The sequence below is a fragment of the Vulpes vulpes genome, chromosome 8 (genome assembly GCF_048418805.1).
Source record: "Vulpes vulpes isolate BD-2025 chromosome 8, VulVul3, whole genome shotgun sequence".
NCBI classification, from domain to species: Eukaryota; Metazoa; Chordata; class Mammalia; order Carnivora; family Canidae; genus Vulpes; species Vulpes vulpes.
In genome coordinates this window covers 50,987,196-51,059,284 of record NC_132787.1, presented here as the reverse complement: position 1 = coordinate 51,059,284, position 72,089 = coordinate 50,987,196, and the positions used below count along the sequence as shown (strand labels likewise).

Here is a 72,089-nt window from a genome sequence, read left to right as displayed (position 1 = left end):
CCCATGGTGGCTGATTTCAAGCTACCAGTATGAAGCCACTGACCCTGACTGTGAGGCTGGGAAGAGATGCACACAATTGGCTCCTGTAGGCTGGTAGGAACTGGCTCCAGCACACCACTGATCTAGAACCTTCTCTGGCATGGTATGAAGCAATAGAGATATTCAAGGCCTGGGAGTTTCTGTGGATCAATTCCCAGTCCTAGGACGCTTTCTTCCTTCTAGCAGGTTCCCAAATACAAATTCACACCCACCTCTGCCTCTTGGGAAATTCCCTTTCACCACAAGATGATGTAGTGGCCCTTGGCCTCCCCAGCCTATCCTGGGGAGGACTCTTTGTGCTTAGAGACATTTATTGTAAATCATTAAGAGGAAACAGGAAAAGAGTAGCATTTCCAGAAATCTTACAAAGTCCTTCTCAGCTTGGGGGCCCTGGAAGCGCTCTCAGACTATTCTGGACACGTGGTGGAGCTCCCCACGTGGGTTGGCCGGCTCTCTGCTGTGATGGTGGGTTCCAGGCACTTTAGGGTGCTTCTGTCAGGATGGGCCCATCTGGCCCTTCTGGTTGAGGAAGGGACTCCCCTAGTGGCCTCCCTAAATGTCTTTGCTCTGTGAACTCAATTTCCTCCTGAGGCTCTTATACTCACCCCTGCAATTTCTAGAGGGCTTCCAGACTGCCCACGCCCCTCTCAGTCTGTGACTGATCTTCAGACTGGTCAGGGCTCAGGCTGGCCCTGACCTCAAAGAGGCTTGGTTTCTTGACCTTCTGAGCCAGGAGTTGGGGGCCAGGCTGAGTGATGGGAACCGAGGATGTTCAGAGGGAGCCGAGCCGCCCTGGTCTTGCTCCACTCAGAAGCTGGCCATGAAGGGGCAGAGGCCCAGTTACCAGCTAATTTCTCCAGAAAAGTCAGTACACATCCAGACTTTTATGTTTGTGAAACCTTCCAACTTTTAAATGTGGCAGCTAATTTATAAGTACACTGCCTGAGCCAAGCCAAATGCCTCTGACTGGATCTTGTCTGGCAGGCTGCGGATCATGCTACTGCTTGTAAGCTTACTCCTTCTCTCACTACTGCTCTTCCAGGAGTCTGTTGCTCTTTGGCTCAAATCCTGTCTCTCCTACTACTCTCAGAGCAGTGCTCAGGGAGGGCTCTCCTGGAGCTCATTTTACACCCTGGCCACTCACAGTGGGCCCTTTGGAAAGGAAAGTAGCTGTCAAGCATTGAAACTGATAAATCAGTTGCCTTGGGGTATTTGCTCCATCCAGTTGCTAAGTGTTTTGATTTGTGCTGCATGTGGGACCCGGGAATGAGCAGCTTTGGGGAAAGGCGGGGACTCAGCCTCAGACAGGCCAAGGCTGGAAGGGGTGGGAGTGGGGGGAGGCTGCCTTCAGCAAACTCAGGCATGGGATGGAGCTAAAGGAAACAGTGGCTAAGTGCTGTGTCCAGTGGGGCCCTGAGGGGGTGGGCTGGTGGGTGCTGCCTGGAGAAGAATGCAGGCTGAAAGGTGAGCAGGGCTGTGTGCCCAGGGGAGCTGGGCAGCTGACAAGCAGGCAGTGTATGTGTGGTGTGATCACTGCCCTGATGGAGCCCAAGGCAGGAATGTGCCGGGACTGATGGGAACCTGGATGTGAGAGCCCCTACCACAGCTCAGCTGGAGGTCCTATTTGTGAACCGCCAAGAGGCAGAGAGCCCCTAAGCTCAGAGTGACAAATCCTGAATGGGTGTGTGTGGCATGCAGGCTCGGAGTGGCCCCCAGCTCCCAGTGAGGCTTGTACTTGAAGTCCACTCTTCTTCACACCTAGACAGTCACTTGAGAGATGGTATCTTCAAATCAAAGGGACAGCCCACATGGTGCCACTGGCAAATCTGCTTTCCTGACTTGGGGCACAAAGTAAGGCCACATTCCATTTCAAAAACATATCAAATGGCTAACACTGCTCTCATGATACCTGGAGCCCTTTCTTCCTGGGGATGTTGGTGAGGGGTGTCACAAATGGACAGAGGACTTGGGCGACTTTAGGGAGGCCTTTTTTCCCCCCCTGTATTTTATATATGGGTGAGGTGGAAGTTATTCTCAAGTTCTTTTATTCAGTTCCTTTTCTCTGTCACATTTATCCTTACCTGTGGTGGTGGATTGATTTTTTCCTGAGAACAATAGGTTCTTTCAGAGGGAATAAACAGCCCAAGTGTTGTCCCCTTCATGGAGCATGTATCATTTGTATTCCTGAGGCAGCTAATTAGAGACAGTGGGCTACAACTGTGTAACATTTAACCCCCACCCACCCTTTACACTTGCTTTACTTAGTATTATTATTATTCCAGAGGTTTCTCCCCCTGACCTTCAAATGGGCACTAATGATACGCTATCAAAATCTGCTTTTTACATTTATTTTTAAAAAGACTTTATTTATTCATTAGAGACACAGAGAGGCAGAGACACAGGCAGAGGGAGAAGCAGGCTCCATGCAGGAAGTTGGATGAGGGACTCGATCCCCAGACCAGGATCACACCCTGAGGTGAAGGCAGATGCTCAATCACTGAATTAGCCTGGTGCCCCTCAAAATCTCCTCTCTTATTAAAACTTTACCAATTTCTTGATTGGAGTAGCATTCTTTATAAAATATAAGGTTTTCAAAATTCAAGTTTGAAAACTCTGGCCTTAAATCAGTGATAAAGTAAAGGTCGTTCCACCTCTGACTTCTTCTGGATCTCTGTCCACCACACTTAATATACTTCCGTGCCTGGGTTTGCAGGAGGCTAGAAAATGCTGGTGGTGGAGTCTTGAGATCTGGAGTCAGGATGACCCTGATGCAAATCCCAGGTTTGCCTTAGCTTCCTCATCTGTAAAATGGGAACAATCAAGACTACCTACTTCATGGAGTGGCTGTGTGATTTTGGGAAGTTTACTTAATCTCACACAGGTCGCTCACAACTAAGATAAGGCCACTGATATCTAAGAGGTAAAGGAGGCAAGGCAATAATGTGTTTATACAATGACTGGAAAATTGTAATTTTAAGTTATAGCTATCACTTTTTTTTGATGCTTGTACTGCCATAGGCTTGAACCACCCCAGAGAGGCCTTATGGGCCAATGTATCTTTGTTTCACTCATGGGAGGATACACCCTCTGTAAACAGCCTCCACACACCATCTTTAACCCTGCTTCTCCCAGGGGTGATTCAAGATTCCGGCAGCTGATGAGGGTGAAAGCCTTCCATTGAAACCTATTGTACAGGGTAGGGGACAGAGTGACTATGTGACGGGCACTGGGGAGGGCACTTGATGGGATGAGCACTGGGTGTTATACTCTATGTTGGCAAATTGAATTTAAATAAAATAAATAAATAAAATCTATTGTACAGGGGCTGAGAAAGAAGATTCTTGGGGTCAGTGTAGATTGATCTGCAAGTAGAAAGCCCTCGGGTTTGGGCCCCCTTCCTCCTTTCTCCTTGTCTGCACTTGGTCAGATTGCCCTGCTGGGAAGCACAAGGCTGAGGCAGGAAAGGTCTCCTGGAGGGTGGGTGCACTGGCCACATTTTCCCAGGGGAGCTAGGTGGGCCCTCGCACGTACAACTGTACACACACTATTCGGAGTGTTGAATGCCGGTTCCAATAGAACGTGCTCTGAGTTCAACATATGAGCTGCAAAAGTGGCCTCAGTCCGTGCAGGCCAGTGAGTCACGCCTCACCACAGCCCAGCACCGCTCGGCCCGCGCTGCTGGAGTCCCGGCAGCCAGGAGCCCCCCAGGACCAAGGGGCAGCCCCACTTCCTAACATGGCAAACATTGGGCAGGGATGCTCAGGGACCCTGTCTCTGGCTGTTGCCCTGCTATTTCTCCACCTGCCGTTCAGTTCCCTGTAGTGACTGATATGTCATCCCCCCCGCTGCCCTGACCCTGTCTTCCTTCCACAGTCACTGTGGCCACCCAGGCACCCCCTGCTCTCATGGTGAGAGCCGCCACTGCTTTCTGGGGCTAGGGTGAGAAGAGCAAGTTCTTTTTCCAGAGCGAAGCTCACCTCCTTGAGCTCCTGCCCGGCGGACCTGGGCTCCCACTGTGACGGCCATGCTATGGATAGACAGTTCTTCAGCTGTGGTCACGTATGTGGCCACTTATGGGTCTGCGGATTCTGGCACCCAAAGGGTGGGAGCCAACTCTTTTTTTTTGGAGGGTTTACCTTGTTTTTTTCCTTTCTACCGAGGATCATAGTTCTACATTCTACATTGCTTACTGCCTGAAACAGCAATTGTTGAATATAATCTGCTCTATTTTGTATTTTGTTTTAACAGCAGGGGCCTGACTTCACCAACCCCTTCCCCTTCCCTTTTTTCTTTCCCCTTCCCCTTCCTACTCTTGCCCATTACTTATGCCTCTTTCTGCCCTCCTGCCTCCCACCGCACCTCACCCCACCACCTGGGTTCTTCCAGACATTTTTTTTTTAAGATTTTATTTATTTATTCATGAGAGACACACAGAGAGAGGCAGAGACACAGGCAGGGGGAGAAGCAGGCTCCCTGCAGGGAGCCTGGTGGGGGACTCGATCCCAGGATCCCGGGATCATGACCTGAGCCGGAGGCAGGTGCACAACCACTGAGCCACCCAGGCGCCCTCCTTCCAGACATGATGAAAACACTTGGAATCTTAGAAAGATCCCACAATCCTTATGCAAATTACCTCCTTACCCTCTCACTGACTATCTAGGCTTCACATGTCAAGCACCTTCAGGGGTTGAAGGGGAAGAGTGTGTGAGGGGGTGAAAAGACTCTGTCTGTCCAACAAGATTCCACTAGTAGAGACAGATATGGGGTGATATGTTAGCCAGAAGTGGCTAATTTTCTTTGAAAGATGTTTTGCTGTATTAACTCACCAGGCACTTTTCTGTTAATTACGTTGAGTTTATCTCATATAAGCTACATGAGACTATACATATAGCTCCTTGACTATAGCTATGCTCATTTAATTTTTTTTTCATTTAATGTTTAAGCTCCAAGTAACACATTTTTGTGTCCTGTGGGCTCAGGAGTGTGCTGATGTGGCTCCCAACCAGTGTGGGCAAACAGGAGTGGGACAGTGACAGCAAACGTGTTTTACATTCATTTATTCACTTAAGTCCCATCACAATCAAAAGGTTACCTCCATTTTACAGAGGAGAAAATGGGGGTGCTCCGAGGCCACTTCACTTGCTCAAAGACACAGTCAGGGATGGCTGGGTGGTTCAGTGGTTGAGTGTCTACCTTTGGCTCAGACCGTGATCCTGGGGTCCTGGGATCAAGTCCCACATCGGGCTCCCAGCAGGGAGCCTGCTTCTCCCTCTGCCTGTGTCTCTGCCTCTCTCTCTCTCTCTCCCTCTATGTCCATGAATAAATAATAAATAAAATCTTTTAAAAAATCACTAAAAAAAATCTCCTAAAAATCTTCCCCTATCATTATCTAGTTTGGGATCATCTGTGCCACTAGCATTTAATCACCTAATTTTCTATCAAGTATCTATCGATTCATTACAAATTACCTAAAATTTTAGCTAAAAATAACATTTCTCTCATATCATTTCAGAAGGCGAGGAATTTGGAATTTAACTCAGTTAAATGAGTTGTGGCCTCATTTCTCAGAAGGTTTCAGTCAACTGGATACAGCGGTGAGGTGGACAGGGGTGGGTGGAGGGAGAGAGGAGAGATACGGGGAGAGGGTAAAGGGAATGGGGGAGAGATAGAGGAGAGGGAGGGTGAGAGAGCGATAGAGAAGGGGAGAGGGAGAATCCAAGAAGTAAGCTATTTGTTAGAAGTGTCATTAAGTCCCACCCACAGTCATGGAGACTGGAATTAAGCCGTAGTATAGTTAACACACAGTAGAATACTAGTTTCTGATGTACAATATAGTTATTCAACAATTCTTTAAAAAGTTTTTTAAAAGATTTTATTTATTCATTCATGAGGGACACAGAGAGAGAGAGAGAGGCAGAGACACAGGCTGAGGGAGAAGTAGGCGTCCTGCAAGGAGCCTGACATGGGACTTGATCCCAGATCCTGGGATCAGGCCCTGGGCCAAAGGCAGATGCTCAACCACTGAGCCACTCAGGTGTCCCTGATTCAACAATTCATACATTATTCAGTGCTCATCATAAATGTATCTTGGGTGGGAGGATGGTTAAATGGGTGATGGATTAAGGAGGCACTTGTAGGGGCCTCTGGGTGACTCAGTCGGTTAAGCATCTAACTCTTGACTTTAGCTCAGGTCATGATCACAGGGTTGTGAGATCAAGCCCCACATTGGGCTCTGCAATACGCATGGAGCCTGCTTAAGATTCTCTTTCTCCTCTCCCTCTGCCCCTTCTCCCCACTCCCCCCAAAAAAGGACAGCACTTGTTGCAATGAGCACTGAGTGTTGTACGTAAGTGTTGAATCACTAAATTCAACACCTGAAATGAATATATCACTGTACATTAACTAACAACTTTAAATAAAGACTTAAAAAAGATAAAAACACTTATATAAAAAAACGGGAAAATACATAATACAGAATTAGTCATTTTAACCACTTTCAAGCGTATAATTCAGTAGTATGCATCACATTCACAATGCTGTGCAATCGTTGTGATTATCTATTTCCCAAATTTTTCAACACCTGGAACAGAAACTACATGATTATGCAATAAGTCCCCATTCTCGGCTCCCCCCAAGCCTATGGTAACCTGCAGTCTACTTTCTTTCTTTTCTTTAATAATAAATTTATTTTTTTTTATTGGTGTTCAATTTACCAACATACAGAATAACACCCAGTGCTCATCCCATCAAGTGCCCCCCTCAGTGCCCATCACCCATTCACTCCCACCCCCCGCCCACCTCCCTTTCTACCACCCCTTATTTGTTTCCCAGAGTTAGGAGTCTCTCATGTTCTGTCTCCCTTTCTGATATTTCCCACTCATTTTTTCTCCTTTCCCCTTTATTCCCTTTCACTATTTTTTATATTCCCCAAATGAATGAGACCATATAATGTTTGTCCTTCTCCAATTGACTTACTTCACTCACCATAATACCCTCCAGTTCCATCCACGTTGAAGCAAATGGTGGGTATTTGTCGTTTCTAATGGCTGAGTAATATTCCATTGTATACATAAACCACATCTTCTTTATCCATTCATCTTTCCATGGACACCGAGGCTCCTTCCACAGTTTGGCTATTGTGGACATTGCTGCTATAAACATTGGGGTGCAGGCGTCCCAGCGTTTCATTGCATCTGTATCTTTGGGGTAAATCTCCAGCAGTGCAATTGCTGGGTCGTAGGGCAGATCTATTTTTTTTTTTTTTTTTTTTTGGCAGATCTATTTTTAACGCTTTGAGGAACCTCCACAGTTTTCCAGAGTGGCTGCACTAGTTCACATTCCCACCAACAGTGTAAGAGGGTTCCCTTTTCTCCACATCCTCTCCAACATTTGTGGTTTCCTGCCTTGTTAATTTCCCCCATTCTCACTGGTGTGAGGTGGTATCTCATTATGGTTTTGATTTGTATTTCCCTGATGGCAAGTGATGCAGAGCATTTTCTCATGTGCTTCTTGGCCATGTCCATGTCTTCCTCTGTGAGATTTCTCTTCATGTCTTTTGCCCATTTCATGATTGGATTGTTTGTTTCTTTGCTGTTGAGTTTAATAAGATCTTTATAGATCTTGGACACTAGCCCTTTATCTGATATGTCATTTGCAAATATCTTCTCCCATTCTGTAGGTTGTCTTTGAGTTTTGTTGACTGTGTCCTTTGCTGTGCAAAAAGCTTCTTATCTTGATGAAGTCCCAATAGTTCATTTTTGCTTTTGTTTCTTTTGCCTTCGTGGATGTATCTTGCAAGAAGTTACTGTGACCAAGTTCAAAAAGGGTGTTGCCTGTGTTCTCCTCTAGGATTTTGATGGAATCTTGTCTCACATTTAGATCTTTTATCCTTTTTGAGTTTATCTTTGTGTATGGTGCAAGAAAGTGGTCTAGTTTCATTCTTCTGCATGTGGATGTCCAATTTTCCCAGCACCATTTATTGAAGAGACTATCTTTTTTTCAGTGGATAGTCTTTCCTCCTTTGTCGAATATTAGTTGACCATAAAGTTGAGGGTCCACTTCTGGATTCTCTATTTTGTTTCATTGATCTATGTGTCTGTTTTTGTGCCAGTACCACACTGTCTTGATGACCACAGCTTAGTAGTACAACCTGAAATCTGGCATTGTGATGCCCCCAGCTATGATTTTCTATTTTAAAATTCCCCTGGCTATTAGAGGTCTTTTCTGATTCCACACAAATCTTAAAATAATTTGTTCTAACTCTCTGAAGTAAGTCCATGGTATTTTGATAGGAATTGCATTAAACGTGTAAATTGCCCTGGGTAACATTGACATTTTCACAATATTAATTCTGCCAATCCATGAGCATGGAATATTTTTCCATCTCTTCGTGTCTTCCTCAATTTCTTTCAGAAGTGTTCTATAGTTTTTAGGGTATAGATCCTTTACTTCTTTGGTTAGATTTATTCCTAGGTATCTTATGCTTTTGGGTGCAATTGTAAATGGGATTGACTCCTTAATTTCTCTTTTTTCAGTCTCATTGTTAGTGTATAGAAATGCCACTGACTTCTGGGCATTGATTTTGTATCCTGCCACGCTACCAAATTGCTGTATGAGTTCTAGCAATCTTGGGGTGGAGGCTTTTGGGTTTTCTATGTAGAGTATCATGTCATCAGCAAAGAGGGAGAGTTTGATTTCTTCTTTGCCAATTTGAATGCCTTTATTGTCTTTGTTGTCTGATTGCTGAGGCTAGGACTTCCAGTACTATGTTGAATAGCAGTGGGAGAGTGGACATACCTGTCTTGTTCCTGATCTTTGGGGAAAGGCTTTCCCATTGACAATAATATTTGCTGTGGGCTTTTCGTAGATGGCTTTTAAGATGTCGAGGAATGTTCCCTCTATCCCTATACTCTGAAGAGTTTTGATCAGGAGTGGATGCTGTATTTTGTCAAATGCTTTCTCTGCATCTAATGAGAGGATCATATGGTTCTTGGTTTTTCTCTTGCTGATATGATGAATCACATTGATTGTTTTACAAGTGTTGAACCAGCCTTGTGTCCCGGGGATAAATCCTGCTTGGTCATGGTGAATAATTTTCTTAATGTATTGTTGGATCCTATTGGCTAGTATCTTGTTGAGAATTTTTGCATCCATGTTCATCAGGGATATTGGTCCGTAATTCTCCTTTTTGGTGGGGTCTTTGTCTGGTTTTGGAATTAAGGTGATGCTGGCCTCATAGAACGAATTTGGAAGTACTCCATCTCTTTCTATCTTTCCAAACAGCTTTAGTAGGATAGGTATGGTTTCCTCTTTAAAGGTTTGATAGACGGGGATCCCTGGGTGGCGCAGCGGTTTAGTGCCTGCCTTTGGCCCAGGGCGCTATCCTGGAGACCCGGGATCGAGTCCCGCGTCGGGCTCCCTGCATGGAGCCTGCTTCTCCCTCTGCCTGTGTCTCTGCCTCTCTCTCTCTCTCTCTGTGTCCGTCATAAATAAATAAATCTTTAATAAATAAATAAATAAATAAAGGTTTGATAGAATTCCCCAGGGAAGCCATCTGGCCCTGGGCCTTTGTGTCTTGGGAGGTTGTTGATGACTGCTTCAATTTCCTCCCTGGTTATTGACCTGTTCAGGTTTTCTATTTCTTCCTGTTCCAGTTTTGGTAGTTTGTGGCTTTCCAGGAATGTGTCCATTTCTTCTAGATTGCCTAATTTATTGGCGTATAGCTGTTCATAATATGTTTTTAAAATCGTTTGTATTTCCTTGGTGTTGGTAGTGATCTCTCCTTTCTCATTCATGATTTTAGTAATTTGAGTCTTCTCTCTCTTCTTTTTAATAAGGCTGGCTAATGGTTTATCTATCTTATTAATTCTTTCAAAGAACCAACTCCTGGTTCTGTTGATATGTTCCACAGTTCTTCTGGTCTCGAGTTCGTTGAGTTCTGCTCGAATCTTTATTAACTCTCTTCTTCTGCTGGGTGTAGGACCTTCTTCTTCTGCTGGGTGTAGGACCTATTTGCTGTTTTTTCTCTAGCTCCGTTATGTGTAAGGTGAGCTTTTGTATTTGAGTTTTTTCCAGTTTTTGAATGGACTTGTATTGCAATGTATTTCCCCCTTAGGACTGCTTTTGCTGCATCCCAAATATTTTGAACGGTTGTATCTTCATTCTCCTTAGTTTCCATGAATCTTTTTAATTCTTCCTTAATTTTCTGGTTGACCCTTTCATCTTTTAGCAGGATGGTCCTTAACCTCCATGTGTTTGAGGTCTTTCCAAACTTCTTGTTGTGATTTAGTTCTAATTTCAAGGCATTATGGTCTGAGAATGTGCAGGGGATGATCCCAATCTTTTGGTATCGGTTCAGACCCGATTTGTGACCCAGTATGTGGTGTATTCTGGAGAAAGTTCCATTTGCGCTTGAGAAGAATGTGTATTCAGTGGAGTTTGGATGTAAAGTTATGTAGATATCTGTGAAATCCATCTGGTCCAGTGTATCATTTAAAGCTCTTGTTTCTTTGGAGATATGCTTAGAAGACCTATTGAGTATAGAAAGAGCTAGATTTAAGTCACCAAGTATAAGTGTATTATTATATAAGTATTTCTTCACTTTGGTTATTAATTGATTTATATATTTGGCAGCTCCCACATTCGGGGCATATATATTGATGATTGTTAAGTCCTCTTGTTGGATAGATCCTTTAAGTATGAGATACTGTCCCTCTTCATCTCTCACTATAGTCTTTGGGGTAAATTTTAGTTTATCTGATATGAGGATGGCTACCCCTGCTTTCTTTTGAGGACCATTTGAATGGTAAATGGTTCTCCAACCTTTATTTTCAGGTTGTAGGTGTCCTTTTGTCTAAAATGAGTCTCTTGTAGACAGTAAATAGATGGGTCCTGCTTTTTTATCCAGTCTGAAACCCTGCGCCTTTTGATGGGGTCATTAAGCCCGTTCACGTTCAGAGTTACTATGGACAGATAAGAGTTTAGTGTCATCATGATATCTATTCAGTCCTTGTTTTTGTGGATTGTTCCACTGAACTTCTTCTTAAAGGGGAATTTTAAGAGTCCCCTTAAAATTTCTTGCAGAGCTGGTTTGGAAGTCACATATTCTTTCAGTTCCTGCCTGTCTTGGAAGCTCTTTATCTCTCCTTCCATTTTGAATGAGAGCCTTGCTGGATAAAGTATTCTTGGTTGCATGTTCTCATTTAGGACGCTGAATATATCCTGCCAGCCCTTTCTGGCCTGCCAGGGCTCTGTGGAGAGGTCTGCTGTTACTCTGATACTCCTCCCCATAAAAGTCAGGGATTTCTTGTCTCTTGCTGCTTTAAGGATCTTCTCTTTATCTTTGGAATTTGCAAGCTTCACTATTAAATGTCGAGGTGTTGAACGGTTTTTATTGATTTTAGGGGGGGGGGGGAATCTCTCTATTTCCTGGATCTGAATGCCTGTTTCCCTTCCCAGATTCGGAAAGTTTTCAGCTATGATTTGTTCAAATACATATTCTGGCCCTTTTTGCGCCCTTGGGAACCCCAATTAAACGTAGGTTTTTCTTCCTCAAGCTGTCGTTTATTTCCCTTAATCTATCTTCATGGTCTTTTAATTGTTTGTCTCTTTTTTCCTCAGTTTCCCTCTTTGCCATCAACTTGTCTTCTATGTCACTCATTCGTTCTTCCACCTCGTTAACCCTCGTTGTTAGGACTTCTATTTTGGATTGCATCTCATTCAATTGATTTTTAATTTCTGCCTGATTGGATCTAAATTTTGCAGTAATGAAGTCTCTTGAGTCCTTTATGCTTTTTTCTAGAGCCACCAGTAGCTGTATAATAGTGCGTCTGAGTTGGCTTTCTGACATTGAATTGTAATCCAGATTTTGCAACTCTGTGGGAGAGAGGACTGTTTCTGATTCTTTCTTTTGAGGTGAGGTTTTCCTTCTAGTCATTTTGCTCAGTGCAGAGTGGCCAAAAACAAGTTGTATTGGGAAAAGGAGAAAAAGAGAGGAGAGAAAGAAGGAAAGAAAAGAGAAAAAGAAAAAAGAAAAAAGGAAGAAAAAAAGAAAAAAGAGAAGGGAAAGAGAAAGAAAAAGAAAGAAAGGAAAAACGGGTGGGGGAAGCAAACAGAAATCAAAAAGCAAAAAAAACAAAAAACAAAACAAAACCCCAAAAACACGGGGGAGTATCTTCTGTTTCTGTATACTTTAAGTCCCTTGACTTCCCCTGGAACTTGTCCGTCTAGGTGGTCTTCTGGGGGAGGGGCCTGTTGTGCTGATTTTCAGGTGTTAGCACTTGGGGGAGCTGCTCTGCCCCCTGCCTGGTGCAGGGCTCGGTGGGGGCTGTTTACCCTGTGAGGCCCCAGGAGAAACAACCACAGTGGCGGCGGCAGCTCTGGAGCCCTGGAGTCAGTTCCCGCAGTAACTAGGAGCTCTATGTCTGCAGGGGCCTGGATGCTCCGGGGGTGGGGCCGCTGATCTGCTTAACTCGGGGCAGGAGCGTCGTTGCTGTCCTGGGCCCTCCTGGCCTCTGCCTGTCCCGGGGGGGGCCGGGGAGGCCGGATCCTGGGCTGTGTCCCCGGCGCCCAGTGCTCCGGAGCCTGCAATCGTGGATTCGTGCTCCGGCGGCACATCCCCCTCCGCGGAGCCGCCGACAGAGCCCCTCCGAGGTGCTCCTGGGTCCAGCCGTGGGTGCTGCAGCCCTTTAGGGAGCTCGGCGCACTCTCCCAGGGCGCAGGTGCCTGTTAGTGTCCCAGGGAGCCCGAGGGCATCCCCGCCCTCCTGGGTCCTGCTCCACCTCCCTGCGAGCCCCTTTCCGCCCGGGAAGGTTGGTGCAGCTCCTGCTCCTCCGGGACGGGGCTCTCCTGTCCTGGGGACACTCGCCCCGGCCTCAGCCCGGCTCCTCGCGGGCCCCTCCCCCTTGGAGGCCTTTTGTTTCTTTTTCCCCGTCTTCCTACCTAGATAGAAGCGCGAACTCTTCTCACTGTAGCATTCCAGCTGTTCTCTCTTTAAATCTTAGGCCGAATTTGTAGATTTTCAGGATGATTTGAAGGTTACCTAGGTAATTTGGTGGGGACAGGTGATTTGAGGACCCTACTCTCCCGCCATCTTGCCCCTCCTCTGTAGTCTACTTTCTGAATGAATTTTATTCTAGATATTTCATACAAGTGAAACCACACAATATTCATCCTTTTGAGTCTGGCTTATTTCACTTAGCAGAATGTTTTCAAGGTTCATCCATGTCAGAATTTCCTTCCTTTTATGGCTAAAAAATATTCTTTTATATGTATATACCATATTTGTTCATCCATCTACCCATCTGTTGATGGCTACTTGGGTGTTTCTACCTTTTGGCCATTATGAGTAATGCGGTAATGAACATTGGCATACAAGTATCTGAGTCTATCTCTCTCTCTTTTTAAAGATTTTATTTATTAGAGAGAGAGAGAGAACACAAGTTGCAGGAAGAGGCAGAGGGAGAGGGAGAAGCAGGTTCCCTGCTGGGCAGAGAGCCCGACATAGGGCTTGATCCCAAGACCTCAGAATCATGACCTGAACTGAAGGTGAGACTCTCTTCAATTCCTGTGGGTATACACTTACAAGTGCAATTGCTGGTTCATGTGGTAATTCTGTTTAGCTTTTTGAGGAACTACCAAACTGCTTTCCATAGTGGTTTCACCATTTTATATCCCCACGAACATCATATGAGGGTTACAATTTCTCCATTATCTTTGTCAACACTTTTTTTCCTTAAAATACACACACACACACACACACACACGCACATATATATTCACTTACATACACACAAACATATATGGCCACCCTAGTAGGTGTGAACAGTTACCTCCTTGTGCATATATGTGCATGTGTGTTTTAATCAAAATGAAATTCACTTAGCATACTATTAACTATTTTAAATGTATGACTCAGGGCATTTGTACAACCACCACCTCTCTCTGGTTTCAAAACTTTTTCATCACCCCAAAAAACCACTCCATTAGTAATCACACCCTGTTCTCTCATCCCCTGTTCCCTGGCAACCACTAATTTACTTTGTTTCTATGTATTTGCCTGTTCTGCATATTAGCTTCTTTCATTTAACATGTTTTTGAGGTTCATCCATGTTGCAGTATGTATCAGTACTTCATTCCTTTTTATGGCTAAGTAATATTCCACCACACAAACATACCACAATCTGTTTATCCACTCATCCATCAAGGGACATCTGGGTTGTTTCCACTTTTGGCTATCATGAATAAGGCTACTATGAAAATCTGTGTACAGGCTTCTGTGTGGATATACTTATTTTCATTTTTCTTGGATATATACCTAGGAGTAGAATTGCTCAGTCATATGGTAATTGTTTAGCCTTCTGAGGAACCACCAAACTATTTTCCATAGCAGCCTCACCATTTTATAATTATGATCAGCAATGTATGAAGATTCCCCTTCTCCACATTCTGACACTTGTCATTTCCATAAAAAGTATCTATATTTATATACATATCTCTATCTTAGTGAACATGAAGTGGCATTTCATTGTGGTTCTGATAAGCACTTCCTTAATAACCAATGATGTTGGACATCTTTATGTACTTATTGGCATTCTCTATCTCTTCTTTGGAGATAGATCTATTCAAATCCTTTGCTCATTTTTATTTTTTAAAAGGATTTATTTATTTTAGAGCATGAGCAGGCGGAGGAGCAGAGTGAGAGGGAGAGAATCCTTAAGTAGACTCCTCACAGAGTGTGAAGCACAGTGCAGGGCTCAGTCCCATGACCCTGAGATCATGACCTGAGCTGAAATCAAGAGTCAGATGCTTACCTGACTGAGCCACCCAGGCATCCCCCACCCTTGCTCATTTTTAAACTGGGTTGTCTGAGTGCCTGGGTGGCTCAGTCGGGTAAGCGTCTGCCTTCTGTAGCCTGTTTCTCTCTCTCCCCTTGCTTGTGCTCTCTGCCAAATAAATAAGATCTTTAAAAAATTGGGTTGTTTTTTGTTGCTAAGTTGTAAGAATTCTTGGGGCACCTAGGTGGCTCAGTGGTTGAGTGTCTACCTTCTGCTCAGGTCATGACCCCGGGGTCCTGGGTTCAAATCCCACATCAAGCTCCCTGCTCAGTGGGGAGCCTGCTTCTCCCTCTGCCTATGTCTCTGCCTCTCTCTTTGTGTCTCTCATGAATAAATAAATACATTTTCTTAAAAAAAGTTGTAAGAATTCTTTATACATTCTGGATACTAAACCCTTAACACATAAATGATTTGCAAATACTTTCTCCCATTCTGTAGGTCATCTTTTCACTTTCTTGATAATGTCTTTCAATAGACAAAAGTTCTTTTTATGGAAGTCTTGTTTCCTACAACTTTGCCGAATTCACTTACTAGCTCTAGTGGTTTTTCAGTGGATTCCTTGGAATCTTCTATATGTAGAATTGTGTTCTGCAAATAACTTTACTTCTTTCCGATTTGGGGGTCTTTTCTTTTTGTTGCTCAAATGCTCTGCCAGGACTTCGAGCCTACGTTGATTAGCAGTAGTGAACTTATGAATCCTTAGCAAGGATTCCTTGATCTCAGCAAGTGTTCAACCTTTTCCCACAGAGGATGCTAGCTGTCAGTTTTTCATTGATGCTCTTTATTATGTTATGGAAGTATTCCTAGTTTTGAGTGTTTGTGATAGGGTACTACATTTTGTCAAATGTCTTTTCTGTATCAATTGATCATGTGGTTTTATTCCTTTGTTCTATTAACGTGGTGTATTACACTGATTTTTTTTTTTAATTTTTATTTATGATAGTCACACACAGAGAGAGAGAGAGAGAAGCAAAGACATAGGCAGAGGGAGAAGCAGGCCCCATGCACCGGGAGCCCGACGTGGGATTTGATCCTGGGTCTCCAGGATCACGCCCTGGGCCAAAGGCAGGCGCCGAACCACTGTGCCACCCAGGGATCCCTGATTTTCTTTTGAACTATCCCTTGTATTTGTGATAAATCCCACTCTAATCTTTTAAATGCGCTGTTGGATTTAGTGTCTTGTTGAAAATTTTTACACCTATATTCATAAAGGATATTGGTCCAGTTTTTCTTCTTGTGTCATCTGTCTGCAGTTCACTTAACTTGAAGTCCATAACTAAGATGAGAAAGAAGCTAATTCTGTAATTCTGAGCTGACCAGTACCAGATAAAGAATATTATCAGAAGAAATTTAAAATCTTCCTAAGACATAAAATCCATGACTTACTTTAGTGATTTAAACTTGAGATTTTCTTGGGTTTACTATAGAGAACACTATATAGTTGGCTTGAAAGAGATATCTGTCTAGAGTTCCATGATGGTTGCTTATGGACAGAATAATAACTTGGCCTCACAACTCCCTGGGACAGAAGGAAGTTGAAGTTCTCGAGAAGGAAATGGGAAGTAAAACACAGAACGTGAAGGGCATGAGCTCCCTAATACAGAAGGTTTTTCTTGACTTTTTTCATTCCACCTTCCCATTTGAGAAAAGTTAAATTTTATTTTCTATTTTCAAAAAATTTCTCTCAACAATGTATTTCTGGAGCAAAAAGCTCCCTGCCTGATTATGTTTACATTGACAGTTCAGATATGTTAACACAGACCTGCATCAATTCCTAATCCTCATTCACACTGTTCCCTAGTACCTAGGGTAAAGAAGGGGAATGGGTGTGGAGTGGTGCCTGCACAGCAACAGCTATACAGCAAGCTAGTGCCTGAGTAGAGCTGGGAGTCCTCAAGACACTTCCCTCCTGCCAATCTCACATACTTATCAAAATACCACCTGACAAAGGCCAGAATTCAGGCTTGAGTATGCTTAGGAAGAACCTGCTGCACAGCAGGGAAACCCATATGTCCACAGCTACTGAGCTGACCTTAGCTGACCTGATGCCATGTCAGGCAACACACCTACTCACCACAGTGCAGCCTGGGCACCGTCAGACCAGTGTGAGAACTAAGACCTTAGATGTGGATATGGAAGGAGGTATGCACACACTTACTAGAAAGAAGAAAAACTGGTCCTTTGGCATCTTCCAGTTAGTTCTTTCTGGCCTGGATGAAGGCTCAGGATGCTTTAGCAGTTTGGCAAGCCTGTTCAGATAAATGTAACATTGAAAGTACCTTCCTGTCTCAACTCCTTTCTACTAATTAAGTGAAACTAGACAGTAGTGCTGGCTCATTCCTTCAGCTTCACATTTTTACACACACCTACTATCCATGACAAGCAAGCTGTGAGAGCTGCCACAGAAGCCCAGTCTCCAGTGTCATTAGATGGAAGACTAGGAAGAAAGGGTGGCTATTTCCATACATGCAAACTGTAGAGCTGTGGGCCAAGCACCTCCCCAAGCTCTCCCCAAGGATTTCAAGGGAGAGGAACTGCTAGCCTCCTCACTGCTGTGACCATGACTCTCTGCTGGGGCCTTTCTTGAAAGCAGCTGGGGAAGTGCAGGTGGGTTAGGGATAGGAGTCTTCTTGGAGCTTGGCCATCCCAGGGTCAGCCAGCTCTGGGAGTGAAGGAGTCCAGCTGATCTTTTAACTGTGCAAGGATAACTGTGTAGGGTACCACAAGCTTATCCATAAGTTATTAGGTTGAGCCATTGGAAACTGCCAATATTTGAGCTTTGAAAATGGCAATTTCATACAGTTCAACCCAAACTCTTAATAAGGGGAAAGGCAAGAAATTGAAGCCCAGACTATTGTCTGCAGATTTTATTCAATCTATTAGAAGCAGAATGTTTCCTAGAATATTAGTCTCCCATTTTTTCATCTTCCATATTGTTTAAGGTTCTATTATGGGTTGAACTGTGTCCTCCCAAAAGGCCTAAATCCTAATCCCCACTACCTCATAATGCGAGCTTATGAAAAAAAAAATTTTTTTAAGTAGGCTCCACATGTGGAGTCCAATGTGGGGCTTGAACTCACAACCTTGAGATCAAGACCTGAGACCAAGATTAAGATGCTTAAATGACTGAGCAACCCAGATGCCCCAGAAATAAGGTCTTTAGAGGTAATTAAGTTAAAGTGATGTCATTAGTGTGGGCCCTACCAATGACTGGTGTCCTTACAAAAAGGGGACATTTTGCCAGAGGCAAGATGATGTGGTGGCAGGAGTGATGCATCTACAAACCAAGGAATGGTTAAGGCTACCAGCAGCTAGAAGAGAGGCTTGAGCAGTTCCTTCTTTCAAGCCTTGAGACGGAGCTTGGCCTTGTAGAAACCTTGATTTTGGACTTCTGGTTCCCAGAACTGTGAGGCAATGAGATATTTATTGTTGTTTTAAGATTTTATTTACTTATTCATGATAAACATAGAGAGAGGCAGAGACACAGGTAGAGGGAGAAGCAGGCTCCCCACTGGGAGCCCAATGAGGGACTTGATCCCAGGACTCTGGGATCTTGTCCTGAGCCAAAGGCAGACGCTCAACCACTGAGCCACCCAGGTATCCCAGATCTTGTTTCAAATCACCCAGTATGTGGTACTGTCATGGCATTACTAACGTTATGGTCCAAATGTTTATACCCTACCCGACTTTCACTTTCACTTTCTCTTTTCTTTCTTTTCTTTTCTTTTCTTTCCTTCCTTCCTTCATTTATTTATTTTTTTCCACCCGACTTTATATGTTGAAACCCTAACGCCCAATGTGATGATATTAGATGAGCTGTAAAAAATATGTAAGTAACGAAGTGGAACCCTCATGAATGGCGTTAGTGCCCTATTAAAAGAGGCTCTAGAGAAATCTCTAGTCCCTTGTATACCATGTGAGGAGACAGTGAGAAGGTGTTACCTATGAGCCAGTAAGCTAGCCCTCACCAGAAGGTGACTGTGCTGATGTCTTGATCCTGGACTTTCTAGGCTCGAGAGCTGTAAACAGTACTTTCTGTTGTATATTAGCTACCCAAGTCTATGGTATTTTGTTATAGCAGCCTGAAAGGATGAAGATACACCTAGGACGTAAATACAGGCTCCTTCCAGTGATGATAAACTATGTTATTGGTAAGACACAATAGGACAGCTCATGTTAAAAATGGTATAGTTCTTTAATCTGTAGGATCCAGATTTGAGGTATTTATTCCTACAGGAACTAGTTGTGTGCTTCCTACTGTGGCCAAAAAGATTTTGTTTAGATACAATAAAGCTAGTTTTGTCATTTATCTCTCTCTCTCTCTCTCTCTCACACACACACACACACACACACACACACACACACACAAACACACAAATACACACTCCTCCCTCTGGTTTTCTGGCATTGTCAGGTTTGTGGTAAGAGTTTCGATATGAATTTTTTCTTCAGTCGGCAATGGGGCAGACATCATGCTTGTGCAACCTTAAGGAGCCCATTCAAATTTAGGAGCACCAGAGACTTCTCCTAAAGAGACACAAAGGATTGCTGATGCTATCACAGGGAGCTCTTTCATGTCAAAGAGTGTAGAAGTGGAAACAGAGCCCCTGGGGTTGTATTCCGAAGATCTGTCCAGGAAGATCAGTGGCTTCACCCTCTAGGGGCCTCAAAAGCAGGTCAGGAGAGCAGGATCAGGGACAACAGATTCTTCTGGAGGGAAGGTGAGCCTATTGCAGATTGGTGTAGAATGCACCAGAAGCTCTTATGTCAATTTTTTTTTTAGGATCCAGTTTTACAAATGTGCCTAAACAAACAAAATAATAGAAGGTGATTTTAAGTCAGCTGACTGCAGTCAGATAGGACTTCTCTGAGTAGAAAAGTATATAAAATGAAAGGGATTTTGATTCATATTTGTACCTTCGATCTACAGGCCTACTCTCATTTCTCAGTCAAATTAAAAATCAGCTTTTGACTATCACAACACCATAGTGCCTCTGGGAACTCAGTCCTCTCCCACTTGGTCATTTAATGGTTCATTACCACTTCCATTAAAGATAGTTAGGAAAGGGAAAGGTGAAATTACAACTAAGCCATATGGAACCTTGATACTCAAAGCGTTAGGGAGATAGGATGCATAAACCAAAGCCTGGAATGGAGTTTTAAAATTGACTATGGATTCAAATTATTCAGGATCTTATTCCTGCTTCTTTCATCCATCATTTCTGCAAACAGCTGATACTTGGTGGGGGGTGAGGAGGACACAAAAAGCATTAACGATAAAGAAAAAAGAATTTAAAGACATTAGCTTAATATAAAATACAGAAAGAACTCCTATAAGTCAGTTAAAAAGACAAAGAAAGAAAGATAAAGGAAAAAAAATGATAAAGAAGTTGAACAGGAATTTCACAAAATGGGAAACAAATATAATAAAAAAATATATGAGATGCTCATCTTCATAGGTGATCAGGAAAATGCAAGTCAAGATCACACAAAGATAGCATTTTATAACCACCTGATTGGCAAAAACCCAGAAGGCTGACTTTAACAATTGCTAGAGAAGATAGATTAACAGAATCTCCTATTGCTGGTGGGAGTGTAATTCGGTAACAGCTTTAGAAAACAAGTCTGGTGTTTCCCTGTGAAGCTTAACACTCAACACTTAACTATGTGCCAAGCTCTTGCCCATGTACAACACCAGAATGCTCACAGAAGCTCATTCATAAGAGCGTCTGAGGTCCACAGAGGCACCTGGGTGGCTCAGTTAGGTGACCAAAACTCGATTTTGGCTCAGCTCATGATCTCAGGTTGTAAGATCCAGCCCCGTATCAGACTCCCTGCTAGGTGGAGCCTGCTTAAGATTCTCTATCCCCCCTACTCTGTCTCTAACAAAAGAAAAAAAATGAAAAAGAGTCCAAGGTCCACGATCAGAAGAGGTGATAAATCCACCATGATATAGTCACAGAGTGGACTATCATTAAGCAGGAGCAGTGAGGAAACTACAAGCCAACAACAGAGTGAATGTCAGTAACATAAGCTGAATGAAAAGAAAATCAACCCTCAGACAAGTACATATAGCACGACTTTTTTTTTTTTTTTACAAAGTTCAGAACAGACAACTAAACTATACACTCCTGAGGTACACACAAATATCCTTGATAAAATTCACTAAAATAAAAAATAAGGTATAAGCAAATATAACACTGTATGGTAATGACACTTCAGAAACCTCAGGAGGAAAGCAGGAGGATGAGATGGGAAAATAATTAGGTAGGGGTATGATACTAAGATTCTGGTTCTTGGTTGATGGTAGGTTTCAAGGTGTTTATTAAATTAAAAAAACAAATACATTAGTGAATGAATAGATAAAATATGGCTGTTTCATGCACTGATGATGCCTGTGTGTCCTAACTCAAAGATTCTGATTAACCCAAACTGGGCACCTGAGGTCCATTAAAACAATACAGAATAGAAACCAACAAAAAAACCCTGGATATCTAAATTAACTCATCTAAATCTGAAGCTACGGAATGTAAGGCTTCAAGGGCTCTTCCCTGGCAAAGGTCCTGTCGGAGCAGGGGGCTGCGGGTGCTCAGGGATGCAATCTGGAAGCACTTCTGGTAAATTGCCTGCAGAGTCCAGAGGGAAGGGACCGTGTCTTCCAGATAGCAGCAGCAGTAGCATGTTGTGGTTTCTTTCATTTTAAACAAAAACTCATATTTATACACAAGTTTGCATTCTTTTTCTTAAATTTCTTAAATCGTGCAAGCTTTAGGTGCCACAAAACCTAGCTCCAGTCCTGGTAATCCACTGATATAATCACATCACAAGGTGCACTCCCTCCACCTTCTGGTCCTCTTCCTAGAGGAAATAAACGTGTGGCATTCTGGAAGGTCTATGCAACACAAATATACACAAAATATACAGGTATTTTCCCTTCCCTATTATTTTTTATTTTGAAATGTCATCCTAACAGAAAAACTATAAGACTAGTACAAAGAAGAATGGTTTCCTCTGGAACCACTGGAGATTAACTCGCCAACATTTGTGTAAGATGACAATACATGAAGTCACTCATGATGTTATTTCTAAGAGCAAAAGACTAGGCAAACACTCATGTCTGAGATCTCCAATTCCAACCCAACACTACAGGGTGCATTCTAGTTTTTACTCTTTCATATCTGGAAATCCCCTCTCTGACAGGAACCTGGCTCCCCTCTCAGCTGTCAGCCTGTGTAGATGTCACTGCGTTCCCCATGGGCTTTGACACCAATAGGAAGCCATACTTTCCCCTACTTGGGCTCTGCCACCCTGTGCTGGGCCACTTGCTCATGTGGGCACCCTCTTCACTCCACTAGGGCTCACACCTCGCTGTGGCCTCCAGATCAATCCCAAGCCTACCATGCCCACTCTACCTAATGGCTTTTGGAATACATTTTTCGAGAAGGAGGGAAGGGGTAAAAGGGAAAGAGGAAGAAAAAGGAAGAGAATGCAAAAGATCTCTCTACAGTTTCTACACTAATGACAGCATACTACATTCACAGTCCTGCACGCACCTTGTGTTTTCATTCAATATATATTAATGAAATAGCCCCATAAAGAACTTCCTTATTATTAATGGCACCATAATATTCCACAAATTTTATGCCACACACAACATGGTTCTTCAACCAGCCTCCTATTGATGGTATCTCTGTTTTGCCAATCTTCTGCTATTCCAAAATAACTTTACATTTATGTATAAATTAACACAATTACTGTGACAGTAGAGCAACTTATACACTGTAATTTTACAGTTTAGTACATCTGTAGGATAAAGTCCAGGAAATGGGTGAAAATGAGCATACAAGTTTGTGGTTTTAATAGATTTTGGCAAGTGCCTCTCTACCAGTAATGCTTAAGAATACCTTTTACTTATTTTTTGCATGAGAGAGAATTGAGAATTCCTGGCCATTTGTGGGCGATAAAACCAAATCAAAACAAAAACAAACCCAAAATCTGACAACTCCTAAGCCCCCAAACACAAAACCCAAGAAAGTCCAAAGCAAATTAAGGCAAACCACATAAAGAGGCAGTGGCAATTCCTTACTTGTTGCCTCTGAGTACAGGGTCTTCTCATCCATGCTTCGGACATTACAGGAAACAAACAACTTCCTTCCTTCAACTCTATCAAGCTGGCAATTTATCACAACAACAGAACAAAGAGGGATAGGCCTGCAGAAGAAACAAAAAGGAGACAAAATTAGTTTTTACTAAATTTATGTAACATTGAGATGATCAAGTGCTTGTGAAGGGGTAGAAACTCTAAGAGCTGGTGTGTGTGTCAGTAAAACTGTCTCAGATAAAACACCCTTTTTCCTGGGCTGAACCCAGTGGCCATGCACACCCCCTTCCTCCCGAGAGCCTCTGATATCAGGTAGCAAGTGGGCACCTGGTCCAGGCTGTCTCGGGGCTGACTTCAAAGAGACCACTTGGGTTTCAGATTTGCGATGGCATAGGCTATCCCATCTGAAGACCCAGCGCGAGGTCTGAAGGATGCTGGGATCCTTTAAAGAAATGAAAACAAGACCATGGGATGGTCCCATTAGCTCTCTCATTTTCTAACATAACAAAAATTTCTCACCCTATCCCTTTTAGGGCGACCGTCACTAAAAAGGCATCCAATGACAACAAATTGCAGGCAATGGCTTAATGTACTAAGCAAGGGCTGTCCAAGAGACCTTTCCATGGAGATAGGCATGTTTCACCTCTGAGCTGTCCAATATAGGAGCTCCCTTACAATGAATACCCAAAATGTGGCTGCTGTGAATGAAAAATGTAACCTTAAAATTTATTTAATTTTAATGAATTTAAATTTAAATAGCTACATGTGACCAATGGCTATAGTTACTCTTAGGGAATCCTGGAGACAGGGTGCCATGATGAAAAAGTACCTTTTCAAAGGTGAAATTTTATTTGGCAGAAACATAATGTGGAGATGTGTTCTGTGCTCCTGCAGTGCCACCATGTAAAGGACTACTCCAGATGGAAGGAGTCATCACAGCGATTCCCTCTGCCGAGTTTCTCTCCCATTAGCTTTTCCTGAACTTCATAATGGAACAACTGAGCTTTGCGTTTTTTCTTTAAACATCTCTTTATATCACCTTTTATACTGTGTATCTGATTATCGTGATATCTTAAGTCTCTAAATCTATTATTTATTCTTTCTGCTGATTCTCACTTATGGTTGTTTACTTCATGTGTATTTTATCTTTGTGTATTTAGCACAGATCTACGACTCTAAAGGAAAAATGTCCTTCAGAATTTCTATGTTGCTAGCAGAAGTCAAATCCAGGGCTTCCCAATCAATATGCCACGAATAAGTTGCAAAAATGCTGAGCTATCGATTCTTCACAGCTGGCTAGCTACTACTAATCAGTAGCTGCTTTGTCTATGTATCTTAATATGTTAAACACGAAGTATGACATTTGAATCAGGTGTTAGGAAAGTATCTGACCTGAGTAAGAGGCAGTCTTGCTTCTTAGGAGTGTGGACAAAGACATCTCATGATTGACACTGTAATTTATCTTCAATTAAATTTAATCCTAGGTTCTTATCTCTAGCCCCCCTGAGGGCCATCAATGGACTGACTTAAATTTATTATTATTATTACTATTATTATTATGAATCTAACAGCTAAATACAAAATATAAAGCTTGGTCAGTATTAAATTCTAAACTATTGCTGACCCTTAAACAATGTGGGAGGTTAGGGGCACTGACTCCTGCACAGTCAAAAATCCATGTATAATTTTTAACTGTCCCAAAATGTAACTGCTAATAGTCTACTGTTGACCAGAATCCTTATTGATAATATAAGCAATTAACCCATATTCTGTAAATTCTATGTATTATACACTGTATTCTTATGATAAAGTAAGCCAGAAAAGAGAATGTTAAGAAAATCCTAAGGAAGAAGGACGCCTGGGTGGTTCAGTGGTTGAGTGTCTGCCTTTGGCTAAGGGGGTGATCCTGGGTTCCTGGGATCAAGTCCCACATCGGGCTTCCTGCAGGGAGCCTGATTCTCCTTCTGTCTGTGTCTCTGCATCTCATGAACAAATAAAATCTTAAAAAAAAAAAAAAAAAAAAAAAAGAAAAGAAAATCATAAGAGAAAATAAACTTACAATTAAACTTACTATGTTTAATGGAAAAAAGTCCAAGTATAAAGTTGACCCATGCAGTTTAAACCTGTGTTGTTCAAGGATCAACTGTACTTACATCGCCCAAAGCTTTATTCTGGTCTTTAATCATCAATTAATAGAAGAGAATGAAAACTGTGTATGTAGAGAGGAATATCAAACAAGAGTCAAAAGACTTCAGTTTTGATCCTGACCATAGTCTCTCTATCCATGTGATTTCATGGAAAACTTGTTTTTACTAAGTTTTCTAACTGTGGGTAACAAGTGAACAGGAATAGAACGATTTATGTGGATAGTTTGTTGGATGGGACAAGGACTAAGCATAGGGCCTAGCAGGGAGCAGGTGCTCAAGGCACACATACTTGGTTAATCTAAATTGTAATCCAAATACTGTGCTGACTTTGTTTTTAAATGTACATTTTTTTTTAATTGAGAAGGGAGGTTGTACTGTATCCTTCAATTTTATTTGAATAAAAAATATTTTAAAAAACCATGAACATGGAAAGATTAAAAACTTAAATTTTGGTGTGCTTGAGTGGCTCAGTGGTTGAGCATCTGCCTTCGGCTCAGGTAGTGATCTGAGAGTCCCAGGATCGAGTCCCGCATCAGGCTCCTTGCCTGATGGAGCCTGCTTCCTTCTGCCTGTGTCTCTGCCTCTCTCTCTCTGTGTGTTTCTCATGAATAAATAAACTCTTAGAAAAAAAAAAAAAACACTTAAATTTTAATATTCTTTATCATGTTGAAAAGCCATTTCTAGGATCTAATTTTATAGTATAAATAGTATAAAACATTGACTATATGTAAAGATGACAATTTTCCCCAAGTTAATCTCGAAGTTAATGTAACTGCTATCAAAATCACATTTTTTGGTAGATTTTGACAAATTTATCCTAACTTTCATTTGATTCATTCAAATGATACAGAAAGGTGGTTGGTGAGACATAGGATTATATAAAAGAAGGTATGATGACAGTTTGGGTGAGGAATTAAAAGTCTCAAATACAATTAGGAATAAAAGGAAACTACCTCAACATAATAAAAGCCATATAAGAAAAGCCCTCAGCTAACATATTCAATGGAGAAAGATGGAAAGCTTTTCCACCAAGATCAGGAACAAAACAAGGATGACTACTTTTGCCACTTCTATTCAACAACTGCATTTTTTATGTTAACAATGAGCAACTGGAAAAGAAAATTACAAATATGATTATATTTAAGATAACATAAACATATAAAATATTTAGGAATAAACATGACCAAGGAGGCAAAAAATTTCTACTAAAAGAAATTAAAGAAGGTACAAATAGAAGCACCTGGGTGGCTCAGTGGTTGAGCATCTGCTTTTGGCTCAAGCCGTGATCCAGGGTCCTTGAATTGAGTCCTGTATTCGGCTCCCCGCAGGGTGCTTGCTTCTCCCTCTGCCTATGCCTCTGCCTCTCATGAATAAATAAATGAAATCTTTAAAAAATAAATAAATAAATAAGATACAAATAAATGGAAAAACGTCCCGTGTTCATGGACTGGAAGAAAATACTGTTAAGATGTCAATACTATGCAGAACAATTCACAGATTCAATGCAATCCTAGAAAATCTCAATGGGATAAGTTTTTGCAGAAATAGAAAAATCCACCCTAAAATTGATAGGAGTTTCAAGGAATCTTGAATAACCAACACTAGTCTTAGGAAAAAATAAATAGGGCAGCCCTGGTGGTGCAGCGGTTTGGCGCTGCCTGCAGCCTGTGATCCTGGGGACCCGGGATCGAGTCCCACATCGGGCTCCCTGCATGGAGTCTGCTTCTCCTTCTGCCTGTGTCTCTGCCTCTCTCTCTCTCTGTGTCTATGAATAAATAAATAAAAATCTTTAAAAAAAGGAAAAAATAAATAAAAAGCTGGAAGTCTCAAACGTCCTGATTTCAAAACATATTACACAAAGCTACAATAATCAAAACAGTGGTGTACTGGCATAAAGACAGACACAGAAACCAGTGAAGTATAACAGAGAGCCCAGAAATAAACCCTCTCATATTGGTCAAATGATTTTCACTATAAGTATTAAGACCACTCAATGGAGAAAGGACAGTCTTTTCAACAAATGGTGCTGGGGAAACTGAATATCTACATGCAAAAGAATAAAGTTGGACCTTTATCTTACAACATATACAACAACTGAAAATGCATTAAAAACCAGAAAACTGAGAAGAAAACATCAGTAAAAAACTTTATGCATTGGGTCTGGCAATGAATTCTTGGATAGGGCACCAAAGGCACAAGCAAAAGAAGAAAATAGAGACCAAAGGGATTACTTAAACTTAAAAACTTCTGTGCATCAAAGCACACAATCAACAGAGTGAAAAAAGCAACCTTCATATGAAATGAGAGAAAATATTTGCAAATCATGTACCTGGTAAGGGGTTAATACCCAGAATATATAAAGAAATTCTATAACTCAAGAGCAAAAAAATGAAAAAATCCAATTAAGAAATGAGCAAAGGACTTGAATGGATATTTCTCTAAAGATAATATACAAATACCCACCAAGCATATGAAAAGATGCTCAATAACACTAATCATTTAACAAAATGCAAATCAGGGGCACCTGGGTGGCTCAGTTGGCTGGCTGCCTTTGGCTCAGGTAGTGATCCCAGGGTCCTGGACTGAACCCCACACTGGGGGCTGGGAAGTCTGCTTTTCCCTCTCCTTTTACTCCCCCTCCAATGCTCTCTCTCTTGCTCTACTCGCTCTCAAATAATAAAAATATAATAATAAAATATTTAAAAAACTGCAAATCAAAGCACAATGATATCTATCACCTTATACCATTAGGATGGGTACTATCCAACAAAAATGAAAATAAAAAATCCAAAATAACGTGTGTTAGCAAAAAGATGTGCTGTTGATAGGAATGTAAAATGCTATAGCTGCTATGGAAAACAATATAGTGGTTCCTCAAAAATTAAAAATAAAACTGCCATGTAATCCAGCAATTCCACTCTTTGGTACTTATCCAAAAGAACTGAAAGCAAGATTTCATTGAGATATTTGCATATTCAGGTTCATAAAAGCATTACTTGTAATAGCTAAGCAGTAGAAATACCCTAAATAACCACTGATGGATTTATGGATAAACAAAATGTGGCACATACATACAATGAATTATTCAGCCTTAAAGAAAAAAAATTCTGGGGCATCTGGGTGGCTCAGGCAGTTAAGTCTCCAACTCCTGATTTCAGCTCAGGTCATGATCTCAGGGTTGTGAGATCAAGCCCTGCATTGGGCTCTGTGCTCAGCGGGCTGTCTGCTTGAGATCCTCTTCCTCTCCCTCTGCCTTACTTGCTCTCTTGCTGTCTTAAATCAATCTTTAAGAAAAAAAAGAAGAGAAAAAGTTCTGTCACATGCTACATGGGTGAACGTTGAGGACATCCTGTGAAGTGAAGTGAGCTAGTCACAAAAAAAGAAATATCATATGAGTCTCTTACATGAGGTAACTGGAGTAATCAAATTCATAGAAACAAAAAGTAGAATGGTGGTTGCCAGGGTTAGTGGGGACAGGAAAATAGGGAGTTACTGTTTAATGGGTATAAAGTTTCAGTTCTGCAAGATAAAAAAGTTCTGAAGATTAGTTTCACAATAATATGAATATATTTCGCACTACTCAAAAAAAATTTTAAAAATATAAGGCACAAAGCCCATTAAATCTAATATACCACTGTGGACTCATAACCTTATTAAGTGTTAAAAACTTCCCAATTATGACAGAGAAATAGGCCAGCAGCAAGGTCATCCTGCTCACCATGAGACCACATCCAATATTTTCCTAGTCTTTTGCACTATTCTTCTCCACTAAAAAGAAATCAGGGATCTAATGTCTTGGCACAGATATGCCTCGTTGTTGCTAAAATAAAAGTAATGATAATAGCAACTTTAACGATAATAATAATAAACAGCCAACACTCACTGAGTATTTGTTACGTGGCCAGAGAGTATCCCAGGTGCTTTACATGCATTCATTCATTTACAGCTCATAACGACCCTATATGGTGGATATATTATCATCTTTTTAAAGGTGAGGAAATTCAAGCACAGAGAGATTGAGTAACTTGTCCAAGGTCATGCAGCTAGTAGCTCATAATGACCCTATATGGTGGATATATTATCATCTTTTAAAGATGAGGAAATTCAAGCATAGAGAGGTTGAGTAACTTGTCCAAGGTCATACAGCTAGTAAGTGGCAAAACAGGCATTTGAACCTTCTCCAAAGTCTGTCCTCTTAACCATACATTATACTGTCTCTCTGGAGACAAAAGTGTTTAAAAATACATCTGGATAAGATTGAAAGGACAGGTGCCAGTCTAAAGAGATTCCTAACAGGCCAAATGCAATTTAAGCATAGAAAAGAGGGTGATAATGATAGTTAACTACTTTATGGAAAGCCAGGAGTCCCTAATGATTCTTAAAAAAAGAGAAAAATTAACACAAGAATCATAAAACTATAGCTATGATTCAAAAATAAGGATGGCTATGGTATAGGGTAAGTTTAATTTTTTTAAGCAGTTCACATATAGAGCACACTGCAAACAAGTGTTTCTTCTATAAAGTGTGTATCTGTCTCACAGTATTTATCTCTGTGAAAGGACATGCTAGACACAGAGTAAGGAATGTGTAGGTCAGGTTGGGGAGGTTGCTTTGAAAGAATTATGTTTATATCCTCATGGCATAAACAGTCCTGTAGTTTTCTGAGCCATAAGGTGAGATCTCTAAAGGATACCTACATTCAGCAAGGAATCTTCCACATGTTAGTTGAAGGTGCTTTGAGAGCCTGCATGAACTGAGGGTAGGCAAAGACTTGCACAGCCCTCAGCATCCCCACAAAGTGTGTGAGGTGTGAGTGACCTGACAGGCGAAAATAACATCTATGCACATTTGGGGGATTTATACCCACAGACAAATGCCATTTAGAGGTTTGTAAGTCCGGCACAATCTCCTTAAGAACGCTCACTAAACCTCTTCCCTGTCTCAGAGTCAGAGAACTGGGAAGAGGCCAAACAATTCCAGAAAATGCAGGAATTGTACCCTTAACAGAGAGGACTGGTTATAGAAGATAACTAGCTATGTACTCAGCTTGTGCAGCTGAGTATTTTTTTTTTCTTTTCTTTTTTCTTTTTTAATTTATGATAATCACACAGAGAGAAAGAGAGGAGAGGCAGAGACACAGGCAGAGGGAGAAGCAGGCTCCATGCACCGGGAGCCCGACGTGGGATTCGATCCCGGGTCTCCAGGATCGCTCCCCGGGCCAAAGGCAGGCGCCAAACCGCTGCACCACCCAGGGATCCCCAGCTGAGTATTTCTGAAAGAAAACTATAGACTAATTAGTCCCTGTCTCTTGGGAGATGGAATCTCTGCCAATTACATGAGATACATTTAATTGTAGGTAAGTGGTAAACCAAAGCAGAAAATATACAACTAGGACACAATGGACTTGGATACTAAAAAAGGGGAAGTGCTAGGTTAGAAGAAAGGTCTGGAAAGTCCCTTTCACATGGTAAGGAAATCCTGACTCCAATAGGGGCTTGGCTTTATGAACTAGGTAAGGCATGTGTTCCAATAACCTTCAAAGAAAAAAATCCTATCCATTAACAATCTCTAGATGACTGCCAAGAACCTACAAATTTGGCTGACCTGTGACAGTTCTTTAGGGTCTGACACAAGTACTGGACATCTAATGAGGCTGTAAAAAACAAATATACTAGCCTCAGGAAAATATAAACACTGGCATCCTGGAGAAATTAATCAAGCCCAGAATGAAAAATTTTTATCAAGTGTAGGTAAAATAAGAAGATATTTTAAAAAGGTTTATTTATTTTAGAGAGAGAGTGATTGAATGCACAAGTGAGGGTGAAGGGAGAGAATCTTCAAGTAGACTGCCCACTGAGCACAGAGCCTGACGCAGGGCCTGATCTCATGACCCATGAGATCATGGCCTAAGCCAAAGTCACAGGTCAGTCATTTAACCAACAGAGCCACCCAGGCACCCTGAAATAATTGGTTTTATGATCACTGAGATAATTTTGTGTTTTTAGTATGTGTTTATGTATTGTCTGTGGCTGCTTTTGTGCTGCAATGGCAGTGTTGAGTAGTTATATTGGGGATGTTATGGCCTGCAAAATGTAAAATATTTACAGAAAAATGTTTGCTGGTCCCTGAAATAAACTAGTAACATTTGCTAAGGGGAAGTGTCCTTTTCTGCAGAATGCCTGGCTAAGAATTACTTATAGTAAATAAGCTCACAATCCATGAGGCATGATGAACCATATAACTCACTGGGGCGTAAGATGGAGATGTTTTGTAATTTATTTATTTTTAAAAAATTTTATTTATTTATGATAGTCACAGAGAGAGAGAGAGAGAGAGGCAGAGACACAGGCAGAGGGAGAAGCAGGCTCCATGCACCGGGAGCCCGACGTGGGATTTGATCCGGGGTCTCCAGGATCGTGCCCTGGGCCAAAGGTAGGCGCTAAACCGCTGTGCCACCCAGGGATCCCTGTAATTTAAATGCCCCTCACTGTGCAAAGTAATAATCCACAAAACCTCACTTGGAGACCTCATCTATTGAACTGTTCTTAAACTTTGTTTTGCCCTATTGCTTTTTCTGTTGCTGTGCCAGTGTCCACACTGTTTTGTTAACTGTAGGGGTGTAGTTGTTAAACTGAAAAATTAAGACCTTGTGGAATTTTATTTTTGATGGATATCAAACTCATCATGCTGCCTGCCCTTTTATTTCTATATGAAGTTATCCAAAACTTCTATGTTTTGTTATATAGTTGGATAGTGGTGCTCGACTCGGATCCCCTTCAATCTTTTTTTCTGCCTCTTTTGGGGTTATTTTTGCCTAGAGCCTACCTTGCTCAAACACATAGAGCCTGAAGGGCCTGGATTTTTGGTTCCCGGGACATAGCCCTCACTGCATGATTGATGTGTGAGAGAGAGCTCCCTTGCTTAAGGTAAGAACAATTCAGGTACACATTTCATGCCAGAGCTCCTTGAATGATCAGGATGAGTTGCCCTTTGCAGCACTTGAAGAACCCAGTCTGGTTGGCTCCTTCTCTTTTATCCTGTTTTGCTCCTCCCACTCCTGTGCTAGTTTACTTTGGAGGCACTTCCTTTATCATTTGCATACAGATCTTTGTCTCAAGGTCTGCTACTGGGCAGCCCACTCCATGACAGAATACCCAGGAATTTACCTTCTAAAATTGATGTTGAGATTGGCAGTCATGGCAATTCCCCCAGTTAAAATCGCACACATACCAAGAGTAGAATCAATCATGGTTGCAATGGCACCTCCGTGAAGGAATCTAGTTACACAACAGGGAAAGAAAAAATGTTTTCAGAAGGTCTAAAAACAGTGCCTCTAGAGAGAAACTATCCAAGCACATCTCCATATAATTTACTTATGAAAGGTCCACTTGGTCCATGTTCAACGAACTCAAATAATATTCACGTTCCCAGCTTTATTCTATTTGTAGCATAATGGTCTAGTATTGGTAATATACCAGAACTTAATGGTAATTAGATCACAAGCAAGGAGAAAGCTAAAATATAATTTAAGAAATCTGTATCTACGATACAGATCCCTGGGATCCCTGGGTGGCTCAGCAGTTTAGCGCCTGCCTTTGGCCCAGAGAGTGGTCCTGGAGTCCCGGGATGGAGTCCCACATCAGGATACCAGCATAGAGCCTGCTTCTGTCTCTGCCTGTGTGTTTCTCATGAATAAATAAATAAAATCCTTAAAAAAAAAAAAAAGAAAAGAAATCTATATTGTATTTTTACTTAGCGGTATATATCACTGTTTAAAAATGCAGGAAATGCAGATAGAAAGAAAAAAATTGGAAGGTCTTGGGACGCCTGGGTGGCTCTACAGTTGAGCCGTGATCCTGGGGTCCTGGGATTGAGTCCTGCTTTGGGCTCCCTACAGGGAGCCTGCTTCTCCCTCTGCCTCTATCTGTGTCTCTCATAAATAAATTAAAAAAAAAAAAAAATCTTAAAAAAAAAAAAAAAACTGGAAGGCCTTTCATCCCATCATCTAGTGACAAATCACTGTGAACATGTTACTGACACTCTCTCAAATTATACCCTTTTGCCCTATCCCATAGCTTTAATATTTTAAACATCTTTCCATGTCAGTAAATATATATCTGCATTGCCACTTCAATGCCTTTATTGTAGTCTGTGGGCATGTATGGATACTCTAAGCTATCATTCTTACCCAGGTGCTCCTTGCAGGTGAGGACCTCCTTGAAATATGCAAACTGTCCTGTCTTCAACATGATTATGGAACATCGCATATTCAAATCCCACACCTTCCCCAAGGCTTCTGGGAAAGAGCTGGGCCTGTGACATTTGTTCTTTTAAAAGTTTTGCGTCTGGAAGGGAAATGAAGTGGATAGGCACATGAGAAAACAGGTATGAGAAAGAGCCATGACAGAGTTAAGCATCTGTACCTTGTGAGAACCACAGGTTTATGGACGACCGATTAAAATGTCAACCAGGTACAAAATTAGAGGGATTAGGAGCATCCCACAGAAATAGACTATAGGCTCTTTGCCCTTATAGACTTAACAGTCTAACTGGGGACATAGCAAACATAAATGAAATAAAAAACAAGAGCAGCCCAGGTGGCTCAGCGGTTTAGTGCCACCTTCAGCTCAGGGCATGATCCTGGAGTCCCGGGATCGAGTCCCACGTCAGGCTCCCTGCATGGAGCCTGTTTCTCCCTCTGCCTGTGTCTGCCTCTCTCTCTCTCATGAATAAATAAATAAAATCTTAAAAAAAATAAATATAAAAAACAAGTACTTACATATGGCAATCAGAAAATATAGTATATAAACGCTGATGGTATATTAAATGAAATAACGTATAGACAGAAAGTCTTCTCAGAATAAGTATGGTTTAAATGGGATTTAAAGAAAATGAGCAGTGTAACAGTAGGGAGGTTTTCCTTGCAGAAATGAGTTTAGTCTCAGCAGAAGACAGTCATCATACTGCATCAAAATCAGGTCCAGTTCAGTCCAATATTCTGTGTGACTAGGACTCTAAGGCCCCAAATTCAGGGTTAGAACCAATAAGGTTCATGAAATCAAATTAGGGAGTTGTAATCTGACATTAAGAAGCAGAATACTTTACATATATAAAACTAGTATACTTGTTTAGATGTGGGTTTTTGCTTATACAACTGTGCACTAGTCGTGTCTACTGAGCTGTGAATCAAAAGGCAGGTCACTTCAAAGCAAAGATGGAAAGCTACTGTTCTAAAGGGAGGGCATATTTATACTTATACATCTATGTGAGGATTTAATTGCCCAAATTCCGCTTCCTTTCCTGGCTCATTATGATTTGCCGTGCATTAACACGAAATTTCCTTTCTTGTTACTGAATTTATATTTACAAAGTTTGGAAAAATATGAAATGAGAAGATTTGGGAGAGGTGGGGAAAATGGCTTTTAGTTAGGCCATGAACATCCTGCAGGGCAGGAACCCTTTTAGACTTTTTTTTAAAAAAGATTATTTATTTATTTATTTATTTATTTATTTATTTATTTATTCATTCATTCATTCATTCATTCATTCATTCATGAGAGAGAGAGAGAGAGAGAGAGGGGCAGAGAGAGAGAGAGAGGGGCAGAGACACAGGCAGAGACAGAAGCAGGCTCCATGCAGGGAGCCCGACACGGGACTCTATCTGCGTTCTCCAGGATCAGGCCCTGGGCCGAAGGCGGCGCTAAACCACTGAGCCACCCGGGCTGCCCCCTTTTTAGAGTTTGTATGCTCGACAGATGGCATTCACTGTGTTTGCACACACGATATGCACTCTAGTGGCTGCTGAGAAAATTAAGGGAGCAGTAGCATAGGAATTGGGAAATTTAAGTTCTTGGCCTAGAACTTGTTCTGTCCTCCACACTTTATCCATACAGTGAGGGGATAAAACTCAATGACCTCTGAGATCCTTCCAATTTTAACATTCTGGAACTTTAGGATAAGATAAAAAAAATTAGGATTTGTTGCTTACTTAGAAGGAGTAGATAAGCAAGTAAAAATTTCTGATCCAGATTACACAAAACCTCAAGGTTATCTTATAAAAATGAGAAAAATAAAGATGTAAAATCAGTTTGTGAGAAATGCAGGCTCAGGCTCACCTCCAACCTACTGAAGCTCAGCCTGCACTTTAGGAAGACACAGTGGCCTCATATTCATGTGCAAATCTGAGAGGCACTGGCCTCTTACAACATCTGTGGCAGAGGGGAGCTATGGTTAGACCTGAGCTCTGAGTCACTGCCAGCTGGATGAAAGGACAGATTGAAGGGGATGAGAAAGATGAGCTAGAAACCACTGAGACACTACAGCATCACAGCCACTAGCTCATCCCCTGAGTGAGGTGACTGTCTCCAGGATGTGAAAGAGATGACATGTGGCTAAATTAGTCCAGGGCTGGGGCTTTCCTGGTTGAGTAGGCCAGAGAGGTTCAGATAAATGCAGTCAAAGAATCGCTTCCATGGGCCCTAAACAAGCAAGCTAGAAGGAAGACAACTGTGATCAGGGTGAATGTGGGGGTTATTCATTTGTTGCAGTCAAGGCTCAGGATGCCCCTGGCAGTGTGAAACCAGGGCTGGGTGAAGGAGAGTTTACAAGTGACACAGGAAGCCAAGTGAACTGTGGAGCGGTGGAGAATGGTGGGGAGGCAAGATGGTGACCCAGCTGCTGAGACACTTAGCATGTGAGGGAGAGGTTGGCAGAGGACGGCAACACAGAGGAGAGGAGGAGGTTCAGATGGGATGGGATCAACCTCAAAGGCACGGGGGTTTCTACGAGGAACAGGAAGTAATGGGCTGAAAGCAAATGTGGGTAGTAAGGAGAACAATTCGGAGAGGGTCAAGTTTCAGGCAAGAGAAAACTGAACCATGAGCCATAATAGGAAAGGAACTCTGGAAAACACTGATATTTAAGGAACAGGAAGGGGAGAGAGAAAGCTGGTCAGAGATCTGTGAAAGTGAAGAGAGAGATTTCAAGGAGAATGAGATCAACAAGGCTGAAAACTGCCCTCCAGATTTGGTACTTAGGTCACTAGGAGCTTAAGTGAAGAAATTTCCATAGAGCTGTTAGGGGAGATTGCAGACCACACTGTTAAAAACATTCAGTTGTGTGATGAAGTGTCAGAATAGAACTAGTAATATAAGTCACTAATGTTTCCCCTTCATTTGTAAAACAAAGTAATTCTTATTTTTCTCTTTTGGAGGTTCTATAAAGAAACTTGCAAACTCATTTTTCTTAGTGAAAAGTAGTTTTATTTTTATTTCATTCGTTCCTTCAACAAATGCTGAAGTGTCTACCATGAGGAAACGAAGACAAGGAAAGTAAAGTGATTTGCCCAAGATCATACAGCATTAAACTGTGCAACCAAATCGGAACCCACACACTAACGTAGGAAGTCGTCAGCTTTTGGATAGTGTCCAAAGCCATGTGACTGAATGGGATTACCAATAGGGTATAGAGAAGAAAGGAATCCTGAGGGCTGAGATGTGGGGCATCCTATCATTAAGACTTTGAGGACAATGAGGAACCGGCAAAAGACAGACAGGAAAGGACCAGTGAAGTAGGAGTGTGCTGTCTTGGAAGCCAAGTTCAGGGGAAAGGAGGCACTGCTGTGCCAAAAACTGAGAGGTCACTAGTTAGCATCATGAAGGTCACTATGCCCTTGACAAGAACAGTTTCAATGGAGTGATAAGATTCTGACTGCAGTGCGTTCAAGAGCGACCAGGAAGCGAGAAAGAGAGAGTTGTAGCATGTCTGCACACTGTTGAGAAAGTCCCAGTAGGGAGAGATGCCTTTAAATAGGACAAAGGTGAGGGAACACAGCACACAAAGACAAGGCTTGGCTCTCCTAAGAGGATGGGTAGTTCTCTGGTAAGAGGAAAGAGCAGAACATCAGGCATATATGTAGCAAGTAGATAAATGAGGCAGTGGGAACCTGGACGTTCTCTTCTGATTGCTTTTATTTTCTCGTAGGGCAACAGGAAGCAAGATCCACTGAAAGCAAGGCTTGAGAATAAGGTAGGAAACAGCCATCTAGGACAGCAGGAGCATAAATAGGCAGGGGAAAATAAAAAATGCTGGTCAAGCAACATTAAGGGCTTACTGCCGGTCATTTTGTAAAAAAAAAACCTTTACTATCCCCAAACAATAACCTATGGACAAGTTTGGATGACTAAAAGACAATGAGTGGGATGCCTGGGTGGCTCAGCGGTTGAGCATCTGCCTTCGGCTCAGGGCGTAGTCCCAGGATCTGGGATCGAGTCCCTCATCAGGCTCCTTGCAGGGAGCCTGCTTCTCCCTCTGCCTATGTCTCTGCCTCTCTGTGTGTCTCTTGTGAATAAATAAATAAAATCTTAAAAAAAAAAAAAGATAATGAGCAAATGAGGAAATATCCATATAAGCTCCATGAGGTCAGGGATCCTACCTGTGCCTTCAGAACTATTTTAGGACTACAGTACTTAGGGCAGCAGATGCTCAACAGATGGTTACTGAAGGAGTAAATACTGGATTTGCAAAGAGGAAGCCAAAAAGGCCTTTACAGGCTCATTCTAAAAATGAAGAATACATTAGGTATTTATACAAACTTGTGCAGTTAGATCCAACAAGTCAGCCACGTAGGTGCAGAAGAGAGATCAGTAGTTCACACGAAAGACATGGAGTGTTAACCGACTTTTAGTACAAAGTGGGACCAGGCTACCTACCTAGTGCTAATGTCTTGCTCTACACTGAAAGGATATCACTGGTTTCAAACTTAGTTCTGGGAAGCATATATTAAAAACGATCCTGAGAAACTGAACATGTCCTGGAAAAGGCAACCAGGCTTGTAAAGGAGACCGAAATATCCTCTGGGAGAAATAGCTGAAAGAACAGAGAAGAGCAGCCTGGCAACAAGAACTGTCAGGGAGAGGAGATACATGTATTTACGTCCTACACATGAAAGGATGTGAACAGCTGCTTGTTTGTGTCCCTAGTACTAGAATTCAACAAATGGGTGAAAGGCACAAGAAGGGACTATAGCTCAACAGCCTCAGGAAGAAATCACTAATAATTGGAGCTGTCCAAAATGGAAAAAGCCCCATTGCCCCAAGCACCACTGTGTGACTGGAGGTGCTCAAGTTACGTCCAGCCGAATGGTTGTACAGGTTAACGTAGAAAGCAAGAGAAGATAGAGAAAAAATTAGACTATATTAGTGGGTCCCAATCCACCTTCCACTCCAAAATGAGGGAGCCCACTGTTCTCTCCAACAGCAGTGGCTTAATAGGTTGTGAGCTGGAGGGTGGACATCCCAGTTTTCTTCATTGCGATACCCTAGTACCTAGTAGCATAGTGTCTGACATACAGTAGTTGCTCAATAAATACTTGTGTAAAGAAGAAAGCTAGTAATCTCAAGAGACAAAAGAAGGAAACAGTAATGATGACTAAGAACCCCTCCCTAAGTGATTCTGAAGGTCCATCCCCCTGCGCCCCAGACTAAACAATCTTCCAGGCCCCAACTCTGGGATTCTATATATCTGTGTTATCCTGGCTTGATTTAGCTAATATATTTATATTAATAACTATCCCTATTTATAACTCCTTAAACTAGTGGTTCCTGACGTTTTTAGGTCATGGATTCCTTTGGGGATCTTATGAAAGACACAGGTTGGTCCCTAAAAAAGAGACATTCTTTAGGAAAAGGAGATCATTGCTTTCTGAGTGTTTATGTCAAAGAATGGCAGACTTCTTACTTTCTTATAAGGGCAGGTGTTCCAAGTTTTTGTTTTAAATGTAAAAGTCTGATTTAAGAACCTAATTGGGCATTAGAGCATCTCCTAAAATGGCAGAAAAGGTGGGCATTATTACCTCACCTATTTATTTCCCATTTAAAGTGAAATAAAACCAAAGAATGAGTTCAGTAAGACTGGATTTTGCAATGTGAAGATAAAACCAGTTTAAAAAGCTTTCAACTTCTAAGTCACAGTTATTGGTGTCACCACAGAAATTGGTGGTTCCCTAATCCCAGGACTAACTGCATCCACATAGTCTGAAAGTTTGTTAAAAATGGATTCTCAGGCTCTACACCTAAGGGTCTGAGTGATTCAGAGCAGGAGAAACACTGACAAAGGAGCTTAACTCTTCAGTTAGTGCAAAAGCAGTATGCCTCTGCAGGCTTGGAAGCAGAAGCTTTCCACGTTTTTCAGATATGCCCCTTCAAATCACAAGAGCGGGCCTAACTGTGGTCTCTACTCTCACCAGACCTGAGCAGGGAGGTGAAGAAAGCAGTGGGCAGGAGCAATCACTCCTTTTCCCTGGTTATCTTCCATGTGTCTCTGAGGCATACATGTTAATAAATTTGCGTATTTTTCTTATCAGCCTTTTTAAACATTGTCTCCACCATCAACTTGGAATTATTTTTCCTCCCCTGTCGTTCCTGGTGACCCAGAAAGGACCTGTTGAGATATACACTTGTTCCAGAGCTACAGATGGGATCCTGGGAAAACTGGCAGAAACCAGCCAAGGAAAAGAATTCTTACCAAGTCTGCCCTCCAGGATCTCCATCGGTAATAGGTGGACAAGACAGGAAACATTTTATGTCATTCCACCCTTTCCAAATTCAGCTTAGCAGGAGAAAAACACATGTAAGAATTAACTCTGGGGATGCCTGGATGGCTCAGTGGTTAAGCATCTGCCTTCAGCCCAGGGCCTGATCCCAGGGTCCAGAGATTGAGTCCCACATCGGGCTCCCCCCCAGGGAGCCTGCTTCTCACTCTGCCTGTGTCTCTGCCTCTCTCATGAGTAAATAAAATCTTAAAAAAAAAAAGAATTAACTCTTTGAACTGCAGCTCCTGGATTTGCTTTCAGGTACCTGCTGGCTACTAACCCTTTCCCTCACTTCTATTTGTCTTGTGTTCTGAGAACTTGGGCTGTGTTTCTGCCTGCTGGAGCACACAGGTTGGTGGCCCCAAAATATGGCCAGACAGAAATGTTTGAAATGCAGTTCAGCATCCCATTTGTGGCTAGTGTCCTGCAAACTTTTGCCAGCTCTCAGGAGGTTGTTGCATAGTTCTTTCTTTCTTTGGTTACTTTTGGGAGTGGTTCTGATCTTGGAGGGCTGCACTGCCTCTCTTTGGGGACACCTTTCGTGTCTGTCCTTAAGCCATAAAAGGCTTACTGGTTTTGGTTTTAGGAATGCCTTTGATTTAAAAGAAACAGGAAAAAAGATTTCAAAAAGGAATAAAGTCAGGAAAATTTACTGTTTGTTTCAGCCAAAACCTGAGAAGGTATTTGAAAGGAATTTTTAAAAAAGCTCTATGGCCACACTGGAGGCTGATATTCAGAGCCTGATAGATTTTGTTTTGTTTAAGAGACAGAGAGAGATTGAGCGTAGGATAGGGGCAGGAGAGACAATCTTAAGCAGGTGCCATGCTCAGTGGGGAGGAGCCCGAGGCAGGGGCTCGGGCTGAGATCATGACCTGAAGTCAGACACTGAACTCAATCACCCAGAGGCCCCAGGAATTTTTTAAAAAGATTTATTTGTTTGTTTGTTTGTTTATTTATTTATTTATGAGAGAGAGAGAGAGAGAGAGAGAGAGAGAGAGAGGCAGAGACACAGGAGGAGGGAGAAGCAGCCTCCAATGCCGGGAGCCCGACGTGGGACTCGATCCCAGGACTCCAGGATCGTGCCCTGGGCCTAAGGCAGGTGCTAAACCGCTGAGCTACCCAGGGATCCCCTGAGCCACCCAGGGATCCCCCCCAGGAATTTTTTTTAAAAGGCCTCTCTGTTCTATGTGATCCTGGCTCCTCCATGGGAACTTCTCTTTGACTGAAAAGAAACCCCCTTCTTGAGCCCCTGCTGACGATATGGTCCACCAGCTCGGTCTACCTCCTCTGTGTCTACATGAGTTAGCTAAGTATAATGTGGAACTTAATCACCTTCCACCTTCCATTTAGTTCCCTGGATCCTTTGATACGTCTCCCCCTTCAAACTCCTACCTTGTCCAAATTTTCTCCACTCCTGCCACATTTTCCCTTCCTACTTCAGCCTCCCAGCTCCCTAACGCTACTTGATCTTCAGGCCCCTTCCTCTACTAGGGGCTCTCCAGGGACCCAGAGACCCTAAAGCAACTCTCAGAGGCTGCAAAGAAACAAGGAGGCACATGGAAATGGGGCAAATGAAAACCTCTTAGAAGTCTTCTACACAAATATTGGTAAAAAGCTTTAGCTGAGTACATTAACCATAACTTACTCCACCTGCCTGAAACACAATTTGGATTCAACTGTTCTTATAAACTGAGTGTAGATTTCTGTTTGCATTTGTCTGTATGTTTATGTATGTCTACATATGAATCTTCCGGATTTGGGGAATTTTTTTTTTTAACCTGTAGGTGGCATTCCTGAGCTCTACGTAAGAGCTCTACGTAATTAGCTTTAAAAAAAAAAGTGCTTGGGGGGCACCTGGGTAGCTCAATTGGTTGAATGTCTGCCTTCGGCTCTGGTCGTGATCCTGGGGTCCTGGGATCAAGCCCTACATTGGGCTCCCTGCACAGCCCAGAGCCTACTGCTCCCCCTGCTTATGCATTCTCTCTGTCAAATAAATAAAATCTTTTAAATGAATGAATGAAGGAATGAATGATTTTTAAAAGTGCTTGGGACACCTGGGTGGTTCAGTGGCTGAGCATCTGCCTTTGGCTCAGGGCATGATCCCCTGGTCCTAGGATCAAGTCCTGCACTGGGTCTGCTACATGGAGCCTCCTCCCTCTGCCTATGTTCTGCCTCTCTTGTCTCTCACGAATAAAAAAGTAAAATCTTTAAAAAATAAAAATGCTTACATAAATTAAGTAATCCTTAAACTCAGAAATAAAGAAACCGACCTAAATGTTTTTCAAGTTCATACGACTTGAGTAATCTTTGGTAAATAGATACATTGTTTACTAAAACAACAAGCACTAACCCAGAAAAACAGATATACCTTCAGAGTTGTCAGCACTAAATGCAGACATACAAACTTTTTCTACCTGGTTTACTAGTCAAATGAGCTCATGTTATCTGTTATAAAAAACCTGGTAGCTAGAAAAATAATGAGGGGCTCCTGGGTGGCTCAGTGGTTGAGCATCTGCTTTCAGCTCAGGTCATGATCCCGAAGTCCTGGGATCAAGTTCCACATCAGGCTCCCTGCAAGGAGTCTGCTTCTCCCTCTGCCTGTGTCTCTGCCTCTCTCTGTGTGTCTCTCATGAATAAATAAAATCTTTAAAAAAAAAAGAGAGAAAAAAAGAATGAGATGATGAAATTCTCATGAGTAATGTAAACACTGCTAAGAACAAATGAATGAAGTAGATATAAGCTAAATGTTTATAAATGAACAATTATATGTCTGCTTAAAAATAGTTTCTTAAATCTCTTTGGTAACTTACATTCCTAGAATTTTGCTACGTGATAGATAATCTTTAAATATCTAGACCATTTCGGGCAGACCCGGTGGCTCAGTGGTTTAGTGCCATGTTCAGCCCAGGGTGTGATCCTGGAGACCTAGGATCAAGTCCCACATGTCAGGCTCCCTGCAAGGAGCCTATTTCTCCCTCTGCCTGTGTCTCTGCCTCTCATGAATAAATAAAATCTTTAAAAATAAATAAATAAATAAATAAATAAATAAATAAATAAATAAATAAATGAATATCTAGATCATTTCCAAATAAAATAAAATATTGAAACATTAATTGCTAAATATTAAGTCTAAATTTACCTGCTTGTGGCCTCTTATAGAGAAGCTAAACATATTTGGACTTGTTTATAAACATGTCTTGTGCCACACTGAAAAACTGTACTATGAGAAAGTGTATGCTCCTAGAAATTATGAAAATATATTCACAAAAAAAATTAAAAAAAGAAAATATATTCACAAATTTGCCAATCTACACAATGCTGGCATGACATAGTTCATAACTGCTTACTTCTTCACTTTCATTAGAAATTAAGATTTCTATGAGTTAAGAATTCTAATATATATCATTAAAAATACTAAAAACAATAAGAGGAACAACTCTGTATATAAAGCAAGTAGAACGTATTTGTAGTGAGAAAAGGTAGACGGTATGGAGATGTATTTTCGTTAGGGATGAAAAAGAGTAAATTTGTCTTAAAGCAGAATAACTAGTTGCTTCAGAATGAAGAGAATAAAGGACAAACTAAGTAGATAAAGTTGGGGAGAGGAGAGAGGGAGGGGGGAGAAGGGGAGAGAGGGAGAGGAGGACAGGGAGAGAGGAGGACAGGGAGAGGGACAGGGGAGAGGGGGAGGGGGGACAGGGAGGGAGAGAGAGAGAACACCTTACTTGTGTGCTCAAGGTGGCTAAAACTGAATGAAATTATTACAGCGGGATTTTATTTTTAAGCAATCACTACGTCCAACATGGGGCTCTAACTCACACCCCCTAGATCAAGAGTCACATGTTCCACCAGCTGAGCCAGCCAGGTTCCTCTATTATTAAGAGTTTTAAAAGTAAGTTTTAATAGAATGCCTGTACAAAGTTAAAATTTAACCACTTTTCATCTATTAGAAGTACACAGTTTTCTTGACTACTGGTCCGCCTTTTTTTTTTTTGTTAAAGATTTTACTTATTTATTTATTCATGAGAGACAGAGAGAGAGGCAGAGACACAGGCAGAGGGAGAAGCAGGCTCCACACAGGGAGCCTGATGTGGGACTCAATCCCGGGTCTCCAGGATCACGCCCCGAGCTGAAGGTGGCGCTAAACCGCTGAGCCACCCAGGGATCCCATGGTCTGCTCTTAATAAGAAATTGTGGAAGGTTTTTCTTTACCTTTTAAGCAATCTGTCTAGAAAGCAAAGATTTTGTACCTTACCAACATCATTTCCTGTGCTCCATGTTGTCTTTTCCAGGTCTTAAGAAACGGAGTCTTCTCTACTAACAGAGCTAAGTTTTGTTTTGCTGTGTTTTAATAACTAAGTACTCTTCTGGTTTGCCTCTGACACCTTTTACCATCACTCTGGTTAAATAAGAACTGCTGTTTCACAGTGACCTATTTATTAATAAGGTGTTCTAAAAGCTTCATATTTGACAAATTTCCCCTAACCAAAGTCTAAGTCAGGTCTGTTTGAACCCAGACTAACTTTGGGATTTCCCAGCATGTTCCCTGTAACATCTTCTAAAGGAGAAATATTAAGTATTTAAATTGTGTGAAATTCCTAGAAATCTACTATGTCCTGGTAAAATGTTACCAGTCATAATTCTAGTCATCTTAAAATCTGTGCCACAGAAATAACCACATTTCCTTGTCATTGACATTAGAAGGAAATGTCATCAGATCTTTAACCATGGCCATTTTTAAGTCTTTTTGTCATTTACAGACAGTTGTTTTAGTCTGATGATTTTGCAAAAGTGTTTCATCTTTGGGGCTCTTCTCCGCTCGTGCTCTATTTCTCTCTCTCAAATAAATAAGTAAAATCTTTATTTATTTTTTTTTTTTAAAAAGGTGCTTTGTCTTCTAAGAGATTCAAGAAAAAGACTGTGATAAGCACAGTTTTCTGATAACTTTAAGTCATACCACTGAACTGGGTAAGAATTTCCATAACTCTAGTGGAAAACTCAAACCTGCCAAGATCAAGCAAAACAAGAATCAATTATGTGGGACTAAATGAACTGACAAAGATAAACAGAACTGAAACATTTATCTTTCTCCTTACCTGATCTCATCAGAATTTGGAAATGCTTATTGGGTATTCTTACTTTCATAGTAATATATTTACTCGAACATCTGTTCCTTAGACACAGATATGACCAAACAGTTTCAAATAACTAAGGCTGACTTCACAGAGCTAAGAAAGCCCCTTCAGAACACTGCTTGGTATCTGGCTTACTGGACTCCTAGTATTATAGTGGGTAAAGACTGTCACCTCTCGGCAGCCTCAGGAAGTTCAGAATATTTGGGGGACCTGAGAAGAGAGGAATGCACTCAAATTCATAGGTACTACAGGCAAGGAGAGTTGGTTGTTGGCTTGGCTTCTGGCGTTGAGTGGCTTTTGAAAGTCCATTCTGAGATTCTTGACAAAGGGGGCTCCTGGGTGGCTCAGTACATTAAGCATCTGCCCTCTTCTCAGGTCCTGATCCCAGGGTCCTGGGACAGAGAGCACCGAGTGGGGCTCCCTGCTAACAGAGGCATCTGCTTCTCCGTCTCGCTTTGCTGTTCCCCCTGCTTGTGTTCACTTGCTCTTGCTTGCTCTCTCATTCTCTGTCAAATAAATAAAATCTTAAAGAAAAACAACAAACCCCAAAAAACCTATGTGGCTGATCACTATTCTTGTGGTACTTATATAAACGATCAGGCCATGTTTAATGAAACTAGACTTATTTTACAAATTTGTCTTATCGCAATTATCTCTGATATAAATAGATGACTGTGAAGAGAAGTATGTTCCAATGGCACATCTTTGTGGATATCAGATCCCAGTGCTGCTTCCTATCCTTAAGGTTGTTACCTATCTGCAAAGTGACCTGCATCCTCAATTCTTCCAGTTTCCTCAAATATCTGACCAGCTTCTCCAAATTTTTCTCACCCTTCTGACTTGGAATCACTAAGGATAAAAATGCTTTTCTTGAAGCTTTGCAAAACTAAAGCTGGACAACCTGATAGAAATTTCAAGGATATCAATCACCACAACAGCTCCTGTGTGGACAATGTTCTTGGCAGTTGGGCTCCTCCAGAGGGTTCACACCTGATGATATCACCAGGGCCCACCACTCAAACTGCAAACCAAGAAAATGAATGAAACTCAAGCTCAAGAGGGCATTCAACTGCCACGGTTTTTACCTTAAGCTTTTTAACTGATAAAGTTCTTTCCAGCTCATCTCTTAACTCAGGCAAAAAGCCCTCCAGGCAAAGTATCCTGCCCTGTGAAGCAAAAGCATCCCTTCAAGCAATGACTGCCTAGAGCCAGCAAGACCACCCCCCCTACAATTGACCCCAAGACAATCATCAACCCCAGCTTTACTGCCCAAATGTGTGTGACTGAGGACAGGGAATGGAGGCTCAGGAAGGAAGCTGATCAGAGTAATGCCATTTTGGTTTGTAAGCTGACTTTTAAGTCAGCAGGGCATAAAATGAGTCACAAGACCCCACTCCAGCTATACAAGCCACATGGGCTGGACATTCTTGAAACTGCTCTGTAAGAGTGTCTGCTGCCAACAGACCCCATCTCTGGCCCTCCATGTTCACGTTTGCTCAGTAACCTCTCTTAGGGCTCCATGTTCTGAGCTCCTTAGAGATTAATATACATACCTTAGAAATGCCTGCCATGGCCAGGATGGGGGTGGGGGGGGGACTTATTTTAGCCTCCCACGAATCTGTAGAGATAACATGGTTTTTCCCTGTCCTGATGCACTGGTGGTGCCACAAGGCCAGCTGTCATATAGGTGCATGAAAGCCTTTTGAGGTGTGTGCAAACCATTTGATCTCACTACAATGCCCTTGTGTGTGTCCCCTCACGCTATAAAATCTGTCGACTAAGATCTGGATTTTGTGGAGAATAACTATGCAGCTGCTGTGGATTATCCTCCACCTGAATCCGTCAGTATGTTATCCTGAATAAAATTTTATGTGAACTGTATGGAGTGGCCTGCCTTGTTTTCTGGTCTCAAAGTGCTGTCTTAGCTTGGGGATACTTTCCTGTCGATCCTCCACTTCTAACACGCTCCCTGTAGTTAATTCCAGAACCCTAGGTGAATAGTGGAAAAACCAACCATCGAATATAAGGGATACACCTAAGGTTAAAGAGTAAACTCCTTCCTATATGGCTAGCTAATTTTTAAAAACCTATAAAACCTTTCCTTAGAGGCAAAGGGGGGCTAAGTCTTCCTCACTTGGGAGGTAAGATTACTCCTTTGTGAAGTAGCTCCTGATGTGGGAAACAAAGGCAAAAGAAAAAATTAAATTTCCTTACTGCCTACAAGTCCCTGAAACAGGCAGAGTGATTTTCTAGGAACTCAACTGCCTTGATGTTGACACTTTGCTGAGGGCAAAGTCTACTTTAACATATAAAAATCCTTCCGGAAACTTTTTATCTCTAGATCCATGTTAGCAATCATCCTCTAGGCATAGAGTCCGCTGATCTGCTTCTGAAAGATCTCATGACTCAGGTTTGATTAGACAGTAATAAATGACCTGTTCCCAACAACAGCTAGTCCCCCTGAGGTCCTGGAAACCTTGCTTCCAAAATTCCTCAGAGACTCACACTATACCTAACCTCCTCCCAACTTAGAGTACATAATCAGCCACCTGATACAACCCCAGTGCAGCTCTCTCTGCCCATGGTCCTGTCCCTGTGCTTTATAATAAAACCACCTTTTTGCACCAAAGACGTCAAGAATTCTTTCTGGGCCGTTGGCTCCAAACCCTAACTGCCACATCACTTGGCACCTTAACATGTGGCTCAGTCTTCTCATCTGGACTCAGAGCCTCAGTGCAAATTTGGTGAGTGCTTTCTCTTTTCTTCATTGACTTTTATTCCAGGGGCTTTTCAAGGAGGATAAACTTGATGCTAAGCTTAAGACTCCCATGTGAGGTTTTTCTCCTCATTGGTTTAATGTGATGCTCTCCACATCTCTGGTCTAGCTGTCTCCAGCCACGTGACCTCTACTCAGAACTGGCTGAAACCAGTACCCAATTGATTTAAAACCCAACTGGGAAGATTTCTTAGGGAAATAAGCTGTAAAAGAATCCATGTGTTGGAATGTCACTTAGACCATGATGGATTCTATAGTTATGGTCTTTTATGTCTTCTAACAACCTGAACTACAGAATTGGTATTTCCCTTTGTAAAAACTTTCTTAATGTTTTCCAGAGGTTAAAAATGATGGGTTCTTCATGACAAGGCAAGGCATGGTATCTCGGTCCATTCGCCAGCACCCATTTTGCAGTGCAGAATGTGATAGGGAAGCTGGGGCCTCCTACAGGGCCTTTAATGGCAGGGCGGGGATCATAGCACTTTCATTCAGGGGGTGCCTTGGGTCTCTTTGACACCAGGAACCTCTGACAAGCAGGTCTATACATGAGCTATTGTGGCAATTTCTTTGAAGGTTACCCAAAGTTGTCTAGCTTAGGCAAACAACAACATCCAACTAGAACTAGAATTTAACATATGCAAAGGGGTTATTGAGACATAATTTTTCTCTCTATAATCACCCTTATTTCCAGAAATAGCCAAATTAAGAGTAATTTGTAAAACAAGTCCAATTTTCAACAAACTTGGCCTTAATTTTTCCTTTTGCCTTTGTTTCCTGTGTCAGTATCACTTAGACCAAGTCATCAAACTGGGCTTTAACATCTAACCTAACTGCAGTGTCAACCTTCCCCAGAAACTGGGGTTTTACATCTAACCTAACTGCATCAGTCAGGAATTTTCGGGTCTCTCTCCATCCCCAAAGGCAAATGAGGTCATCTGCAAGATAAGACACCCTGCCCTTTCCCCTAAGTGATGGTGACCTTGCTTGGAATCCTTTTTCTTTTGCTATTAACTCCCTGCCCTGCCCTCCTTCTTATAAAAACCTTCCATTTTGTACAATTCTTGGGAACACCTCTCTACTTGCCAGATGGGATGCTGCAGGATTCACAAATCATTTTGTTGTTGTTGTTGTTTATTTGAGAGAGAGAGAGAGAGAGAGAGAGAGAGAGAATTCGAGCAAGGGGGAGGAACAGAGGAAGACGGACAAGCAGACTCCACACTGAGCATGGAGCCTGACACTGGGCTTGATTCCACAACCCTGAGATCATGACCTCAGCTGAAATCAAGAGTTGGATGTTTAACCGACTAAGCCACCCAGGCACCCCTCACAAATTGTTTAATAAAGCCAATTAGATCTTCAAATCTGCTTGGCTGAATTTTGGTTTTTGGCAGGGCTCTCACTGCAATATCTAGAAATCCTAACTGTCCTCTTGACTCAAAAACAGTCCATGGTTTGTCCCAACTATGAACTTTTGTTTTTTATTCGTTTCCATAAAAATGCTTATTAAAAAGGTGACTACTCACGCCGTGTAGAGCACCCCCCCTACAATACTACCTCCTGAAATGACACAAAACTATTTAGCTGAGCTGACGTATTCTCAGGACTAACAGACTGGTGGCAGACATGAAACTTCTTGGGGAAGCTTCAAAGGCAGGAATGAAGGATCACATAGTGTGCCAACCCAAAATATGGCTCTTTGGCATCAAGAATATCGTGAGGAAAAACAGACACAGGGGAACTTCTGAAAACATCTATTGTGTTTTCACAATATATGGGAAAATTTACATTTTCCACACATTTTTGTGTGGGGAAATTTACATTTCTAAATGAAATCTCCACTTGTAAGGGTATCTCCTCCTCTGTACTAGACAGAAGGGAGGACTCTAAATTGAAGAAACTCTTCTCAATGAAGAAAGCAGCCTGCCTAACAAACCTTACCCTGTTAATTGCACTTTCCCTGGTAACCTCCCTGCAGCTGGCCCCCTTCCCTCCAGCTTTTTGGCCTTTAGCTACAGATGGTATTTAAATTGGTGGCTAAGGCCTCTTGGGGAGTTACTTTTCCTGGGTATCTTCACATACACCTGAGGTATACCGGTTCAACTTCATTTTTACAATGTTTTGATGTTTTGTTTTTCTTTTAAGAAAGCAATGGGCAGGAAAGAAGATGGTTCACTATTCCTCCCAATTTCTAACCGGAGATTTTGGGACATTTTTGGGACTAAAAAGTCCTCTTTGGGGGATGAAAAGAACAGAATAGAAACTACGGTCAATAATTTTGTGATAACAATGTGTGGTAACAGAAGGCAGCTACCCTTAAATCGTGGTGAGCACTGAGTAACACATAGAATTGTTGAATCACTATGTGGTATACCTGAAACTAACGTAACATTGTTATGTCAGTTTTAAAAAAGTTCTTTTAGGGGCATCTGGGTGGCTCAGTGATTGAGTGGCTGCCTTTGGCTCAGGACATGATCCTGGGGTCCTGGGATGGAGTCCCAGAGAGAAAGAGAGGCAGAGACACAGGAGGAGGGAGAAGCAGGCTCCATGCAGGGAGCCTGATGCGGTACTCAATCCCGGGACTCAATCCCAGGACTCCAGGATCACACCCTGGGCTGAAGGCAGGTGCTAAACCGCTGAGCCACCCAGGGATCCTCCTGAGTCTTCTTTAGCATAGGAAAGTCCTTTTGGAAACGTCCCTTTGTCTCTACCACCCCATTCCAAAGTATAAAACCAACTGCTCCCCACAATCACAGTGCAGCCCTTTCTGCCCATGGGTCCTGTCCCCGTGCTTTAATAAAACCACCTTTTTGAATCAGAGACCTCAAATTCTTTGCCATTGGCTCCAGCCCCAACATTTCCACATCAGTAACCAGTGCAATATTTGTTCTATATTTGACATTTAAATATTCTTTATGAGAATGTGGCTGTTCTTACCAGGAAAAAAGATTTTGACATCTTCAATCCTTTCAGTAGGGTTATATTTATATGAAGGCAAACGTTTCCAAGAGCCATCTTCACTTTTCTTCATGAACTGGTCAAACAGGAGCCTCATGTCCTCATTCCAGCTGGGATTGGGGAGAGAATGGTCCACATGAAGGACTTCAGAAGAAAATGACCTCTAAAGGAGAGAAGAGAAAAAGAATGGGAAGTAAACCCTATTTCATAACATATTCTCCTATTTTATTAGACTGTTTTGCTGCTGCTCCTCTTCCCAGAAGTTTGTCACTTCAGAGTGCAAGCAAATTTCAGGAATCAGCCGGTCCAACCTCCTTGAGAGAAGATTGAGAGAGTAAATGATTTGCTCAGTGTCACCCAACTACCTACTGGCAGAGCAGCATTAAGCCCAGGTCTGTGGATTCCTTTCTCTAAAACAAAACAAAACAAAACAAAACAAAACAAAACAAGTTAATCAATCCTAGGTGAGCCAGGAGGAACTGGAGATAAACAAATGAAGGACACACATTCTCCTCCATGTAAAAGGGTTTACCAGTGGGGCCTGCAGAGGAGCAGGGGGGAAGGTGTTTATCTCAGATGGGGGATGGGGAGAAGTTCTTGGACTTGAATCTTAATGATGATGTAGGAAAGATGTCAGGGTTTGAAGCCAATGGCCAAGAAAGAATTCTTGAGCCATTTCTAATGCAAAAAGGTGGTTTTACTAAAGCACGGGGACAGGACCCATGGGCAGAGAGAGCCGCAATGGGTTTGTGTGGGATGGAGATCATATACCTTCAGGTTGGGAGGGGTTAGGGATAGCATGTAAGTCTCTGATGAATTTTGGAAGCTAAGTTCCCAGAACTTTGAGCTGGCTAACTATTGTTGGTGAAAGGTCATTCATTACCACCTAATAAAACCTTAGTCATGAGACCCTGCAGATGTATATGGTGGATTGTAGGCTTGGGGGATGGATCTTGGGGGGTAGAAATAAAGTAAGTCTTCAACGGAATTTTGAGATGTTACATAGACTTACAGGATCCTGGGGGTCGAGCTAAGATTGCCTGTTGCCCTCAGCAAAGTACTAACATAGAGGCAGCTGAGTTCCTAGAGGTCACTCTGTCTGTTTTGAGGACTTGTCAATGAGCTGTAGAGAGTAAGGACATTTAATAATTTTCCTTCTGCCTTTGTTTCCCACATCAGTTACACAAGCAGAAATCAGGCAGCTCGAAAGGGTATCATAGCTAAGGGAAAACCATATGCAAAAGCAAGGAGGCAGGACACAGTTTCAAGGGGCCTTATGACAACCAACTTATGAAACACTTATGAAGTAGGTACTAATTATTACCCTCATTTTACAAATGATGAAACTAAGGCCTAAAAGAAGCTTGGCTTTGGGGCGCCTGGGTGCCTCAGTCGGTTAAGCGTCTGCCCCAGGCTCAGATCATGATCCCAGGGCCCCAGGATTGAGGCCCTGCATTCATCCATTGGGCTTCCTACTCAGTGGTGAGTCTGCTTCTCTCTTTCTCTTCCCCTCCCCAACTCTCTCAAATAAATAATTAAATCTTAAAAAAAAAAAAAAAAAGAAAAGAAAGAGAGCTTTGTTTCAGTGCAAGGGGAGGAGCAGATGGCTGTAGAGATGCAGACAAGGGCTTGACTCTGAGAAACTTCCATACTAAGCTAGTTGGCCTGGTCTCTAGCTGCAGTTGTTCCCAGAGGGATTTTAATAGGAAAATAACAAGATCTAATCTAGGCATCATTAAGAAAGAGAGTGGGAGGAACCAAGACTGAATCTAAGGACTCTGTGTCAAGGATTTTAGAGATAACCCAAGTGAAAAATTATGACTGCATGAAACAGATAAGGAGTAGGGAGGAGTTAAAATACAAACACCAGCCCCAGGTTTCTGAATTACACAACACAGTGAATGACAGAGCCAATTACCAAGAAAGGGAATGTAAAAAGAAGGCAGAGGTTAGGGGGACAGGTGCTTGGTGTCAAAATAACCATGGCTTCCAACCATGCTATTTCTCTGCAGCGCTGAGCAATGCTACTACCATTCCTGTACCCAGGCAGCAAGTGGACCGGTGCAGAGGCCCTGGAAGAGGACAAAGTGTAACTTACTATGGCGTTGGACAAAGCAAATGGCCACAGGCACCGGAAAGGAAAACTATTTTTCTTTTTTAAGCTTCAGTAGAAATCTTGGAATATTTAAGACCACAGAAGCTATCAACTCTATGGCATTGGACTTCCAGTCACCCTGTCAATTCAGATTCAATGTATCTACAACACATGGACCACACTCAGAAACAAAAACAGCAAGGCTGTGCAGTGATGGAGGAGCCAGCCAACCAGCCTTCTGCTGACACCTCGGTCGGCTCTGATCTGGCCCGATGGTGAGAACATAGGCAGCCTGTCTCAAAAATTCTACAGATTTCAAAACTCCTCGGCTAGACAGAAGGAAGTATCACCATCATGAGGGGAAACGTGAGCTGGGTCGAGACTACTCCACTCCTGAGCCCAGAATTTGTACCTTTGTTTTTTTCCTATGGTTTTGGATTTGCTCATCTCTTGAGAGCCCAGCTCAGAAAATTTGGGAAAGAAAAGAAAAAAAAAATTAAATCCACCCATTATCTATCTTAAGACAATGATAAATGTTGAAGTCTTTCTACTAACATTTCTTAAACATAATCTTTCTCTCATTTATTATTGAGAAGAGAGAGCAAGTGTGCTGGAGGGCAGGGGGGTGGGGGTGGGCAGGGGAGAGGTGGGGAGGCAGAGGGAGAGATTATCTCAAGCAGAATCCCTCCTGAGCTGAGCCTGGGGCAGACACAGGGCTCAATCTCACCACCCTAAGATCCTGACTTGAGGTGAAATCAAGAGTTGGATGCTTAATCAAGAGTCACCAAGGCACCCCTAAATTTAATCTTTCTTAATATACTTATAATTTCAGTAAGAAATGTATTTTTTTTCTGCCTCACCACTTAAATTATTTAACACCCACTTCCTCATGTCCTTAATCTCAATGATCACCATCTTCAACAGCAGAAAAATAGTCCTTTAGACCGATGTACTATAATTTACTTAACCATTTAAGCTCTAATCTTTTGCTGCTCTAAAATGAAGATGTTCACTGAAAAATTATGAATATAGCTTTTTCTCTATTTTGGATCATGTCCTTAGAGTCCAGTCTCAATCATGTAGCTTTTAAAGTACATGAATGCTGGAAATAAACTAAGAGACACAAGTGGTCACAGATAAATGTACAATACATGTCAGTGGAGAGGCAGACTAAAATGTGTAGGATTTGGCTCATCCACAGGTCTCATTTTAACAGGTGACTCTAGGATAGATCAGTTCCAGTCTTTTATGGACCAAAGTGACAGAGAGAATTGAAGACTTTTAGGAACTAGAATGACTCACTTGGCTGTGAGTTCTCTTACCTCATTTTAATTTTGAAGTGTGGAATTTAACTAAATTGTGTGAACTTTAAAAAATCTGCTATCTGCCTGGTTCTGTGCCAGGAACTGGTTAAGACAGAGAGAGAAGACTTATGCCCTGCCCTCAACTGCTTGCAGCCTTGGGTGTGAAAAATATCCTAAAAGAAGTGCATATAGACACAGAAGAACTGACTGGACATTCAGTGAAAACTTCAAAAAGATGAGGACTGATACAGTGGTTTCTAAAGGATACAAAATTCACTTGCTGTGCCAAGCAAAGGCACAGGGAGATGACACCTTGGGGGAAATGCCAGTATTTCGGTCTTCACAGAGGTAAGGTGAAAAGAGAATAGCAGCCAGATATGGATGGCAGAGTAGAAGGGGAACACAACACCAAGGCTCTTTGACCTTAACAGAGGGCTTATATTTCATCAGCTAGGTCAACATTTCCAAAGGCCAAAACGAAAGCTGATTTTAGGAAGCACAAAGACTATGGCACACGTATTTTTAAATGCCTATTATCGAAGGATATAAATAACACATCACAGTATCTCACAAATGTTATTCCTTAGGATGAAGCTCATTAAAGAAAGGTAGTCTTTAAAAAACCATGAAACTGATATTTGAATGAGGAAATACTTTTTTCCACTATAGGGAATCTTATGGAGTTTTAAGCAAAGTTTTAGAAACCCCCTCTGGTGTAAAGGATGAACTACAAGGTGGGAAGAATGGCAGGGAAAGCAGTTTAAAAAATTGTTGTAGAGATCCAGAGGATATATGGTTAGAAGCTAAACTAGGTAGAGAGAAATGAAGGAAAAAAAAAAAAAAGATTTAAGAGACATTTAAGATAATATGACTAATGGATGTAGAGATGGACTGATCATGGGGAAAGAGAAACAGGAGAGCCTTGGATGATTCCAGAATTGTAGCCTTGCAGATTGGGGTGGAAAGAGGAAAGGCGGTTTTTGTTAGTGTTTGCGTGTGTTAGGAGGGGGAAGAGGAGTGGATCTATTAATTTTAGTTAGAGGCATGTTGAGTTTAGGACCACATGAACACTGATGTGAAAAAAAATAATGAAAGTTTCAGGTCAAGAGAGTGAGAACTAGGGATCCCTGGGTGGCGCAGCGGTTTGGTGCCTGCCTTTGGCCTGGGGCGCGATCCTGGGGACCCGGAATCGAGTCCCATGTCGGGCTCCCGGTGCGTGGAGCCTGCTTCTCCCTCTGCCTTTATCTCTGCCTCTCTCTCTATATATGACTATCATAAATAAATAATAAAAAAAATTTAAAAAAAAAAAAAGAGAGTGAGAACTAAAGGATACTTGATGTAAAGGCCTTGTAAATTCCCAGCATAGACTGTGTACTTGAGGGATAAATATTAGGGATTATCATTACCTTTTGTAGCCCTCCGTAGAGAAAAAAGTCTTACTTGATCTTTGGTTCTATATCTTTCAAGTGGGACTTGTTAACTAAAATTATAACTTCTTTTTAATGTGTTTCCTTTTAAGATTAAGTTACTGAACAGGAAAAAAAAAAAAAAGACAAAGTCTGTAAGTACTACTGTTAAATATTCTCAACACAGATTACAAGGCACCAACATATAGTTAAAGGTACAAATGTGGGCAGCCCAGGTGGCTCAGTGGTTTAGCGCTACCTTCGGCCCAGGCGTGATCCTGGAGACCCCAGATGGAGTCCCCCATCAGGCTCCCTGCATGGAGCCTGCTTCTCCCTCTGCCTGTGTCTCTGCCTGTCTCTCTCTCTGTGTCTCTCATGAATGAATAAATAAAATCTTTAAAAAACAAAAAAAAAAAAAGGTACAAATGTATCTTTGTTGTTGTGAGGAGTACAGGACATCTTTTCCAAGGTGAAAGATGGCACAGGACTAATAACTAATCTGCACAGGTTATTCTTTAAAATTAAGGTTCTTGCTCAGAGCTGTCCCCTACCTCTATGTTCCCTTAGTAATTCATTATAGCATATAGTACTTACTAATTTTGCAATTTCATCCTTTTCTCCCAAACTAGATTGTGAGATCCTTGAGAGAAAGGCTTTTCTTACTAATCTTTGTATCATCACAGACAAATGTCTTACTTATTGTTGGGGCTTAATTAATAATAATTGAATACTTCAGTACCAGTAAAATTTAGGGGCACCTGGGTGGCTCAGGTCAGGATCCCAGGGTCCTCAGATGATCCCCTACATCCGGCTCCCTGCTCAGTGGGGAATCTGCTTCTCCCTCTGCTGATCCCCCTGCTTGTGCTCTCTGGCTTTCTCTGTCAAATAAATAAATAAAATCTCAAAAAAAAAAAGAAAAAAGAAAGAACAGACCAAACTTACCTAGTACCAACGCCAGACAGTGCGTTAAAAGTTACCTCATTTTTCTCTTACAACAGCCTTTAAAGTTGAGAAAGCGGCTCTGTGCAGCACGAGGAGGAGCCCCGAGGAGGAGACACTGCTGTCCTCGCAGGCACACACCGCGAGGGCCAGGGGCGGTGATGCCCAGGCCAGGTCCCAGTCCGGTCACGGTCTCGGCGCGACCAGGCCACAGCGCGACCCCACCAGTGCTGACCGGAGTAGGCTGGTGTCCCTCCCCGGCCCGCCCGCCTGCCTCTGGACCAGGGCTGACGGCGACCCTGCGGACACCGCTCCGCGAGGCGGGGCGCGACAAGTCACCGGCCCGGCCCGGCCCGCACTCACCCCTCGCTTCGGGCCGCAGAGGGCCCCGGTCGTGCGCAGAAGTCGCGCGCAGCGCCGGAGCATGGCTGAGAGCGCGCGGGGCTCCGGCGGGAACGGCGGCTAGGCCGGGGCTCGCCCTCTCCTCCCCGGCGCGGCGGGAGCACGTGACCCCGGGGGGCGGAGCGGGCGGGCCTGGGGTCTCGTGAGACTTGGTGCCCCGGGTCCGCGGGCCGCGGGAGAGCGGGAGACGGGCCCGCCCCGCGCAGCCGAGCTCTGGTGTTCTCCGGCATCCTTCCCGGCATCCTTCCCGCTGAAGACAAGGCCCTGGGGCGGGTGGGAGCGCACGCGAGCGATTGTAGGTGTAGGCCACGGACATTCCCTGGGGTCCGGGTGGTGGTGATTCCTAGAGAGGCTCCCGGGCCCTGCGCGCATTCGGACGCTCAAAATACTCCTCTTCCTCCTCTTCCGCTGCTCCCCGTCCCTCGCCCCCCTAAAGCCCAGGGCAGAGTTAAAAGTCCTGAGTCAGGCTCCCCTCCCCCCCAAAAGAAAGAGAACTCGTAGGAACACTTGAAGGATGTGTGAATCCCTAGCTTTGGTGACAGACCTGAGCTCAAACTCCGCTCCACAACCCGACACCCGGTGTAGACTCTTCAGCTGCACCTGGCCTCCGTGTCTCCCTCTGTTGTGCACACTAAGAATGCACAGAAGGACCTTCTCTTCGCTGGGAGTCACGGAGTTACAAGTTAACAGAAGTCACCTTGCTTGTACTTCCTGCAGGGGCTGCCCCCAGCGGGCGCCTGTAAACCTAAGCCTTCCGCTCGGGTCCGGCGAGGTCCTGGGATCCAGCCCCGCCCCTGGGGCTCCTACCTCCTTGGGAGTCTGGTTTTCTCCTCCCCTGGCCCCTCCCCCCTGCTTATGCTTTCTTTCTCTTAAATATGTAACTAAAGTCTTAAAAAAAAAAAACTGCCCCAGGCCAGTGGTGTGGTGGAGCTTACTCCTATTAGCTCACGAGGGAGCCGACTTGAAAATTCAGAATTGACTAGCCAATCCTTAAGTACTGCCATTATTAAAATTTAAATTACGTCAACTTGGAGGGACACCTGGGAGGCTGAGCAGTTGAGCCTCTGCCCTCGGCTCAGGTCCTGATCCCTATGTCCTGGGATCAAGTCTCGTCTGCCTGAGTGTATCTCTCTGTCTCTCATGAATAAATAAATAAAATCTCCATAAATAAATAATGTCAACTTGCAATTAAATAAGTTATATTAAAAATGTAGGTGTTCAGGAGTGCCTGGGCGGCTCAGTTGATGGGGCATTTGCCTTGAGCTCAGGTGGTCATCCTGGAGTCTCGCCTCTGGCTCCTTGCTTGGTGGTTAGTGGGCTTCTCCCTCCGTCCCTCCCCTGCTTGTGCGCTCTCTCAAAATCAGTAAAAAAGAAAACAAAAAACAAAGGTGTTTGATACTAAAAGCTGTAAGTTCCTAATTACCACATTCTGCTACTACCTGTGCTCTTGGGGTTATCTACCTCTATCCTATCTATGCGGTAGGGGTGGTAGACATATCTCCCCAACATCAACTTTCTGTTACATCACCTGGCGGCTTGAAATCTGCTGCACGGGAGTATTCATTCATATTGCAAATGAGGGCCTCGTCTCCCCCCCCTTTTTTTTTTAATTTTTATTTATTTATGATAGTCACAGAGAGAGAGAGAGGCAGAGACACAGGCAGAGGGAGAAGCAGGCTCCATGCACCGGGAGCCCGACGTGGGATTCGATCCCGGGTCTCCAGGATCGCGCCCTGGGCCAAAGGCAGGCGCCAAACCGCTGCGCCACCCAGGGATCCCCTCGTCTCCCTTTTTTATTAAACATTTACCAATATACCATAGTCCTAGTCCATCCTGAATTGAGATCTTAACACCCTAGGGTTACTAGCCTAATAGGTTATAAAATTGCTTACACCTGGCACATCATTCATGCTATTTTTCCACCAACCGCCTCTGTCACCACTCATTTGAGGTAAAGGTAGAACTTTGAGGATCATTATCAGGAAAGATTTATCAGAGGTAGTTAAACTTGGCTTTGTGCTTGGTGCTAAGTTCAGAGACATCCCGTCTACTTCTTTTGTGAGCAATCTATGAAGCTAATTTCCAATTATTCCAGCACCCTTTGTTGAAAGGCTCGCTTTTTTCCGTTCAATTGTCTTTGTATCTAAATAAAAAACTGGTTATCCATACATGTTTATGTCTATTGCTGGACTCTGTATTCTGTGCAGTTATCTTTCTTGATGCTAATCCCATACTGTCTTTATTTCTGTGGCTTAATAATTAGTCTTGATCATTTTCAACTTTGTTCTTCTTTTTCAAAGTTGTTATGGCTGTTCTAGATATTTTGACTTTCCATAGGAATTTTGGAATCGGCCTGTCAATATCTACAAAAAAGCCTGCTGGGATTTTGACATCTCAGCAAATAGAATCTTCTCATGAAAGTTGTATTTTATCAACAAGTCTCCTTATGAACAAGTTATATCTTCCCAAGTATTTAAATCATATGTAATGTCTTTTAGCAATGTTTTGTAACATAGGTCTTGTTCATCTTTTGCCATATAGACATACCTTGTTTTTTTGTGATTCTCTTTACTGTGCTTTGCAGATACTGTGTTTTTATTAATTGAAGATTTGTGACAACACTACATGGAGCAAGTCTATTGGTGCCATTTTTCCAACAGTATTTGCTCATTTCGCGTCTCTGTGTCACATTTTGGTATTTCTTCAATATTTTAAACTTCTCCATTATTATTATATTTGTTATGGTGATCTGTAATCAGTGATTATGCCTGGATGAATGCTCAGATGATGGTTAGCATTGTTTAGCAACACAGTATTTTTAAGTTATATACATTGCTTTTTTTCTTTTTAAGTTTTACTTATTTATTCAAGACAGAAAGACAGCATAAACAGAGAAGAGAGTCAGAGGAAAGGGAGAAGCAGACTCTGTGCTGAGCAGGGAGCCCAACACAGGGCTCAATCACAGGACCCTAGGATCAAGACCTGAGCCAAAGGCAGACACCTGACTGTACCACCCAGGTACCCTGGTACGTTGCTTTTTTAGACATAATGTTCTGGCACGTTAAATAGACTACAATGTATGTAAACATAACTTTTACATGTATTGGGAAACCAAAAAATTGATTTGACTTGCTTTATTGTGATATTCACTTTATTGTGATATTTACTTTATAGTGGTGGTCTGGAACCCAACCTGCAATATCCTAAGGTATGCCCGTATTTATCTTTAAGTATTTTATATGTATAATGCTATTGTAAATATTATTTTTTATTTCGATCTTGACTGTTCACTGCTAGTATGTGGAAATACAGTTACTTTTTAGGGGTGCCTGTGTGGCTCAGTTGATTGAGCATCCAACTCAATTTCAAGTGATGATCTCAGAGTCTTGGGATAGGACCCTGCATAGGGCTCTGCACTCAGTGGAGAGTCTTCTCTCTTTCCCTCTCCTTTTGACCCTCCCCCTACTCTTACTCTCTCTCTCTCTCTCTCTAAAATAAATAAATATTAAAAAAAAGAAATACAGTTCTTTTTGTATATTAATCTTGTATCTGTAGACTTGCTAAATTCATTGGTTAGTTCTAATAATTTCTTAATATATTACATTTTCTACATAAATGATCATATTATCTGTGAATACTTTCACTTCTTTCTTTACTATCTGGACAGCTTTTTTTTTTTTTTTTTTTTTGCCTTATTGCACTGTCTAGAATCTTCAGTACAATGTTGAATAGTAGTGATGAAAGTGGACATTTTTATCTTATTGCTGATCTTAGGGGTAAAGTATTTAGTCTTTCACCATCAAGTATGATCTTAGCAGGAGGGTTTTTGTAGATGCTCTTTAACAGGTGGAGAAGTCCCTCCCATTCATCATTTGCTAAGAGTTTCTGTTAATGGGTGTTGGATTTAATCAAATGTTTTTTATACATATTGAGATAATCAGATGGTTTTTAAAAATTTTTCTTTCATATCAGGGTGCCTGGGTGGTACAGTTGGTTGAGCCTCCAACTTTTGGTTCCAGCTTGGGTAGTGATCTTGGGGTCATCGGATTGGGACCCACTTTGGTGTCTGCTTTCAGTGCAGAGTCTGCTTGAGTTTCTCTCTCTCTTTCCCTCTGCCCCTAATGTGTGCTCTCTCTGTCAAATAAATAAATCTTTAAAAAATTAAATAAAATTTGTTTCATATCATGAATTAAACTGATTGTTTTCCTTTGTCCCCTGACCATGTGTTTCTAATGATCTCTACATATGAATCTATTCTTCACAGCAGAGATTACATACAGTGCTAAACACATGATTTATAGAGGAAGAGCTATAGGATTTCAAGACTGAATGTGTGGAGGAGACCAGTGCCAGGTATCTTTATGTTTGCTAAAATAAAATTTAGAGAGGTAACTGAGACTTGTGCTCAAAAGAGAAATTATATATAAATAATTCAGATCAAATTAGGACTCAGTTGTTGATAAACAAAATCCATATAAGTATATGTGGTTTCAAATAAAGAAATAGAACAGATAAAATAAAAAAAACATTTATGTGCATATGTGTAAACTGAAATGTGGTATAGGCATGTATATGTCATATGAATATATATATATGCATATGTCATATGAAAGATAGTGTGAGTCATGATTAAAGGTGCAGGTGTGGGGGTGCCTAGTGGCACAAGTTGGTTGAGGGTCTGGCTCTCCATTTTGGCTTGGGTCATGATCTCGGGGTTGTGAGATCTAGCTCCATATCTGGCTCTGCACTTAGTACAGAGTCTGCTTGGGAGTTTCTCCCATGCTCTCTCTCTCTCTTTCACCCTGTCTCAAATAAATAAATAGGAGCACCAGGGTGACTCAGTCAGTTAAGCATCTGCCTTTGGCTCAGGTCATGATCCTGGAATCCCAGGATCAAGCCCCTGCTCCACGGGAAGCCTGCTTCTCCCTCTCCCTCTGCCACTCCCCCTGCAGGTGCTCTCTCTCTCTCTCTCTCTCTCTCTCTGTCAGATGAATAAATAAAGTCTAAAAAATAAATTAATTAAATTAATTTTTTTTAAAGTGTGAGTATGGATTCCAGAGTCAAACATCTGGACCTGAACCCTGTCTCTGACACAAAATGTGTGGTCCTGGGTAAGTTATTTAACTACTGTGCCTCAATTCCCTAATTTGTGAAATTGAGATTAAAACAGTACCTACCTCCTAGAGTTGCGGGAAGGAATAAATGAGATAATACAAGTCCTGGAAACAAAGCAAATGCCTAATAAATATTAGCTATTATTGTGTATTACAAAATACATGTAAGATTTAATTCATGAGTACACTAGGCAATTAATATCAATGTGATATTGCCTTTGGGGGATGTTTCTATTCCCCACGCCTTTTCAGCACTCCTGGGAATACCTAAAATATGCAACAGATGTGTTCTGCTTAATCATTTCCTGCCATTCTTATTACAAACTCCTCCAGGAAAGCATCTTACAATAGCAAGTAACAGACATTAAATGCATAGGTGACATTTGAGAATTGAGACTTTATACCTTCCCCACATGCAGCCTGGGGAGGACTATTGCCCTATTTCTGGTGGCTGAAGAAGTCAGAAGCCCTTGGATCTGTTTCCTGGCTGGGTTCTGCTGCATGATGGTTCTTGCACATGCTCAGAGGCCTCCGTTTAGGGCATTACCTCCAGGCAATTCTGTAATCTGTGGTGGATCCTCAGCTCACAGAGTGGCTTTCTGGGTAATTTTGAAACCTGACACTCTTCTTTCTCACTCATAATAGAGGAAAAGGAGAAAAGGCCTAAAGCATGATTCTTTTTCATTTTTTTCTAAGATTTTATTTTTAAGTAATCTCTGCATCTAATGTGGGGTTGAAACTCAGAGCCCCGAGACCAAGAGTGGTATGCTCCACTGACTGTACTAGCCAGGTGTACCTTTTGCATTATTTTTGAGATGTAATCCACACATAACATTATATTAGCTTTAGAGGTATAACATGAATTGATAATGGGTATATATTGTAAAAGGACCACCATAATAAGTCTAGTTAACCGCCATCATCACACATCATACCACTTGAGTTCTGAAGGTGAAGCTAACCTTGCTTTCTTGCTTTTCTGGGATAAAACCATGTAAAGTAAAAAACAAAAACAAAAAACCTACGTAAAGTCCTCTGGAGGGGCAAGGTGAGAAGAACAAGCTGACTCCCCACTGACTTAACCTTTTGAACTTACAGAATACAGATATAATAACTGTTTTGTGTCATTTTATGCCCTTCTAACATCTGTATCAGTTCTGGGTTAGCTTCACTTGGTTGATATTTCCCCTCAATATGGGTTAGATTTTCCTGAATATGTATGCCTGGTAATCTTTGATTAGAAGAAGAACTGAATGTCAGACATTGTGAGTTTTACCCTGTTGGGTACCTCATAGTTTTGTATTCCTGTAAACCCTCTTGAGTTTTGCTCTGGGATGCAGTTAATTTATTTGGAAATATATAATCCTTTGATCTTTTTGAGTCTTGCTTTTAAGATTTCTCAGGAAAGGCTAGAGTAGCATGTAGTCTAGGGCAGGGTTTCTCAAACTCAGCACTACTGACTTTTGGACCACAGGTGCTTCATTGTCAGGAGGCTGTCTTGTGCACTACAGGATATTTACTGACATCCCTGGCCTCCCCACTAGATGCTGATAGCAACTACTGCTAGTCCTGATATAAAAAATATGTCTACATGTTACCAAATGTTCCCTGGAGGAGGGGAGCAAAATTACTCCAGATTGGAACCACTGGTCAACTACTGAAGAAAGACTATATGATGTTCTGTGAACCATGAGGTTTTCTGGTTTAGCTGGGGACAAGCTCTTTTCTGGCTCTCTGTGAATGCTAGGCACCGTTTCCCTGATTCTCTCAATGGTTCTTTCCCCAGTGAATGGGGTAGTTTCCTTACACATAGGCACAAGTCAATACTCTGAATACCCTTCAGAGATCTCAGAGTGTTTTCTCTGAGAAAAGGAGAGGTCTCTCCTCTCTGGTACTCGGTCCCACAAACATGGCCACCTTAGGCTCCCATACTCTCACCTGGGTCCCCTTCCCTAGGCCACAGCCTGGAAACCCTCTTGAGTTCATTGTAGGGCTCTCTCCTACAATCCCAGTCTCTCAGAAATAATTGTCCTCTACTGCCTGATGTCCAGTAACTTGAAGATTGTTGTTTCATATAGTGTGTGTGTGTGTGTGTGTGTGTGTGTGTGTTTAGGTGGGGAGAGTGTTCTATAAGGTGAGAGGGTAAATCTATTTAATCCTTGTTACTGCATCTTGGCCTCAAGCAGATCCTTAATTTGTAACCTTGAATGGGGGGTGCCTAGTTTCTTGATAACCACCGCTCCCCACTCTGGTAAACTTTCATATTACGTTTCTAAAAGTTGTGAACTTAGGCCTTTAAATATATATATATATTTTTTTTTTTCTTTTTTAAGATTTTCTTTACTTATTCATGAGAGACACAGAGGGAGAGAGGCAGAGACACTGGCAGATCCCCTAATTGGGATCATGCCCTGAGCCAAAGGCAGAGGCTCAAACACTGAGTCACCCAGGTCCCCAGGCCTTTTTATAAAACAAAAGTCAGAATGACTATGAACATATAAGGTACAGTGGACTTTAGATCTTGCAAGTTTCTAGACCTTCAAAAATCTTAACATTTTCCAATATTACAAAAATATCCAGTCTCTGCCAAAATGTGATAAAATATAACTGAAAACATTTAAGAGATACTTAAGGAACAATGAACATAATTGAATTTTGATTGGATCTCAAACTTATGTTTCCTGGTTAGAAATTTAGGAATCATTCTTGACCTCTCCTTGTTCCACAACCCCTCCCCACATTCAGCTAGCAGATACTCTTGAGTTTACCTTTTTTTGAGAGAGAGAGAGTGTGTGAGCAGGGAGGAGCAGAGGGAGAGGGAGAAATAGAATCGTAAGCAGGCTCCAAAATCAAGACATGGATGCTTAACTGACTGAGCCACCCAGGTGCCCCTCCACGTCATTTTTCATGTCTTTGATTTCTTGGTTGACTCATTCATTGTTTAGTTTGCATGTTATTTAACCTCCATGTATTTGTGTTCTTTCCAGATTTTTTCTTGTGGTTGATTTCTAGTCTCATAATGTTGTGGTCAGAAAAAATGTATGGTATGACTTTGATCTTTTTTAATTTGTTTCGTGGCCTAATATGTGATCTATTCTGGAGAATGTTCCATGTGCACTTGGAAGGAATGTGTATTCTGCTGTTTTAGGATGGAATGTTCTGAATATATTTGTTAGATCCATCTAGTCTGATGTGTCATTCAAAACCACTCTTTCTTTGTTGATTTTTTGTTTGGATAATCTGTCCACTGATGTAAGTAGAGTGTTTAAGTCTCCTACTATTATTGTATTACTGTTGATTAGTTCCTTTATATTTGTTATTAACTGTTTTATGTATTTGGGTGCTCTCATATTGAGTGCATAAATATTTATAATTATTATATCTTCTTGGTGGATTGTCCCCTTTATTATTAGTGTCCTTTGTCTCTTGTGACAATCCTTGTTTTAAAGTTTATTTTTTCTGATATAAGTGTTTCTAACGTGGCTTCCTTTTGACATCTACTTGCATGATAAATGTTTCTCCAACCACTCACTTTGAACCTGCAGGTGTCTTTGGGTCTGAAATGGGTCTTTCCTGTCAGCTTATAGCATATAGGATCTTTTTTTTTTTTTTTTAATCCACTCTGTCACCATATGCCTTTTGATTGGAGCATTTAGTCCTTTTATATTTGAAGTAATTCTTGATAATATGTATTTAATGCCATTTTGTTACTTGTTTTGTGGTTGTTCTTGTAGTTTTTTTGAATCTCTTGATTTTCATAGATATACTTACTTCTGCTTTTGTGCCTATTTTTCATACTCTCACTTATGATCTTCCTTTCCACTCAAAGAGTCCCCTTTAATATTTCTTGCAGGTCTGGTTTAGTGCTCCTGAATTCCTTCAATTTTTGTTTTCTGAGTAACTCTTGATCTCTCCTTCTATTCTGAATGACAGACTTGCTGAGTGAGTATTACCAGCTGCAGATTTTTCCCATTCAGTACTTTGAATCCATCATGCTAAGGAAGGATGCATTCTTGAATTGTTACCCCCAGAGGAGTACACCAAAGTGAGAGTCTGGATGGCAAAGGGTGCCAGGTTGGTGTGGGGCAGGTGGTGAAGAAAGGGGCAGTTCAGAAGAGGACTGTTTCAGGAAGAAGTATCATTCCTATGTTGATATAGAGGTACTGGGTGGTTCTTATAGTCCTTTTAACCACATGGGAAGAGGGAGAGTTCTGCCTTTGGTGGCCAGGGAGAGGGCATTGTCATTTTCTAACTGTCATAAGCTCTTGCCAAATGGATTCCCTTTCAAGGAATGCCCCAGACTCTTTCCTGCCTTGGCCCTTCTTTTTTGTTGTTCCTCTCCTGGCAGTACTCTTACCCCCACCTCCACCTCTTTACCTGGCTAATTCCAACTTATCCTCTGATATCAGCGTAATTGTCACTGTCTCAATGACACCTTCTTTGACCGAGCATATCAGAGGCAATGCGAGGTGCTTTACATTACATTTTATTTATCTGAATGAGGTCCTTGTTAAGTTCTCCCACAGTAGCTGGGACTTTTCCTTGAAAGCATTTAGTATCATTTGTAGTTAAGTATATATTTGTGCACCCTCTGCCTCCCTTGGGAGACTGTGAGCTTTCTCCAGGTCTCTAAGCTCAGCCTGGCATCTCTAGTGCCTGGCACAGTAACTGACAGATCATGGCACTCAGAAAATAGTTGTCGAATGAACAAATAATAGGAAACACTCGGAAAGAGACTGGGACTCTTTTCCACTCTCAATTCCCTCTCTCTAGATTATCTCATTAATTCCCATGGATTTAAACACTATCTGATGCTCCCAACTTTTATCAATAATTCAAAGCTCTTTTCACTTAATCATTAGGATAATTGTGTAAGATCCGCATTATTATCCCTATCTTACAGATGAAACACCTGGAGAAAATTGCATGTCCTGGCGCTATCATCAAAGGTAGAGTTTCTTGGACACCAGGATGTACTCCTAAGAATGTTCTGCTATATCATTCTTATTACAGAGTGCTGGGTCAGTCTTTTTCAATGTTGCTTTTGTTGACTTCAGAATTAAAGACTCCCATAAGATTTATAATGTAAAGACACCTGGATTAATGGATATAATCATGCTGTTAGATGAAGATTCTGGTAGTGAGTGGGGTCCACTGAGCTGGATAAACAGCATTCTTTACAGAATTATGTTTTAAGAAAGCTTAGTTTTGCCTTGGTACGCTATGCCTAATAAAAAGCACCATTTATAAATACTTATAAATGTGGGTGCCTGGTGGCTCAGTGGGTTTAACGTTTGACCCTTGATTTTGGCTCAGGTCATGATCTCAGGGTTGTGGGATCGAGCCCCATATCACTCCTCCATCCTCCATGAGGAATCTGCTTGTCCTTCTCCCTCTGCTCCTCCCTGCGCTCATGTTCTCTTTCTCAAATAAATAAATAAAAACTTTAAAAAATACTTATAAGTGCTCAATACAGATTTTAAGGCACCAACATGTGCATAAAGAAACTTATTTACTTCCATAGTTGTGAGATTACTGTAGGCCATCCTTCCTATGCTACTGTATGAAACCATTTAGGATTGGACACTAGTCCGAATGTCTTAAGAGTCTTGATAAGGAAAGCTGTAATAGGTTAACAGTGCCCCTGTCACTGTGTAAATCACTAAGTCCCTGAGCAGATGAAGACTGAGTTAGGTCTTATGGGGCCAATAGGAGCTGGCCCACCAGGTGAAGCAGGAAAGGACACTGCAGGTGTAGGGTGTCCAGGAGCCATTCTCAAATGCCAGAGGACAACCCGGAGTTGCTCAGCAGCTCTAGAGAGCCACTAGTGGTTTCTGTGGCATCTGGGCATTGGTTAGCAGGGGGATTAGGGTAAGATGAGGGTGGAGCAGCAGGCAGGGTCTTCAAGATCCTGAAGGACCATTACCACCCATACTAATGTATTGGTGTTTAGGCCGTGGGGAGCTGCAGGAGTCCTATTAGCAGAGAAGTGACATTATCTGGTCTATATTTTAGAAGGATCACCACGAAAGTTTGGTGGAAATTGCATTAGGATCCAGGATGTGGGGACACCTGGGTGGCTCAGTGGTTGAGCCTCTGCCTTGGGCTCAGGGCGTGATCCTTGAGTCCTGGGATAGAGTCTCGCGTCAGGCTTCCTGCATGGAGCCTGCTTCTCCCTCTGCCTGTGTCTCTGCCTCTCTTTCTGTGTGTCTCTCATGAATAAATAAATAAATCTTAAAAAAAAAAAAAAAGAATCAATGATGTGCTTGAGAGATCTTTGGTGTCAATGAGGGGGTTTGGTGATGAATAGGACCTGGGGCATGGGAGAAAAGGAGGAGTCAAGATGCTCTACAGGTTTCTGACCTGTGTGGGGGATAGTGGAGGGTACTGTTCAGAGTGGGAAAAGAAGTACATTTGGAGGCAGAGGGAAGAAGGATTATCTATTGAGTTGGAGATACCCATGGGGATCCAAGGGGCATAGAAAAGTCAGGAGTTTGAGAGGAAGACTTGAAAAGGTCATTTGATTTATTCACACAGAGCACATGCGAGGCCTCCACCAGAGCTGCTTGGGTGACGTGAGGCTGGTGGCCAGACCGGAGAGGTGTGTGGCATGAGTGGGAGCAAGCAGACAGGAAGGACACAGATTGGACTGGACTGACTGTCCCTCTGAAGGCTCCCTGTGAGGAGAAAGGGTGGCAGTGGCTATAGCAGAAGAAAGGACTCTTTGTTCCCTTTTTTTTAAAAAAAAGATTTTATTTATTTGACAGAAAGAGAGCTGGCATGCATAAGCAGAGAGAACGGCAGAGGGAGAGGGAGAAGAAGGCTCTGCCATGAGCAGGGAGCTGGACATGGGGCTCTGTCCCAGGATCCTGAGATCATGACCTGAGCTGAAGACAGATGCTTAACCCTTTGTACCACTCAGCACCCCAGGACTGTTTGATCTTAAACATGAGGTTCAGATTTGTTGTGTTCTTTCTTTCTTTCTTTCTTTCTTTCTTTCTTTCTTTCTTTCTTCTTCTTTCTTTCTGTCTTTCTGTCTTTCTTTCTGTCTTTCTTCCTTTCTTTCTTTTTCTTCTTCTTTCTTTCTGTCTTTCTTTCTTTCTTTTCTTTCTTTCTTTCTTTTTAAAGGTTGTATTTTTTCATGAGAGACACATAAAGAGAGGCAGAGACATAGTCAGAGGGAGAAGCAGGTTCCCTGTGGGGAGCCCCATATAGGACTTGATCCCAGGACCCCAGGGTCACGACCTGAGCCAAAGGCAGACACACAACCACTGAGCCACCCAGGTGTTCCTTGTTCTTTCTTTAATACAGAGAAAAATCAACTGTACATGCTAAGACATTCAAACAACACAAGTTATAAAAATAAAAGTAAAAACTTGTCAGCCTGCTTGGTGGCCAGACTACTGAGCTGGGAGCCTGGCACCTACCCTTAGGCACTTTGTACATCCAGCACCTTTCCGTTTAAAACTGCTCTCTCACCCAAACCAGCAATAATGCTAGCAGACACCCTCACTCCCAGTGCTGCCCCTTCTCTTCCACCATAGTCACAACTCTGAAAACCCCCACATTTCTCAACTCATTATATTCTGTCCACAGGTACTACTGAGGTGTCATTCACAACTGCCAGGTTCAGGGGATATTTGAAGGCCTTGTCTCACTTGGATCTCTTCACAGCAGTTAAACGTATTGATGGTTTTTCTTTAAGCTTCCTTTTCTCTGGTTCTCTTAACTCTCTTCTCCAAATTTAATACTTGGGTCTCTGGGAAGTTGCTTCTGCGTGGAGTCATCAACTTTCTCATCACATCTCGGGACATCTATCCTTTGCTCTCTTTTCACGGAGTGCGATCTGGCAACTTTGGCTACTCCTTTAACTACATTCTGGTAAAAAGCTTGGGTTCAAATCTGACTGAGTGACTATTTTTTTTTTCAGACCTGTGGATTAAGGGCTCAATCCCATATGACTGTCCACATTTAGATGCAACCTGCAGATTTGGGTTCAAATCTGACTGAGTGACTATTTTTTTTTTTTCAGACCTGTGGATTAAGGGCTCAATCCCATATGACTGTCCACATTTAGATGCAGGGGCCCTCAGGCCACCTTCATTTCTGCCAGTGGACTATAAGTCCAAAGGTTCTCACACCCTTCTCCCTATCAGTTTAATCATTCACAGAACTCAGGAAAGCACATACTTATCATAACAATTTTATTATGAGAGATGTAATGGAGGGACTGCCAAATCCAAGGAAGGTGTGTGTGTGGAGGTGGAGATGCCCAGCTTCTATGCCTCTCAGAGTATGCCACCCACCCAGCACATCAGGTTCACTAATCAGGAATTTCTCCCAAATCCTGTACAAGTTTTTAAAATTGAGATTTCATTATGTAGGCACACTTGATTAAATCGCTAAAGTCCCAGCCCTCCAGTCCCATGGTTGGCTCTGCCGTCTTGAAGGTGTCTAGGGGCTCTGCCTGGGGTCACTTCATTAGCTTGCACTCAGGTATGATTTAAAGGGCCTATTATGAAAAACAAAAGACCTTGTAGCACTCAGGAAATCCTCCTTTGTGTCTGGGGCATTAGACTTTTAGTCCCCCCACCCCCCCATCTCTTGGGCTGTTTCTTCTCAGTCTCCTTTGAAGGTTAATCTTCCTTGACTAAACCATTAAATGTTCAAAGTTTCTTTTTTTTTTTAAGATTTTATTTATTTATTCATGAGAGACACACACACACACAGAGGCAGAGACACAGGCAGAGGGAGAAGCAGGCTCCGTGCAGGGAGCCCAACGTAGGACTTGAATCTAGAACCCTGGATCATGCCCTGAGCCAAATCAACTGCAGAGCCACCCAGGTGTCCCAAATGTTGGAGGTTTTTAAGACAAGTTTGGTTCATTGATTCACTTGTTGAGTTTATTTAAACAATTTTTTAAAAATATTTTATTTATTTGAGAGAGAGAGAGCGTGAGCACAAGCAAGATAAAAGGCAGAGGGAGAGAGAAAGGGAGAAGCAGACTCCTTGCTGAGCAGGGAGCCCAATCTGGGGCTCGATCCCAGGACCCTGGGATCATAACCTGAGCTGAAGGCAGACACTTAACTGATTGAGCCACCCAGGTGCTCTGAGTTTATTTAATCAAATGTTTATTGAATATCTATATATTAGCTTCTCTTCTAAGTGCTAGGGATATATAGCAGCAAAGAAAATATACAAAAAATATTTTTATAGTCCTTTATGGATATTATGATGCATTCCTCTACCACATGGTTTTCATTAAAGAGGGCTGGCTTGATCATTCTCAACATTATTTTTGTTGACTTCAGAGATAGAAGGTGATCAGAACAAAGGAAATAAGTAAAGCAGGAAGGGGCGCCTAGGTGGCTCAGTCAGTTAAGCATTTGCCTTCAGCTCAGGTCATGATCCCAGGGGCCTGGGATTTGGCCCACTCCCTGCTGAGCAGGGAGTCTGCTTCTCTCTCTCTCTCTCTCTCTCTCTCTCTCCTCACTCTTGTTCTTGCTCTCTCTCAAGTAAATAAATAAAATCTTAAAAGAAGAAAATCATGAAAAGCAGATAGAGAGTGCTAGAATGGGGATAATCAGGGAAAGGACTCCCTGAAATCATCACATTTGAGCAAAGATGTGGTGAAAATATGGAGGTTTCTGGAAAAATGACAAGTGCAATAGCCCCGAGGCAGGAATTTGCCTGGTTTTTCAAGGAATAGCAAAGAGGCCACTATGGCCACACCAAAGTGAGTGAAGGAGAGAATAATATGGGAAGAGCCAATGAAAGCCAAGTTACATTGAAATTTGAAGGTCATTGTAAAGACTTTGGCTCTTACTCTGAGCAAAATGGGGCACAACTGGAGGCTTTTGCATAGAGCAGGTGCATGATGTGACTCACATGAGCTAACTTAACAGTATTACCGAGGCCACTAGGTGGACAGTTGACAGAAAGGGGGGCCTTTCTTCCTTCTGCCCCAAACCAATTTTTTCCCTGGCCCCCTTTTGGAAATCAGTTTCCACCATTTACACCCAGAAACCTAGATGGCACTCTGATTCCTCCTTCTATCTCATGCCTCACATCCAACCAGTTACCACTAGACCAGTTAGGAAGTTAATGCATTAATCTAGATAAGAGAGGATGGTGACTTGGACCAGGGTGGAAGTGATGTAGGTAGTGACTCTAGATATATTTTGAAGGCAAAGGCAACAGGATTTGCTGAGAGAGAAAGAAAGTGTGAGAGAAAGAAAGGAGTCAGGATGAT

General features: G+C 42.1%; 1 protein-coding gene across 1 annotated transcript; it reads right to left on the bottom strand.

Annotated features, from left to right (window-relative positions):
- Positions 1-18,295: 18,295 nt before the first annotated feature.
- Positions 18,296-56,948, bottom strand: THEM4 (thioesterase superfamily member 4). The gene is made up of 6 exons (XM_025983144.2): positions 56,685-56,948; positions 50,557-50,740; positions 33,310-33,466; positions 32,288-32,398; positions 22,960-23,084; positions 18,296-19,677 (listed from the first exon to the last, which is right to left on the bottom strand). Exons 1-6 carry the CDS (start codon positions 56,745-56,747, stop codon positions 19,601-19,603), a joined length of 717 nt encoding a protein of 238 aa, XP_025838929.1. The 5' UTR covers positions 56,748-56,948; the 3' UTR covers positions 18,296-19,600.
- Positions 56,949-72,089: the final 15,141 nt, after the last annotated feature.

Bases quoted from the DNA above. Each gene is read 5' to 3' on its own strand.
- THEM4 (XM_025983144.2), bottom strand. From the start codon at position 56,747: ATGCTCCGGCGCTGCGCGCGACTTCTGCGCACGACCGGGGCCCTCTGC. The intron at 50,741-56,684 runs GTGAGTGCGGGC...TCTCTCCTTTAG, and splicing joins TCTGCGGCCCGAAGCGAGGG to AGGTCATTTTCTTCTGAAGT. The intron at 33,467-50,556 runs GTAAGAACAGCC...TTTCCCTTCCAG, and splicing joins TGTCAAAATCTTTTTTCCTG to ACGCAAAACTTTTAAAAGAA.